This window comes from Phascolarctos cinereus, unplaced genomic scaffold (assembly GCF_003287225.1).
Source record: "Phascolarctos cinereus isolate Bilbo 61053 unplaced genomic scaffold, phaCin_HiC Scaffold_5;HRSCAF=322, whole genome shotgun sequence".
In the NCBI taxonomy this organism is placed as follows: Eukaryota; Metazoa; Chordata; class Mammalia; order Diprotodontia; family Phascolarctidae; genus Phascolarctos; species Phascolarctos cinereus.
In genome coordinates this window covers 244584504-244644693 of record NW_027555958.1, presented here as the reverse complement: position 1 = coordinate 244644693, position 60190 = coordinate 244584504, and the positions used below count along the sequence as shown (strand labels likewise).

The window sequence follows — 60190 nt, the reverse complement described above, 5'->3', positions numbered from 1 at the left end:
ACCAGAATTTGGAAGCCCTGAGTTCAAATCAGACCTGACACTAGCAGCACCACCCTGAGCAAGTTGCTTAACCTCTGCCTGCCTCGGTTTCCTTATCTGTAAAATGGGGATAGTAACAGCACCCAACTCCCATGGTTGTTGTGAGGATCAAATGAGATAATAATAAATGCTTAGCATATGTCTTAATAATATAATAAAAATATAAATAATAAAATGCTTAGCATAGTGCCTGGCTCATGGTAGGTGCTTTGTAAATGTTAGTTATGGTGATGATGGTAATCAGGCTTCATCAAGCTTACTTAGCTCATGAAACGTCTTCATGCCAAGGATGCTAAGAAATTTGTTTCCAGGAGAATCGTGGCAATGTGTAAGCAAAGTGCTTTGAAGGGAGGGTAGAGTAACTGGTTTCAGGTGGCTAACCATGTGGTGTAGGGAAGGATATCTGATGGACTTCTGAAGCATTCAGAAAGTGCTATGGACACCAGATGTTCCTTTCACCCTTGGGAGGACTGAAGTGTGGTGAAGAGAGTAGAGTCAGTGAATTTGAAAGGTCTTGAGGGGGCTTCCAGAGTCCCAGTGTTCTAGCACTCAGTGTTCTAGGCTATGGGTTACAGCCAGCCCAGGATTGCTTCCCTGAGGAGCAGAGAATGACTTTCTGGACCAGGCCGTGGAAGCTGAGATAAGGATTCATGGGGCAGTAGCATCTAGAAATGAACGTGGTGAGACCAATGCTATGTAGGAACTGAGCTAAGCTTCGTAGCAGGTTTGGCTCCCAGAGCATATACACATGCAACACACGCATCTCCAGCCTTAGTCGTTGGGACTTTGTGCCAGAGCCAGGCTCCTTTCCTTCCCCAACTCTTGTGGGGAGTGGGCAGGCCTTGCCTGCTCTTATCTCCTCTGCACTCTCCACGTTCTGCTGTTGCTCTGCCACAATCTCTGGCCTCTGCCCCCATCTCCTTTTGACCAGCAGGTGCTGATTTCCCCCTGTCTCTGTCTCCTTTTCCTTGTGCAATCAATCACCAACCAGGACTTTTCACTTCTCTTGAAAAGGGTCCTAGGACACACACTGCCTTGTCTCCTGGATCCCCAGGTGATGCCAATGAATACTGGAAGGTTTCCCACACACACACACACACCTCCCCAGGCCCAGTTGCCCCACACTAAGTTTTTCCATTTCTCTGGGCACTTCCTTTCTAGGGGGCTGGCTCTGTCTTTGAGGGCCCCAAGGCATGCACACATTGGCTAGGGTGAAGCTGTATACAGGTCACAATGCATCAAGTATATTTGCACAGTAACAATGAGAGCTAGCAAGGGTTGGACAGTCGGACCTAGAGCCTGCCAGCTGAACCTTACTTGCCTGAGATTAGGTGCACCCCACACAAAAGTGTTTACAGGTTTTTAGCAGTCTTCTTGTGCAATCCTGGACTGAATAGAGGAGCTTATTGGTGTTTTCCTTTGGTGTTATTGATCTGACATTTCATCTCCACTTTGCATCTGCTGCCCTGCCTGGTTTCCACTCCCTGGAACAAGATGCCCTTCCCAGGGGAGGCATCACTTCTAAGCTCACCTAGGTGCTGCTAACTCAAGCCTTGATTGACACTACTTCCTTCAGCCTCCTCTCCCCTCAGATTGGAGGGCTGTAGAGCAGAGCACCAAACTCCCCCCAATGCCTTCCTTTATTGTTCAGTCCTGTCCGACTCTTCGTGACCCCATTTGGGGTTTTCTTGGCAAAGATACTGGAGTGGTTTGCCATTTCCTTCTCCAGCTCATTTTACAGGTGAGCAAACTGAGGCAAGTGAAGGACTTGCCCAGGGTCACACAGCTAGTAAGTATCTGAAGCCAGATTTGAACTCAGGAAGATGAGTCTTCCTGACTCCAGGCCCAGCACTCTGCACACTGCACCACCTGGCTTCCCCACAAGAGTCAGTGGTCAGATATAGCAAAAAGAACCTTGGGCTGAGAGCCTGGACAATTGAGGTCCAGCCCTGGCCCTTAACCTATCACCTACCTTGGGGATCAGTTTTCTCTTTTGTAAAATGAGTGGATTGAGCTAAGGTCCCGTCCTACCTGAATTTCCTATGAGATATGAGAGGCTCTCCTGGTTTTTCATTTAGGGGAGGGCCTTCCTACCCCTTCATTCAGATAAAAGGTAGTAGGTCAAGTTGGTCTAAGTCTTCCTGGTCTCACTGAAGTGAGCGATCTGTGTAGTTTAGTGTAAAAAGCCTTAGATTTGTAGTTAGGATTTTTAGAGGAGACTTAAGAGACCATCTGGTTCAAACCCCTTACTTTACAGAGGAGAGAACTGAGGGTCATATTGTGCCTCAGTTTCCCCCTCCATAAAATGGCCTCACAGGTCCTAAGTGCAGAAGTAAGGGCTGAACCCAGGTCTTTCTTCTGACTATAAATCCAAGGCTCTTACAATTACACCATATTGACCATCACAAGACTTGAATTTGAATTTCACATCTGTTCTTCGTGGTCTCCATGCTCCCAGGCTTGTCTTCTTCCGGTCTCATTTCTCTCTCTGTCAAAGGAAGGAGCTAGACTTGGCGATCCCTAACGCCTTTTTGAGCTCAAACACTTAGGTACTTGTGGTCAGAAAAAACAGCCTCATCAGCCTGGGTACATCTCTCCTTGGATCTTTGCCAGGAGGTCTTCATGAACTAGATGGGAGGTGGTGGTGGTGAAGGGCAGCACAGGACCTGCAGGGGTACTCAGTTAGGTGTGTATAAAAACAGCAAGGCAGGGGTTGTGGGATTGCACATTTATTATCAAAAAGTCTTAAGGTACTCCTCAAGGCCACCCATATGGTAGGCAGTTCAGAAGCACTGGGGGGGGCAGGGTTGGGTTTTCAGTGTCCCCTCCCCCCACCCCAGGTATTACACTGTGCCCTGGGCCAGTCTGGCTCGTTTCAGGGTTTAAGAGTACCCCACAGATTGCCCATTAGTGTACAATCCCACCTTCCACAGGTATGTAGAGATAGGATCAGGGCTGAGCTCCCTGCTCATTCTCTTTAGTCTTTGGCCAAATGGCCTAAAGACAGAATCCTCTATATTCAAACCTGAAACTTGGGAAATATAGAGGTGTGTCTGGGATGGGGGTGGGATAGCAAGGGAAGGGCAGGGCAATCCAACCGATTGCAGTGGTAGGGTTTGGGCCAAGGTCAGTATGGGGGGAGGGGAGGGTAGAAAACAGAACAATGAGGAGCAGAGGACTGGAGCAAGCTAGGTGAAGGGTTACCAAGTAAGCAAGTTGGACCCTGGGTGGGGGGGTGTCTCCTTTTCGGGAGGAAAGGGGAGGTAGAGTCCCCACAGGCCCAAGAAACCTGAGAAAATGGCTGGTTGCAGCCTGATCAGAGCTGGGCAGAAGCAGAGTAAGGAGTATCTTCAGGTCTCCTTTCTGAGCCTCAGTTTCCCCATCAGTAAAATGAAAAGATTGGACCAGATGGTCTCTAAGTCCTCAGCTCTGCCCCTTTGAGTCTATGAAACTAGTCATGGCTCTGTCACTACACTTACTATGGGAGTAAGTTATTTCCCTTCTCCCATGCCTCAGTTTTCCCCTCTGTAAAATGAGGTTGGATTAAACTGACTCCAAGGTGCCTTCCAATTTTAACAAGTCTATAAATCTAATCTGAATTCTGCTACTAATTCTCTATAAGACCATAACTAAATCAATTTCCTTCTCTGAACCTCAGTTTCTCCACTTTTTTAAAATGACTGGGCTGGACTAGATGCCACTAAGGTCCCTTCCAGCTCTAATATCCTAATCCCACTTTTCAAGCCCTTGGTGGGAGGGGCATTTCCAATCAGTATCTGGACTTGATAACTATTGGCTACCGTGACACCCTCACCATCAAGAGTCAAGGCCTTGGGGAAGGGGAGGAGGAAAGGAGGAGAAGGTAAGCAACCTAAGCAATTATAAAAAACTAAAATATTTTTTAAAAAAAGCTCTTCTTACAGATAAGTAGTTTAACCTACCTGCCTCCAGATGGATCAAGAAGTTAAATGCCCATTTTGGAGGCTTCCCAGAGATGTGTGTGTGTGTTGTGTATATGTTCTCACACACACACACACACACACACACACACAAAGGCACCTCTGGGATTCATATACGTATATGGTATGTGTACATACATATATACACACACAGAGATCTCTGGGATCCACATGTATGTGTGTGCATGCACACAAAGATCTCTGGGACCCATATATGTATATGCATATGTGTATACACATGCGCACACACACAGAGATCTCTGGGATCCACGTGTGTGTGTATCCACACAAAGGGGTTTCTAGGACCCATATATGTATATGTGTATGTTTATATACATATATACACACACACAAAGATCTCTGGGATCTGTGTGTATGTGTGTATGTGTGAGTGTGTGTGTGTGTGTGTGTATGTTTTGGGGAGAGGGTGGAGCTGCAATCACACAGCTGTGGCCTCCTCTCTGACCTGGTGAGATGGATCCTAAAGAGAAGGGCCTATAAGCAGCATGAAGGGCTTGGGGAGGGTACCCTGTACCCCCGGCTCCCAGGTAGGAAAGATGCCTGGAGGCCTGGAGTGACCACCATCCAGCTGATCTGTCATAGTAGCACAGGGCTACCCTTTTGATCCAGGAGGAGGAAGGGCATGATGGACTCAGGAGGAGAGGAATGACGGGAGAGACTTAGGCCTTGTGTCTTCATGAAAGGCCTCCCCCTCCTGGAGTCAGGGCTGGAAGAATCTTCGGATAACGAATCGAGCCAAGAGCACCACGGCCAAGACCGTCATCACGTACAAAATGGAGTTGTTAGAGAGGTCCAGGGCTGCCACCTAGGGATGAGATGGGCATCACGGAAGGTACAGGAACTAGTGGGGTGAGGGGCGACCTGGAAGGATGGAGGGAGAATTCGGCAGGCCCCCACCCCGTGCCCACCTCCTGAGTTCTACCCTGATTTCTAAAACATTTCACCCTGCCTAGTCCCTTTCCCTCTTTCCCCCATCGCTATCCCATCCCTCTATGCCCTCCCTCCCCCCAGGGCCCCTGCTTACCCAGCCCCCATTCTGGGCAATCCATCGGGCGATGCAGTGTTGGACCATGAAGTCAGCTACGAAGCGAGCCACGCGTCCCAGGAAGCCAGTCAGGCCCCGCTGGTAAACATGAAGTGCCAACCGGTAGCCAAAGCCCAGCAGTGCCACCACCCGGCCCCAGTTGATGCCACTCTCAAACAGGCTGCAGGGGGTAAAAAGCCTCAAGTGAGTGACTTTTCTTTTCACCCGTTTCCCACTAGTCCCACCCCCTAACCCTATGGGACTAAAGAGGAGGCTCAGGTGTATGCCACAGCAGCCTGAAGGAAGGCTTTAACCACCCAGGCTTCTCCCTGGGGATGGGGAGAGACCTTGTTTGTCAATCCCTGGGGAGACTGCAAGCAGCCCACAGTGTGGGAGGTCCCCAAAAGGATGCTGTCTCAGTGCAGCAGCCCTGTCCCATTTGGGAGTACAGCCAGAGGTAGTCTAAATCCCCCATTCATCCAAGCCCACTTAGCCTCAGGAAGACTCCTAGAGCTCAATCAAGCATTTATTAATTGCCTGTTATTCACCAGGCACCCTGGATTCAAATGCAAGGAAAGAAAAAATGCTTCCTCTCAAGGAATTTACATTTTAATAGAGAAAAACTCTGGGCCTGGATCTCCTGGAAGGATACCATCTGGGCTTGGTCCCCAAAGGGGCTAACAGCTGGGCACAGCTGGACCACCTCCCAGACTGGTTGTCATTCAACCTGCATGTCATTTTCAGCGCAGTGATGACTCCCACAACTCCTCCCAGCACAGAGTATCCAACAGAGAGAGCAAGAGAGGAGGGAGGAGAGCCTGAGGCATTGAGGGGGAAGGGGATTTACCTGCAAGCCAAGGAGCCACTGCTAGCCTGACATCCCGCAGGGACAGCAGGGAGAAAGAGGACAGAAGAGGAGGTTAGGTCCCGGAAGCTCAAGAAGGAATGAGGGGGCCACCTCAGGGAAGGGAGAATGGCTCACACTCAGGCCCCTGAACATCATCTCTCCTGCCCACCCCTGGAGTCTAGGCCAACAAACATCTCCTATTCCTAATGTTAACCACCAACTGAACCCTAACAGAAAAATAAGGTAGCCTTTGGGTTGTGGTTGGGTCATTTCAGTTGTGTCTGACTCCTCATGACCCCATTTGGGGTTTTCTTGGCAAACATACTGGAGTGGTTTGCCATTTCCTTCTCTAGCTCACTTTATAGTTGGGGAAACTGAGGCAAACAGGGTGAAGTGACTTGCCCAGAGTCAATAACTAGTGAATGTCTGAGGCCAGACTTGAACTCAGGAAGATGAGCCTAGCCCTAACTCTAACTGTAATGCTAACTCTTACCCAAGTGTCCAGCATAATAGCAGCTTTCATATCTCATTCCTGTTTTCGGGGAATTGAGTGTTTTTTGGGCCAGCTGTCTTTAGGGCTCAAACTCTCTTGCTGCTGTTCTTCTAGTACATGCTGGGTAACAAGGGAGACTGGGCTAAGAGCAATCCCTCTTACCCCATCTCTATCCCACAAGTCCTAGAAGGAACTCTGTTATTCAGAGGATCATGGGATTTATAGCTGAGCAAATCAAATCATCCCATTGGAATCATCCAGTCTAACCCTCCAATCTTACAAAGGAAGAAGGCAAGCATTAGAGGAAATGACTCCCCCAAAATCACACAATTAGTCAGTGGCAGAGTCAGAATGAAAACTGAGGTCTCCTGACATCAAACACTGTACTTTCCTTTGTACTACCCTGCTTTTTAGGGAAAACAGAAAAAAAATAGAGCCAACCACAGGAAGTGACCACCTACCCTTACCCTCCTCACAAACACTGCTCACGTTCCTATAGAGCTTTTAAGGCTTACAAAGGGCTTTCCTCACCACAGTCCTACGAGGTACAGATCTGCCCTTCATGTTCCCAGGTGAAAGGTATACATTGGTACTCACACTCTAGCCATCAAAAGGGTTGGGACTACAGAGAGGGGGTTGCTTCACAGCAACAGGAGAATGCAGAAGCAACACAGGGAGACGCTTGGACAGGGCACAGAAAGGGAAGGAAGGAGAGGTTACTTGAAAGTGACATTGGAGGAACTGGAGGAGGGAGATACCTGGAGGCAATCATGGTGAAGTACTCATAGGCAGTTTCTGAGGTGGGCTGTAAACGCTGTAGCATGTCCTTGAATTCTGAGTCATACCTACGGCTGATGTCATCCCCAATGATGGCTAGCTGTCGGCCAACCTGTTGAGTGGTGCTGGGGCAGTAGCAGAAAAACAGAGGAGGTCAGGATTGCCACAAGAAGAGCCTTTACCTTGTTCCCTCATCTTTGGGGGATAATTCTACACCCAAACTGGAGGACTTGAATCTGCAAATAAATACTTTGGAAGTCTAAATTTTGAAAACAAGGTTCTGGAAATTGGCAGTGGAGGGGAAAAAGGTCAAAGGTAGAGGAGTTGTTACAGCTTTGCATGAATGAGGAGGGCAAAAATGGAAAAGGGACAAGAGATAGAGAACTCAAGGGGTATATGTGTATGTGACTGGATGTGGGCAAAGAAATATGCTAGACATGACATGCACAAGTCTTTCCAATAGAACACTGGTTGCCAGGGCTGAGGCTCTCCTCACTTTCTGACAGCCTAGCCCTTCTAGTCTACCTGAGCTAGTGGCCCTTAGAAACAACCCCCATTCTCCTCTATGGTTGCCACCAAGTCAGACTCTGGGCTGAGCAGGCTGTTCTTGATAAAAAGCCTTCTTCCCTCAGTTCTTAAAATCATAGTATTCAGAGCCTTCAGAAAAAGGGACCTTAGGGACAGCCTGGGACCAGCTGCCATGATCCTTACAGATGGCCATACCTATAACCACTTGTCTACATGTACCCCAAACCAACTTCCTCTCTTTTCTGGCTTCAGAGTTCATCTTCTCTCTTCTAATGTACTCCCACTCTGTACCTACCTGGTGACTCTGGTCTCTGACTACCTGGTAGGGATCAGGCAACATTTATGCCTTTCCCAGTGTGAACCTATTTATGGGTTTTTTTTGATACCTTCCTCCTAACCGTACCCTTCTTTTCTACATGGTCCCTTTCTAGTGGCTTCTTCACAATCACCCTTACAATTTAATAATGTTGTTGAGTCATTTTAATTGTGTTCAACTCTTTGTAATCCCCATTTGGGGTTTTCATGGCAAGATACTTGAGTGGTTTGCCATTTCCTTCTCTAGCTAATTTTACAGATGAGGAAACTGAGGCAAACAGGGTTAAGGGATTTGCTGAGAGTCACACAGTTAGTGTTTGAGGTCAAATTTGAACTCAAGTCTTCTTGACTCCAGGCCTGGTGCCACTGTGCCACCTAGCTGACCCATACAATTTAATAATATGTAACACAAATACTTTTCATACAGTAAAAATAACATACAGGGGCAGGTAGGTGGCGCAGTGGATAGAGCACCAGCCCTGAAGTCAGGAGGACCTGAGTTCAAATGCAGCCCCAGACACATAACACTCACCAGCTGTGTGACTCTGGGCAAGTCACTTAACCCCCAATTGCCTCACCCCCCCCAAATTAATTAATTAATTAATTGAAATAAAACAAATAATTAAATTTAAAAAAATAACATACAACTTCAATTAACAGGTAGGGCAAGGCCATTTCATCACTGAATGGGTGTGTGTATGTGTGTGTACATGTGTGTGTATGAATGTGTATGTATGTGTATGTGCATACGTGTGGAAGTGCTTTTCTGTGTTTCTCCCTCCCTTACCTGCTGAGCTCTTGGGGCAGGGTGTCCATCTCTGGGTCAGCAGGAGCGGCTTCTCCCTCAGCTTCCTGCTCTTGTTGGTGGCGGTAGTAGACATAGCTTCGGAAAACATCTTCAGTCTGTCGGGCCACTTGCTCCTCTGTGAACCAAACCCTCAGTGTTAGGACCAGGTGGGAGGTGGGAGGTGGGAGAAGGGGGTATCCTCTCCTCCATGCCACCCTTCTTCCCTAGCCTGCCTTCCTTCCACAAGGGCCTAAAGCCATCCCTTTATCTTTTAGAGTACAAGTCAGAAAATTCAGAACACAAAATGTCTGAGCACCTGGCCCAACCCTCTCCCTACAAGAAAACTGAGGCTCAGAGAGGGCAAAGAAGAGATTTGTCCAAGGTCACATAGGTAGCAAGTGGATGAGCTGGGATTGAACTCTAAATCTAGAGAGAATTTTCCCTGCACCTTGCTGTCTCTCAGTTCCTTCTTTCTTTCTTTCTTTCTTTTTTTTTTTTTTGTGTGTGAGGCAACTGGGGTCAAGTGACTTGCCCAGAGTCACACAGCTAGTAAGTGTTATGTGTCTGAGGCCAGATTTGAACTCAGTTCCTCCTGACTCCAGGGCCGGTGCTCTATCCACTGTGCCACCTAGCTGCCCCACAGTTCCTTGTTTCTTTGTCAGTTTGCTCTCTCTCTCATCTTGGCCAGTCAATTCCTCTCTAGAGAAGTCAGACTGGAGAGGCAGGGTTACCTCCCTTATCCCCAGGACTCTCACCCAGAACCAGCCCCATTGATTGTTTCCCCTTCCCAGAGACCACAGAGGTACATGAGAAAAGTGAAATCACAGCAGCATGGTGCTTCCCCACACAGAAGGGACAAAAAGATAAACCCTGTCATTCCATCTTCACAACCCCACAACCCCATCGCAGGAGAGTAAGCTGAAGCTAAGGAATTAGCATTCAAAGCAGGTTAAAAAAAAAGCCAAGAGTCAGGCTCCCCCTCAGTCTCCACCCTCACCCCCAACTTCTATCTCAACTCTTCAACCAGAAGATATTCCTTAGAGCTAGAAGATAGGAGGGGAATACTCTTACCTGCAGTAGATGAGGGGGCTCGAACCCGGCTCACCTGCCTAGAAGCCATGCTGAAAATGATAGTGCCAGCTTGAGAAAAGGGGAGAGGAATGTTGGGAGAGAAAAAAAAATAAAGATGAAGATGAACAAGGATGTTTTGTCCCTAGTTCAGAGGTTTATAACTGTCCACTATCTGAACCCTATCTGCACACACACGGCAACACACTGGGTAAAGTATTAGATGAGGCACCTCTGGTCCCCAGCCTAGCCCAGATCTATCTGTGGCTCCTACACCACCATGTCTACTAGGGCTTGGCTCCCCTGTCTGAACCTCCTGATCAAAACCACCAGTAGTGGGGGAGGGGAAGGGATGCTGACTGGAGGAAAAGCAGAGGATCAAAGCATCTGGGAGTGAAAGGGACCAACTTAAAGGGTCATCTAGTCCAAGTCCTGAAGCCCAAAGTAGTTTAACTTCTTGAGACTTGCCCAAGGTCATGTAAGTAACAAGTAGCAGAATTTGGATTTGAAGTCAGGTCCTCTGATTTTAATTCTAGCTCTCTTTCCATGGTTTCGATCACACTCCAGCGCAGGTGAAATCTGATAAGCATCAAGGGTAGTGAGGGAGGAGGGAAAGCATGGAAAGAAGGGGGAAGAGAAGCTGCTGTCCCTTGACTGGGGTGGAGATGGGTGTGGTACTTGCTCACTAATAAGCATATTCTTACTATGTTGTATTGCATTGTCGTGGCCTTCTCCACATGCTGCCTTGGGTCATAGTTCATGGGTCATGTTTCCACCATGTTTCTCTCTGACCCCTTCCCCCAAGTCTGGGACCATTGTAATAATCTGTTCTGTCTCTTTCTCTTTTTTTCTGCCCTTTTTTTTTTTGGTGAGGTGATCAGGGTTAAGTGACTTACCTAAGGTCACACAGCTAGTAAGTGTTAACTGTCAGGCTGTATTTGAACTCAGGTCCTCCTGACTCCAAGGCCAGAGCTCTATTCACTATACCACCTAGTTGTCCCTGTTCTCTCTTCTAGTACCTTATTTCTCTGTCCTTTTTATTGATAATAATGACAGCCAGCAGCTTTAAAGTTTGTAAGAACTTTATAAACATCATCTCATCTTATCCCATGACAACTCGGGGAGGTAAATCTTATTATTACTACTATTACTAATATTATTAGTATTACTAATATAATATTTACTATTATATTTTATTTATAGTTTACAAATTTATGATTTATCTACTATATTATATTAATATTAATATTTCAAATATTATGATACTAATATTATTAAAATTATAATTTATAGGTTATTTTATAGATGAGAAAATTGAGATAGGCAGAGGTTAAGTCACTTGCTAGTTAAGTGTCTGAGGCTGGATTTGAACTCAGATCTGTGTTGCCTAACTGCCTTGATTAGCATATATGTCTTTTATCGAATCATGTTGAACTGATTACAGGTTCCTTGAGAGTAGGGCCTATGTCCCATCTATCTTTGTTACCAGCAGGGTATACAGTAACAAGTGCTCTTGATAAATGTCGAATTACTGGATGAATGAATGATGCTCTTGCATGCTACCCCCTGAAAGCTGGTACCCTCAAGGTTGGAGATCTCACCACTAACAAGTTTATGGGACATTGATTGGTAGATTGGGCAACTTGGAACCCCTATTCCCCCATATATCAATAACAAAGCCCTTTACATACACTTCCGTAGATCCTCACCAAAACTCGGTAAAGTTGACAGGGCAGGTATTATGATCTCCACTTTAAGGTAAAAAGCCTGAGGCAAGGAGAGGAAGGTTAAGTAGCTTGCCCAAGGTCACACAGCCAACAAGTGGACATGAATCTTCCTTCCTATAAAATGACCCACAGATATCTTTGTAGTACTGCCCTGTAGGGGCCTGGATGGAGGATCCTGGGGTCAAGGTGAGGTGGGAAGACATGTGAAAAACTTAGGGCAAAACACACCCTGTCACCTCTATCTGTACTCTTGGGACCAGCAGACCTACTCAGGTTCATGTTTTTATCCCATGTTTGTAATCAAAAAGGTTAATTATGAATAAATAATAAACAATAGCTCATATTTGGATTATAGGATCTACAAGGAACCTTAAAGACCATCTCCCCTCCATTTTGCAGCTAGGTGCTACAGCGAATACAGTGCCAGGCCTGGAGTAAGGAAGACTCATCTACCTGAGTTCAAATCTGGCCTCCGTGTGACCACGGGTAAGTCACTTAACCTCTGTCTGCTTCAGTTTCCTCAACTGTAAAATGAGGATAATAATGGCACCTGTCTCACAGGATTGTTGGGGTAGCTAGGTGGTACAAATCTGGCCTCAGACACTTAACTAGCTGTGTAACCCTGGGTAAGTCCCTTCACCCTGTTTACTTCAGTTTCCTCATCTGTAAAATGAGCTAGAGAAGGAAATGGCAAACACTCCAGTACGTTTGCCAAGAAAAGCCCAAATGGGGTCATGAAGAGTCAGTCATGACTGAAATGACTACACAACAGCAATAACAAACTGAGACCCACAAAAGGGAAATGACTTGTCCAAAGACACCTATAGTAAATAGCAAGGCAGGATTTGAAGCCAGTTCTATTCTTCTGTCTCCAAATTTAGTGATCTTCCCAATCAATCACTCTGTCTTATCTATGTTACTTTATGATTCACAAATGCCTGTTTCACAAACAACTCATGAAATAAGCAGGGCAAATATAATCACCCATTTTTTGGATGAGGAAACTGAGTCTCAGAGAGATGCCCTGGATCACACGAGTACTAAGTATCCTAACTAGATAGAGCTAGAACCCAGGCTCTCTGATTCCAAGTCCAGTAATGTCTTTTAGGCTTAAGGACACAAGAGAAGCAACCTAGGGTAGAAGATCCTTGGGGTTTGTGTGCCTCTTCCTTTATCCCTCAGAGAATCCTCAAGGCCCCTCTGCCAGGCCTAAATATCATCCCCACCACTCTGGGTCACTTTGCCAGCCTGCTAATGAGAGGTTAGGGGTTTCTACAGAGCAGCCCATGGAACCAGACCCAGGAAGCCTTAGATTGGGTTGAGGGAAGAACCCCTCTAAAATGCTTCTCTGTGCTCTCACCATGCTGCCCCACCCTGCCTGGCCTGCTGATGTCACCCAACATGCACCTGTGCTACCACCTTGTCAGCTTCCTGCTTACCATCTCCCCACTCATCCTGTGTTTCCTCTTCCCCCTCCCCCTGACTTTTAGCACCCTACTCTCTGGACCCCAAAGGGGGAAGGGACAGAATTTCCTGAAATTGAGACAGTTTACTTTCAGTTTAGGTTTTTTCCTCGGTACCTTGCTCTATGCCCCAGCTTGCTCTACATGTCCATAGCCTCCATCACACCAAAGCTGCACTTCTCCTTTCCTACTTGCATCCTCGGGGGCAAATTTACAGAGGGAACGCCAGGCCCCACCCCAACAAAGCCCTAATTTCTGAAGGTCCTTATTTCATAGGATTTTAGATTCAGAGCTGGCAGGGAAAACCTCTTCATTTTACAGATTAAGAAACTGAGGCCCCTAGAATCTAAGGGATTTGTCCAAGGTCACCCAGGTAGTCATAGACTTGGGATCTGAATCCTGGTCCTCTCACTCCATAGCCAGGGCTCTGTCCACTGCCTATGCTAGCCTCCTTCAGGCCAAGGGCCATTTTAGGAGTCCCCTCTCATTTCACCCCCTAAGGTACCCTAATTTAAGAGGCCAGGAGCCTTCCCTTCCAATGATCATTTTCCTCACCTACCCAAACCAAACATACACTTTATTTGTGAAGTACGTTGAGATCAGGGGAGTTATATCAGAGCCAGGCCTCATTAAAACAGACCTTTGCCTGGCACACCCACCCCTATTCTGCTCCAGAGAAGTTTGTAACACCTTCTGATAAGGCTTGCTCTCCTCTCTGCTTCTCCCTAATCTACTAGCCTCTAAATCTGACACCCTATGAAGAGCAGAGGGTCTCTGTAGGATTCTGGGACATGCTTTCATTCCCAAGGCCCTAGGACTCAGTACTCCATCCATGGGGCTGATTCGGAAGGAGCATTTTCAGATCTAGAGGCTGTCTAGAAATACCACCCTTTCCCCTACTTGAGGCCTAGCTCTGATTTTTAGGAGTGTGTTTTGGGGGCTAGGGGAGGTCTTGGCCCCAGAATCTCAGAATGTCCCTACTTAACATCAACACTTCTTTTGCCTTGGATTCAGAGCAGCTTAGGAAGAGACATTTGGGGAGGGATGCCCAGCTCTGGGTACTCAGCCCCCACTAACCTGACCTTCTGTGGCTTCTGTGGAAAAGAACCTCGAGTTTCTCCCCTGCTTCTTCTTGGCTCCCCCATCTAACAGACCCAGGAGGCCTCAACTCTGAGCTAGAGGGTACGAGTCAGGCAGATTGCCCAAAGGAACCCCCATTCAGCCCACAGCCCGGGCAGGGGATAGCCGGCGGCCAGGGCAGGGCCCTAAAGGCACTACAGTGGGGTCAGCTGCACTGGCCCACCCTGGAGTTTCTCCCTCGACCAGGGAGGGGTGATCCCTGTATCCTGGGAAGAGGGTCTTCCACTCCAGTTCTCATAACCAGGCAGAGATCCTGAACAGGGTGTGGACTGGACGCGGCTCAGGGCCCAGTGTCCCAGATCACAAAGGATTGGGGGTGGTGGGATGGGACTCACCCTGGTACTGCTGCCCCTGCGTCCCCAGGAACAGAAACCCTAAGGCCCCGGCTTTCAGGAACCGGCAGCGGCAGCAGCAAGCGGCAGTGGGTCAGTCCATCCCCCTGCTCCCAGACGCTTCTCTTTCCTGCTCAGCTCGGATCCAATCACAGAGCTGAGGCGGAGCTGAGCGGGGGCTGGTGAGCTCCCTCTAGAGGCCCCATTTCTGGGAGCAGCTGGGACCTGATGGCTCCTGGCTTGTTCCCCTCCTTGTAGGATAACCTCCAGCCTCCTGTCTCAGTGTAGAGAGAGCTGGAGCACAGGGAGGCTGAAGGCTCAGTCAGAGGGAGTATGTGATTCTCACTGACTTTGCCTTCTTAACCTGCCCCTTCTCCTTGTCCCAGCCCCAGCTTCTTCCCCTCCCCACTCAGTCCGTCTTGAAACCTCTTCTCCCTTCAGGCCGTCAATAGATCCAGAATTATCTACTGGGCTTCCTCTGAGGGCAGGACTGTGCCTGAGCTGTATGGGGACATAAGTCTAAGTCCTTGCCTCCCAGTTTTGGAGGGAAAATAATAATTTTAAAAAATAATAACTAACTTATGTCGCTTTAAGGTTCATAAAGTGCTATACACATATTATTTCATTTGAGACATACACGAAATTAATAAATGAGATATGACCTCATTAGGCATTATATAATAAAGTGTGGTATCGTTTTGCAGGGAGAAATAATAAGAATAGTGCTTTATTTTCTGCAGTGCTTTAAGGCTTATTAAGTGTTTTACTTTAAGAGAGATAGTGGGAGCAGCTAGGTGGCAAGGTGGACAGGATAGGGCACAGGCCCTGGAGTCAGGAGGACCTGAGTTCAAATCCAGCCTCCAGACACTTACTAGCTGTGTGACCCTGGGTAAGTCACTTTACTCCTATTGCCTCTTTAAAAAGACAGAGACAGAGAGAGGTAGAGGTGGCTAGGTTGGTGGATAGAGAGCTGACCTCAAAGCCAGGAGGGACCTGGGTTTAAATTAAGTCCAATTTCCCACAGATAGTGACTACATAACCCTGGGCAAGTCACTTAAATCCATAGTAACGATCACAATAATAGCCTTCCTGAAGCTGAGGGGACCTTAGAGGACTCATCTTGTTCTTTTGTTCTCCTCTTGGTATCACTTTACAAATGAGGAAACTGGGGAGAAGTTAAAATGATTTGCCCAAGATCATATAGATGATAGTACAAGGAGAAAGGGCCCCCATGTGTAGCCGAGCCCACTTGTGGTGAGGACCATGACCTTGTGTGGCTCAGAGGGAGGAAGAATGGACTTACTCTAGACTTTCCTTCCTGCCGGGAGAGAAAGTAGGAGGCTGGGGCTCAAGGCTACCACTCTGCTTTCCTCAGAGAAAGGAGGTAGCAGGCTACACACATACCTATCTGCTTCCTTAAATACTGTTCATGTAGGAGATATAATCAGGTCTGATATGACTTTTAACCACCTTGTCCTTTTGGGGGGAAAGTTCTATATCCAGGTCTTGACTCCCATTTCCACAATGAAGTCATGTAGCAAATAACAAAGAAATCTGTTTATTCAAATCATAGCAAAATAGACATCAGAGAAGGTGTATATAGGAGAATATATACCAGACAATACAGAGTGAAGGTGCTCTCCCACTGAGAGAGGGGTCATTTAGCTCAACCACCCAAGGGGAGGCTCCTTAAAGCCTCTAGGGTAGCAAGCTTCTCTCATGCCTGCTCCTCTCATGTCTTCCCAGAATCTTTTCCTTCAGCAACTTGAAGTAGGATTGACCTTTTCCATCTTCTCCCTCAAAGCTGGAAGCCAGAGGTGATGGAAGCAACTCAACACTCCAAGTCTTAGAGCTTCATGTCCCGAAGAAGGAATCAAAGAGACTGGTGAAAGCTTCAGCTCTCTCATCTTTCATCAACTCTGCCCCATTTGGTCCTCATTCAGGGCACTGGGCCATCAGCTCCACCAATAAGGAGAGAGTCCCATAGCAAAGAGATTACATTCATAAAATGGAAGAGGGTCTGGACCTGTAATTTAATTGGTCCAATAAACTCCCTCTGCCATTGTACATCAGTACCTACTCTGTAACATAGAGTCTTGGACAGCTGCCTTGGGGCACTGAGAGGTTAATGAGTCATCCTTGGTCACACAGCTAGTATGTGTCAGAGACTGGACTTGAACCCGAATTTTCCTCAGTCGGAGTCCAGCTCTCTCTTCACTACTCCACACTTTCTCTTTAGTACAGCACCTTTCCAGTGCCACTGATCACTCTTTCCAATGCCAACTGCACATTCATTCGTGCTCCGCATCCCCCGCAACAACTGGCTATGGCTGGAGAATTGGAAAACTTCTTGTTCCCCACTACCAATTCCAGACTTTTCCTCTATCACTATCACTCAGTAACCTCTCCTCCTTTGAGGTTTATTCAATCCAAATTTATCACCCATTGAAGATTCTGGCAGCTGTGACCTACTGACCCCCAGGACACTGGTTTAAGTGTTCTCACACAGTCTTCCTCTCAAGCCCAACTCCTGCTTTCATGTTGGGGGACTTCATTATAATATTCCCTAAAATACCCTATAACTCCCATTTTCTCATTTTCCCCAATCCCCATTCCACCTCCATGCCACACAGAGATGATCCCATACCCTTGAACTTGTCATCAGCCACAGGTGTTCCATGTTCATGCTCTTCCTTCAGTGCCTTTGACACTGCTGATCATCCTCTTTTCCTAGACAAATTTTCGTGACATGGCTCTCTCCTGATTCCTCTCCTCCATCTAGGTCACACCCACTAACTGTGAGTGTCCCCCAAGGCTCTGTTGTGCGATCTCTTCTTTTTTCCTTCTACAATCTCACTCGGTGATCTCATCAGCTTCCATGGGTTCAATGATCACTTCAGCTCTATGATTCTCAGCTCTCTATATACAGCCCTAGCTTTTCTCTGGAAGCTCCATCTTGCATTGTCTACTACCTCCTGGACATCTAGAACTGGATGTCCCATAGATATTTCAAACAAAACATGTACAAAACAGAACTCATTATATTTTCCCCCAAACCCTCCCCTCTTCCCAACTTTCCCATTTTCCTAGTCATTCAAGCATTGATCTCTGAGTTGCCCTTAACTCTTCACATCATCCCTCATATCCAATTTGTTGCCAAGTCCTGTTTCTACCTCCACAATATCTCTCGTATATGTCCCCTTCTCTCCACCCACATAGCTGCCACCATGTTGCAGGCTTTGTCACTTTGATTCTGGACTATTTGAATAGTCTTCTGGTTGCCTTTCCTGCCTCATGTCTCTCCCTTTAGTCCAGGGATGGGGAACCTGCAGCCTCGAGGCCACATACAGCTCTCTAGGGCCTCAAGTGGGGCCCTTTGACTGAATCTAAACTTCACAGAACAAATCCCCTTAATAAAAGGATTTGTTCTGTAAAACTTGGGCTCAGTCAAAAGGCCTTACCCAAGGACCTAGAAGGCCACATGTGGCCTCGAGACCACAGGTTCCCCACCATCCATTGAAACCATTCCCTACTCTGAGCCAAAGTGATTTTTCCTAAAGCACAGATCTGACGATGTCACCTCTCCTCCTCAATAAACTCCAGTGGCTCCTCATTACCTTCAGGATCAAATATAAAGTTCTCTGTTTGGCTTTTAAAGAAAGCCCTTCACGACTTAGCCAGTTCTTACCTTTCCAGTCTTCTTATACTTTACTCACTTCTACATATTCTCTAGGCAGCTAGGTGGCCCAGTGGACAGAGCACCATGCTTGGAATCAGGAAGACTCATGTTTCTGAGTTCAAATCTGGCTGGCTTCACACATTTATTAGCTGTGTGACCCTGGGCAAGTCACTTAACCCTATTTGCCTCAGTTTCCTCATCTGTAAAATGAGCTGGAGAAGGAATGACTCACAGAGTCACAAAGAGTTGGATGCAACTGAAACGACAGAATGCTTAAAAACACTTAGCCTGGTCCATAGTAAGCACACACATGCTTATTTCTTTCCTACTCAGTATGTGTCTCATATGTACAATTTTATGTATGTGTCTCCCCTGGCTGAATGTAAGGTCCTTGAGGGCAGGGACTGTGCTTTTGCTTCTTTGTATCCCCGTCACTTAGCACAGTGCCTGACACATAGTAGGCACTTTATAAATGCTTATTGACTTACTAGTAAGTAGGATAGAGGGGTTCAACCTTGAGTCCTCCAACTTCAAATCCAGCATTTGGTCCTTGCAGTGTGCTTGCTGCCCTCTATATTGCAAGGGTCATTCTCCCCATTTTATAGATAAGGAAAAAAGTTCTGAGGGGTCCATGGTATAGCTAAAATCCTATGGCTAGAGAGATAGACAGACAGTTTGATCCATTGATTAGCAGATGATAGACAGAGTCGTGTAGTGGAAAGAATCCTGGATCTGGAATCAGGAGACCTGGGTTTGAGTCTAATCCTCAATCCCTAGTGACCTCGGATAAAATCACTTCATTTTCTTTGCACCTCAGTTTTCCTATCTGTTAAGTGGGGAGTATAGTAGAAAGAAGACTATAAATTTTAAAAAATTAAAAATAAAAAGTTAAAAAACAAGTTTTAAAAAGAAAGAAGACTGCATTTGGAATCAAGAGAATCTGAATTAAAGTCCTAGCAATTATTTAGTGCCCGTATGATTTGGAAAAGTCACTCTCCTCTAGGCTTCAGTTTTCTTATCTGTAAAATAAGGAGATTGGACTAGATAATCTCTGAGTCCTTTCTAGGTCTAAATCTATTCCATGACTCCATGAAAACTTTTTCTTCATAACACCTGTGTGATAGTTAGGACTAATGTTATAGTCGTATCTCCCACTTAACAGATAGGAAAACTGTAGTGCAAAGAAATGAAGTGATTTTATCCAAGCCATTAGGGATTGGGGACTGGATTCAAACCCAGGTCTCCTGTTTCCAAATCCAGTGTTCTTTTCACTACATGAGTCTGTCTATCATCTATTGATCAATGGATCAATCCATCTATCCACCTATCAATCTATCATCTATCCATCCATCCATCATCTTTCTGTATCCATCGCTCCATCTCTCCATCCATCATCTATCTCTCTGTTCTTCTATCTAGTTATCAGTTTTCTGTTTCCCTACCTTCATCTTTCCAATCTTCCATCTATCTATTCACCCACCCAGCCCTCAGATGCTTCCCTAAATTCCAGGTACTTCCCTCATGCTTCTCTGATCTATCCTTAACCCTGGATCCCCACCCCCACCCCATGCCCTGGAACTTCTAGAATCTCTGGAAGGTTCCAGTTAGAGATTTAAATTTGAAAACTGTCTCCTGTTCTTAATCAGTTGGATCTGTGTGGCAGCAACCAGCCATCATCTCTCAGCTCCTTCTCTTTGATTCAATTACTGTCTCATCTTCCCACCAGGGATGGAGCTCCCAGCCCCAGCAACTCCCAACTCTAGCCTCTCCTCAGTGCTCCGTCTCTTCCGGAGCCTAGCAGGGGGCAAAAATAGTCACCAGGTCCCAGACCAAGCCCTGGTCTCAGGCAGGGGCCAGGAACAGGATGTTATCCCACTAATGGGAACAGAAGATGCCTCAGGGCCTAGCCGGGAAGAGCTGGTCCTTCAGGCCAAGACATCTCACTCCCTCCACCTGCCAGGACCCAAGGGATCTCATCACCAGATGGACATAGCTGGCTTGGGGATGGGGGACTCTGGCGTCCAAGCCTCATCTGAGCTCCAAGAGGAAGGAATCCAGGGCCCTGAGGGGAAGCTGGCACTAGCAGTTGCAGGGCAAGACCTACCCATTGACCAACTGGAGAACGAGGAAGAGGAAGTAGCCGGAGAAGCCTCAGGAGATATGAGGACTGTAGGAAGGTAAGGAAGGCTGGAATATTTGGGCAGTCTGAGGGAATCTGGTTGGTCTGAGAGGAGCAAAAGAGATCTGAAGATCAGGGGGACTTGGGCAACTGGTTATCAATGGGATACCAATTTCTGACACTTAGCTTAACCCTCTCTATTTTCCTACCAGTTTTTCTTTTACCTGCTGTGTTATTGTAAGTGTTATTCTGCTGAATATTATCCAACTCCAGCCCTCACAGTCCAGTCTCTCTGGCTTGTCATTTAGTTTCTGAGGAGTCAAGGACCCATCTTGGGTCTGGCTTGACTTAAATGACTATCCCTAATTTTCTTCACCTTTTCTGGGAGGGTAGCACTCTTTTCAGCTCCTTGCTTATCCCACCCCCACCCCCACCCCAAAAACAACAACAAAAGACCAAAGAGACTCTTGGAGTAGATGTGGACAAAATGGTCATCTGGGTGTGACTGTGTGGTTATGGCTCTCACCAGGAGAATTTAGGCTTCTTTTGATCCCTGTACCAAAGGGTCCACAGACAAGAGGAGAACAACTGTGGGAGAAGAGAACATTTTTTAGGGGTTTCAGTGAACACAGTCTATGCCTTCTCTGCTCCCTCCTCTCAATCCATTCCACTCTGTCTTTTTATTACAATCCTCTATCCCCATTTCCATCCCAACTTACTAACTGTGCTTTGGGAACAGGGGGCATTCTGCCCAGGCCATGTGTGGGGAAAATGAAAGCCTCCCCATGGCCATGGGGTCCCTGGTGATCAGCCCAGAAGCCTTCACAGCAGAAGAGGAGAAGGAGTGTCTACTCCAGAGTAAGAATAGCTGGGGGTCGGGGGAAAGAAGAGATAAAGGCTAGAACAGCTTTGTGTTTTTTCCATTGTGTGTGGGGGGAGGGTCATGGTGTCTTGCTATTCCTAAGGAAGGGATGAGACTTGACGCTAAAAGGTAAAAGATACAGAAACCTAGCAGTGGGCAAATTATAGAAATAAATCTCCCTTCCCATTTCCTAAGACTGCAAATAACAGGAGTCCTGTTCTCTTGGAGGATTAGGGGAAGGGCATGGTTTGTGTAGAAAAATGAGGGGTAACTATGTGATTTTAAAAAATACGTGTAGAAGCTGAGTTTAAAGGACCTCTTCCTTTCCCACGTAGGACTTAGTATAAGACTTATGGTCCCTATCGTCCTATATCCCATGTCCTTGTACCCTACTCCCTCCTTCAGCTCCTGGCTCGGGGGCTGCCCGGCTGTGATAGGCACTTCTCTCCACAGAAGACCTCAGACTGGGCTCAGCAACAGCTGAGGGAACCCCATGGAACCGACTCCTCAACATATACAAGCAGCTTCGGAAGCCAGCAACAGCTAAGGTCCGAGGGGTCGTGAAAGGGCACAGATCGGAAAGGGTGATGACTGGGCCTGAAGCCCTCTTTATAACATCTCCTCCCCTCTGCTCACTCACACAGTTGGCTTGATTTGAGTCACAGGTCACTTTCCCCAATGCCTTGGGTTTTGATAGTCAAGTCAACAAGCATTTATTAAGCTCCTACTGTAAGCTGGCACTCATTCCTTCCCGCATGTATAGGGAACTGTCAAATTTACTTGATGACTTACCATTCTAGTACCTGACTTCTCCCACCTCCAACTTAGGGCCTCTGGAATCCTATACCCTTCAGTTCCCCCCACAGGAAAGCCTGACCCGTCAGGAAAACCAGGAGGATGTAGAAGTTGTTGAGGAAGAAGAAGGAGAGAAAGAAGAAGACAGTTCTTTCAGTCTCAGCGTTCATGGTTTTGCTACTATTCAGTCTCCTCTGCACAAGACTTTCAAATCTACCGACACAGTGGGTGAGTATCCTCCTCCTTTCCTTTCCTGTCAGAGGTTCCCTCATCTTACCAGTGGCACAGAGGGCATTCCCACACACATTCTCACCCTGAAGACTCCAGGCCCCCCTCTCAGTTTCCCACTTTCCCATCCTTGGCATGTACTTGGCATGTGGTGACAGTAGGACGTAGTAGGACAGGACTGGGAGTCAAAGGACTTGAGTCAAACCCTGGCTCCGATACTGCCTTGCTGTGCAACCTCGGTCAATAGACTGTACAGCCCATCGCAAACCTTAAAACACTACAAATGCTATTAGTGTCATTTTCTCTCTCTAAGCCTCAGTTCCTTCACATGTTAAACCTCAAGACTGGACTAAGATCATAGACTGTCAGACCTGCAATGTGTGACCCCATCCATTTCCTTCATCCAGCTTATTTTACAGATGAGGAAACTGAGGCAAACAGGGCTAAGTGACTTGCCCAGGGTCACATAACTAGCAAGTATCTGAGGCCAGATTTGAACTCAGGAAGATGGTTCTTCCTGACTCCAGGCCTGGTGCTTATCCACTTTACCACCTAGCTAGCCCTATCCCTGTCTGTCTCTCTTCCTCACCACCAGGATACTTATCAACAGCTCCCTTCACTGGCGTCTTTCAGTCTGCTATCCCCTCCCTATCTTAGGCACAGAGGTACTACAGACAAGGAAAATCACAGACTTAGTATGTTCCCTTCTGGTTCTGGGCTTTACTATATAGTGAGCATTTCCCCTTCCTGGATGAATGATCTTCAAGGGAATGCACGCCCAACAACCTGGACATGGTTTCCTTCCATCTTACCCCATGCACCACCCCACATCCTTTCACCTTGAGTGCTGACATGAAGGTCCTCAGCATTCCCCCCAGAGTGATTTAGTCATGCCTTCCAAACATTCCATTTCTAACCTTTGCATCCCATCCAATTAATGCAGGCCTTCTGAGTGTCTCTAGCAAATGCCAGGCAGGGTTCAGATTTCTCTGGGGCAACAGTGGGTAGAAATGGTAGCTTTCTCCAAGGCTTTCAAGAGGCAGCTTTGAGGGCACTGGACCTGAAGTCAGGAGGACCTGAGTTCAAATCCGGCCTCAGACTAAACACTTGACACTTACTAGCTGTGTGACCCTGGGCAAGTCACTTAACCCCAATTGCCTAAAAAATTAAAAAAATAAAAAATAAATAAAAGAGGCAGCTTTGATGCCTGCATCTAGGGCATGTGTGCCCATGTATCTGGGTGGCCCCTCCAGGGGTCAAGAGGGTACTCTTCGACTCTGATGGCTGTGCATATTTGACACACGCAGCTTGCGTTAAGAAAAAGTTTACAGGGGCAGCTAGGTGGCACAGTGGATAGGGCACCAGCCCTGGAGTCAGAAGGACCTGAGTTCAAATCTAGCCTCAGACATTTGACACTTCCTAGCTGTGTGACCCTGGGCAAGTCACTTAACCCTGATTGCCCCACCCACAAAACAGAAAAAAAGAACTAATAGGAAGAAAAAAAGATCAATTAAAAAAAAGTTTACAGACCCCAGACTAAGAAACCCTGCTCCAACCTCAGAAGACTCCCAAGAAGAGCATATTTGTATTCACCTCCCTCCTGAGCAGCTCAGGGTATACATCTACCCAGAGGGTCTTTTTCAGTAGTGCCAACGTGGGCGGGGGCGGGGGGGAGCAGACCTCTGGTTCTGGACTCCAAAGGACCCTGGGATCAAGAAAGTAATACATAATCTTGGAGAACTAAAAAAGGAACCATTCTTTTTCCAAGATCTAAAGTAATTCCCAGGGGCAGCTCGGTGGTTCAGTAGATAGAGCACTAGCCCTGAAGTCAGGAGGACCTGAGTTCAAATCCGGCCTCAGACCAAACACTTGTCATGTACTAGCTGTGTGACCTTGGGCAAGTCACTTAACCCCAATTGCCTAAAAGCCAAAAAAAAAAAGAAATAAAGTAATTCCCTCACTTACAAATGGTCATCACTCACAGAAAGCTCTTTCCTGGGTTACTTCACTCGTCCAAGAAATCAAAGAATAGTTTCCTGAAGTTCCTAGATATTCCCAGCAGGTTTCTGCAAAAGAAAAAGGCAGGGAGTGGGGATCGGGAAGGAAGCATTATGCTCCTACAGTTTCTGTGCTCCTAGAAGGGTCCTCCAAAACACGTCAAGGCTTATCCTGCTGCAGCTCCTGTCTTCCACCAGCAGAGGCACCATCAGGCTACTTGCTTACATTTCTAGTAGCCCTTATTCACCTGTTTCTTGGCCAGGTAAAGCCTAGCCCTGCAAAACAAGGAGTCGATATTTCTCAGCCTTTAACATGCAGAGGGGTAAAAATTTCAAAGTTTCTCGTGTCTGGGGAGACACAGTTCTCCCCAATGTCATCAGAGCTTCTATTTCTTGACAACCTCTGGCAGCACAGAAGTTTTCCCAAGGAATAGAAAAATCTCCAACTTCCCGGGAGACCTTATCAGAAGCACAGATATAGTGCCTTCAAATCTTGATGGCTTTTGTCCCATCATACTTCTCCTCCTGAGGGAACTTGTTGGAGAACTGAAAAGACCCCTCCAATTTCTACTCAATTATAGAGGCAATTATAGAGTTATAGAGGCAGTGATGCACAGCAAATAGAGATCTAACCCAGAAGACCTGAGTTTGAGGCTTGTCCCTAACACAGGGTAACTATGTGATCCTGGGCAAGTCTCTTAACTTCTTTGTGCTCTCTTGAGGCTGTAAGTGCAGTAAAGGTGCCAACCTCCATTAATGGAGGGGCTTTCCTCATGGGGGGAATTCCCTATATCAATAGTAAATCTCTACCTTATCTTTCTTAAGCACATGAGCAGGATTATTCAAATCACCTAACGCTTTCACCAATTCCCACCCAAAGTAATTGGTAAACAAGAAACTGTACTTTATTTTTAAAAATTCTATTTTATTTTAATTGCTTTATTTTATGTCTGCATTATCTCCCTTTCTCCTTTTCCCCCCTTCACATTCAGAAAGCAAGGGAAAAAAAAAACCCAGAACCAAATCCTGTTATGAACACGTATAATCGAAAAAAACCAAAATCTTGAATTGGCCATCCAAAAAAAAATTTCAACCTGAACTCCTGAGTCCTTCACTTCTCTATCAAGAGGAGAGTACCTGTTTGATCACTGGTTATTATGTTGATCAGAATAACCCTTTGAAGGGTGGGGAAGTTCTTCAGAACCAGGTAAGTTAAGATGCTATCTGTCAGTCCATTTAATTCTGTTCTGCTGGTTGAGAGCTGAACAGGGACGGACAATACTCATCATTACCACAAGGTGTCACCAGATGCCAAGATGAGGTGTGACGTTTATAAATCTGTGTTTTGGGGGTGGACTGGGGATGGAATCTGAGGAGAATCTTTTATAAGTAGCTGTGTTGGCTAGGGTTAGGTTAGAAATGTGATCTGGGGCTATTCCTCATCTAAGCTTAACCAGCCTTCTCCAGCTGAAGGGACAGAAGGTGGTTAGATGGGTGTGAATTGTTGAGGTAAGAAAGTCTCATATGCCTTCTCCTGCAATAATGTCCCATCCCTTTGTCTGCCATATGATCTGCCAGGGAAAGGATAACGCAGAGGTCTATCTCATCCACTTTATACTGGGTCCCATCCTCTGGTTTTCCTACATGCTTTGTAGGGATCTAGGCAAACCTTGGGAATGATTGAGTTTGCTGGTCTATCTCTGGAGGCGTCAAAGGTCACCGGTCAGGCAAGAACAACGGCTTTGTGTTCATTCAAAGGCAATGCAATCATAAGCCAGACCTAGAGAGCACAGTATGGCCCAAATCTCTGGGCCAAGATCTTCCTGAGGAAGAAACTTAGGAAGGGGGGGGTGCCAATCTGATAGTCTCTATCTTTTCCTCTCCATTGTTTTCCATCTACCTCTCTTGAGTCCTAGGTCCCTCACACCCCATCCCCCTCCTACCAGCATGGTACAGTGGAAAAAAGGGCTCAATCTGCAGTCTGGAAACTTGGGTTTGAATTCCAGTTCAAGCACCATTATCACCGAGGGTATATCACATCTTCTAAGTCTCAGGTTCTCTATTCTATATAATGGAGATACCATTTACACAATTCATCTTACATAGTTGTGAAGAAAGCACTTTGTAAACCTTAATGTGCTATAGAAATATAAGTTGAAATGATGACTACTATTATTCTCACCTTTCTCGATGGGATTCGGATCAAAATTATCTTGGCCACTATGTCACTCTCATTATTAAATGTGTGTGTGTGTGTGTGTGTGTGTGTGGACTACTGGATAGGTAGAAAAATTAACTCCTCTTTGTAGTTTTTGTAATACAAAAGTATTAAGATGTAAGCTGACTGTCAGGGTCTCACTGAAAGCATCCTTGATACAGTTCTATCAGCAGGTAAGATAATAGGGAAGATACGTTGTACTCTACCCGATTTATACATGATTTGGATTTCTTCTACAGCTTCCATATTTTGAAAAGTTTTCATCCTGTATAGCTTGGAAATTATGAGTATTGGGGATGGTAACGTCTATTTAAAATCTTCTTAAGCTTTTATGGAGCAAGGCTAGGTTCAAGTGATTGCAGGAAGAAAGTCAGTTTGTGATAATGGTCAAGTTCTGTTCTATTTTATTGGCCGAGTACTACAGGTTATTTTGAGATTTGTATTTCTAACATGAGAATATGTCATGTTCCATGAAATACAGTGAGCTTTTGAAGTATAACTCTAGCTACCAGGTCATTTCTTGCTAGGCATTCGGCAGGTGTTAACCTTTTACAGCCTGCAATGATACATTGTGCAATCTCCAGTTTCCTTCCTGTGTTATCTTCATTGATTGTAAAGTCTGGGCTTCTTAAAATAATCCCTTTGCAGTTTCTGGTGGCAGTGACCTAGTCCTGAGTTGCCGCTGTAAACTTCTCCATTTCCATAATCAAATCCACCAAATGACTCAGTCATTTTTTCAATGCTTCTTTGTTAAAATGTTGAGTTCATGCTAATGTCGGGGGGGAGGGGGCTTTTGGATTCCACTCTTAGGTCTGCCATTTTGTTGGCTTCATTACTGCAAAGGTAAATCACTTTTGATTGCATCCGGAATGGCATTCTAATGGCATGGTTTTTGACATGTAATCGATATCAATCCTCTTGCTTCTTTTTTAAATTATTATCTCACTTTTCTCATCTTTGTCATTGGAGTTCTGACATAAGCAGCTATCCTCCTCATTATTCTTTTAAATGCTTTGTCTTACCGAAAGGACAATCTGTTGTACTTTCCAATGGAAAAAAAAAAGGGCTAATCAGCCCTTTTCCCAATATACCATTTTGGTAGAGGTGGGATGGAGGATGAGTGGGCTTAAGAATCCACAGACACATGCAGAATAATTGTGAAACCTCAAATTAAAAAAAAAGTAGCTATTTTGTACAAGTGGGTAAAATTGCTACTTTTTCTAGTTGCATACAAGTATTAGACTATAACTTCATTCTCTGTAGGCTCATTGAAAGAATTCTTGGTCTAGCTCCAGCAGCAGACAGGACAACAGGATTTTGCTCTCCTTGGCCAGCTCTCTGCGTAGTGAGAGCTACTCCTTCCATGCAGCTTGGAACTTCTGAGTACTGAGTATGGTGATATCTATTACAAATGTTTTGTGAATTGATTTTATGTCCAGGTAATTGTGGGCAGGTCTATAATAATAATCTGGTTTCTGGTATAGTACCTTGGTGAAGTTGGCCAAGATAATTTTATTTTGTTTGTTTTTGCTTTTTGGTGAGGCAATCAGAATTAAGAGGCTCGCCCAGGGTCATACAGCTAGTAAGTGGCAAGTGTCTGAGGCCAGATTTGAACTCAGGTCCTCCTGACTCCAAGGCCAGAATTCTATCCACTGTGCCATCCAGCTGCACCTCCAAGATAATTTGAGAACTGTATGTTAGGGTTCATCCTTCATTTTTTTTTTTTAGGCAATTGGGGTTAAGTTAAGTTAAGCCCAGGGTCACACAGCTAGTAAGTATCAAGTGTTTGGTCTGAGGCCGGATTTGAACTCAGGTCCTCCTGACTTCAGGGCCAGTGCTCCATCCACTGTGCCACCTTGCTGCCCCTTCGTCCTTCATTTTTGAAGAGGACCAATGACAACACAGGGTTGGATTTCAGTGGGGCAGCATTGCATAGAGCTAGCCTCACTCTCTCTTTCAAGACTCATTGAAGTTCAGTGAATTGCACACCAAGCTTCTGATGTATAATTCTAGCCACCAAATCATGTTTTGCTATGCATCTAGGAAGAGCTAGATACTTATAACCCAAAGGGATGTGTTTCTTAGTCCCCACTGTTTCTTTGCATAGCGTACATTGATTACTAAGTCTAGACTCCTTAAAGATGACCCTTTGTAGGTTCAGATGGCAGTGACCTGGTCCTGAATTGCCATCATGAATTCCTTGGTTTCCGCATCATTAAGTTATGTCCTTTATACTTCTTTGTTGACATATTGCTGATTAAGTTCATGGGTATATCACCCATGTAGAGCCTTTTGATTCCATTCTTAGATCTTAGCTGTTTCATGAACTCCCAATGGCATATTCATATTATCAGCTTTTACCATTATGTAGTAAAGTGATATCTGTAATTCTGTAGGTTTTTGACCCATTCATTGTGTACTTTAAGAATATCTATCACGCTTCTTTTTTGGAGTGAAAGTGCTAACTTTTACATAGTTGTCTTAGGGTGATGGGGTCAATGTTTCATCAATATTATATGGCTTTTTTAAAGATATTACTTTTTTAATTTTTAAAACAATTTATTCTGAATTTAAACAACAAAAAAAGAAATACACACCAGAACACAGAAGATCCTATATAAAACTATGAATCTCTTTCATATCGTATTTTTTAAAAGTATATAAAAGAAATTCTACACATTACTTTTTGAGCTCCATACTTCCTGAACTTCCTCCTATTTTTTCCCTTGAGTTAATCAAAAAAAGTTACAATGGCTTTTTTGCTTTTTTTTTTTTTGCATAGCTACTGCTTATCTCCCTTCTCCCTCTGACCCTCCATCTTCAATTAACTGAGAGTAAGAAAATGGGGAATAAACCTTTGCAACAAATAAGTATAGTCAAGCAAAACAAATCTGTACAGTCGCCATATCCAAAAACGTTGGGACACGTTATGCACATTGGTCAATCTTCTCTTGGTCAGGAGGTAGGTATCATGCTGCTTCCTAGGTCCTTTGGAGAGGTGTAGTCTCTAAAAATTGTTTTTCTTCACAATGTTGTTGATCTGGTGTAAATCGTCCTCCTGATTCTGCTCACTTTGGTCTGGATCAATTCACATCACCCAGGATTCTCTGGAATAATAGTTTTCATCATTTCTTACGGCATAATAATATTTCATTATATTCACATACAATTTGTTCCACCATTTTGTGATCTAAGCTAATTGCTTAGATTTCTAGTTCTTTTCCTTGTTTCCTCTATTTGAACTCTTCAGGATTAGGAAGTTTGTTTTCCTTGCAGCTATTGCCCTCCTTTGTATTATCCTCCACCTCAATCATTCTTCTATCTCTGCTTGTTTCTCTGTTGGGTTAGATATATTTTTACATTCCTATACCATATTATTAGTATGTATATTCACTTCTTCTTTGTTTCAAATAAGAATGAGGTTCTTACTTCCCCTGCTCTTTCCTCCAGGATTGCATACTCTTCTCATATACCCCAATAAACCAGTCATCAATAGTTTTTAATGAGTCAGGAGGACCTGGGTTCAAATCTAGCCTGAGATGGTTGACACTTACTAGCTGTGTGACCCTGGGCAAGTCACTTAACCCTGACTGCCTCACCCAAAAGAAATTAAAAAAAAAAAAAGAAAATATAGGTGATATAAAAAAAATTTTTTTTAACACACACTAAAAAAACCCAATAGTTTCTAATTCTTCCTTCTCTTAAGCCCTCAGAATAGAATCAATCAATGCTCCCTCCCCAACCAGGACCTCAGTTTTTTCTTTCTTTCTTTTCTTTCTTTCTTTCCTTCTTCCTTCCTTCCTTTCTTTCTTTTTTTTTTGAGGCAGTTAGGGTTAAATTACTTGCCCAAGGTCACACAGCTAGTAAGTGTCTGAGGCAGAATTTGAACTCAGGTCCTCCTGACTCCAGGGCAGGTATGCTAGCCACTGTGCCACCTAGCTGCCCATAGGGACCTCTGTTTTTCTTATTTATCTCCTTCACTATCTTCTGAACATATTAAAGTTCTGGAGGGGCATTTATTTCTTCTACTCTTATTAGAATGTTAGTACTGTATCATCTTACAGCTTCTTCCAGTTGACCAAATACATTTATCATTCTAGATTTTTCTGGATTCTTGTGTTTATATTTCAAAGTTCCTATTCAACTCTGATCTTTTCATCAGAAATGCATGAAAGTTCTCAATTTCATTAAAGATTCATTTTCGTTTTTACCCTCTGTAGGATTATACTCAGCTTTGTAGGGCAAGTTATTTTTGTTGTAAGCCTATCTCTTTTGCCTTTTGGAATATCATATATCAAGATTTCCTTTGGTGTTTGGTAGGAGCTTTCAGTTTTGTGTGATCTAGACCATGGTTCTTTGGTTTCTGAACTGTTTATTTCTGAATGCTTGCAGCATTATGGCTATTATGTTCCTGGAAGTTTTCCTTTGGGTTTCCCTTTAGAAAGTGATCAGTGGACTCTATCTTTATTTCACCCTCTGTCTCTAATAGATCTGAGCAGTTTTTATTTCTGATTTCTTGAAATATAGTGCCCAGGCTTTTTTTTTTTAAAAACCGTAGTTTTCACAGTACTCAATAATTCTTAAATAAGCTATCCTTGACCTATCTATTATAAAGCAGGGGATAGAGCATTGGGCCTGGATACAGAAAGACTCATTTTCCTGAGTTCAAATCCAGCCTCCGACGCTTACTAATTGCATGACCCTGGGCAAGTCACTTAACCTCTGTATTTGCCTTAATTTCCTCAACTGTGAAATGGGGGTTATAACAGCATTTACCATGCAGGATTGTTGTGAGACTCAAATGAGATAATATTTGTAAAGTGCTTATTGGCACAGTGCCTGGCACTTAGTAGATGTTATGTAAATGTTTATTTCCTCTCATTTTCTAGGTCAGGTTTTTGGTTGCTCAGTGGATAGAACACTGGGTCAAGATCGGGAAAAACTGAATTCAAATTTGACCTCAGATACTTACTAGCTGTGTGGGCAAGTAAGTCACTTGACCTATCTGCCTCAGTTTCTTCAACTATAAATTGGGGGAAATGATAGCACCTACCTCCCAGGATTGTTGTGAAGATCAAATGAGATCTTTGTAAACCACTTAGCACACAGTTCCTGTGCTTAGTACATAGTAGATACTTTGTTGTTGTTGTTGAATTGTTTCTGTCCAGTCAGACTCTTCATCAGAAGAGTTTGTAACTCCACTTGGGGTTTTCTTGGCAGAGATACTGGAGTCATTTGCCATTTCCTTCTCCAGCTCATTTTACAGGTGAGGAACTGAGGCAAACAGGGTTAGGTGACTTGCCCGGGGTCATACAGCTTAGTCAGTGTCTAAGGCCATATTTGAATTTGTGAAGATGAGTCTTTCTGACTCCAAGCCCAGTGCTCTATCTACTTCACCACTAAGGCAAGCTTCCTTAGGAGATAACTTAACAACAGCTTATTCCATCTATCCACCGTAAACACTGCAAGCTACCATCTCTTTGGGAGGATTACCCCCTCCCTTCATTGGGTTAGCTCTGTGGGTTAACTCTTGCATTGGGGTGGGGGCTGACTTTTTGGGCTCTTCTAAGGTAAACAGTAGTTTCTCAATGGATTTCTCAATCATTATTCAGTTTGGTATGAACTTTAAGGTTTTGCTGGAGTGGGTATGAAGAACATGAATGAACTGCCTTCTGCTGGAGTGTGGTCATCTTGGCTAGAAATCCAAGATGACATTGGTGGTAATAATGGTGGTGATAATGGTATTGATGATGGTGGTGGTAATGATCATGATGGTGATTGTTTCCCTCTAGGCTTTGTGGAGAATGAGCTGAAGAAGGTGCTGGCAGTTCAGAGGGAGTCTCGGCTCTGGAAGACAGGTGGTCAGGAAGGTCGAGAACTTCTGATCTATCCTGAGATCACCTTGGAAGAGGCGGGCATTGTGGATGGCCAGGTATGGTTTTGTCCAATGACCCAGTTGCTTTCTAGACATCAAGGAAACTAGGGTGTCAGGAATTCCAGAATCCTAGAATATTAAAGCTGAAAGTAGCCTTGTTGGTGATCCTCTGGTTCAACCTGATGATGCTGTAGCCAAGGCAGGAAAAATCTTTACTAAGAACTCATCCCAGCTTTCCTCCAGCCTACCCTTCCTTCCTGAGGCCCATTCTCTCTTTGTTAGTTACTCAGTCATTCTGGGAGGAGAATTCTCTTTTGGGGGCAGCTATTGTATCTCCAAAGGCCTTGCTCTGGCATGCTCTTGCATCCTCTTATATCCTTCCCAATTCATAAACATTTTTACATATAACTTGATAGCCCCTTTCCTTCCACCAAATTTATGCAGACCAAGTTGTGTGTGGCCAAAGATCTGTAGAGGAATGGAGTTCTGGCTCTTTGAGCTAAGGGTGACCAAATTTACTTCACCTTATCTCTCTTCTCTTCTCTTCTCTTCTCTTCTCTTCTCTTCTCTTCTCTTCTCTTCTCTTCTCTTCTCTTCTCTTCTCTTCTCTTCTCTTCTCTTCTCTTCTCTTCTCTTCTCTCTTCTCTTTTTTTTTTCTTCTTTTGGCAAGGCAGTTGGGGTTAAGTGACTTGCCTGGGGTCACACAGCTAGTGTCATGTCTCTGGTCTGAGATGGGATTTGAATTCAGGTCCTCCTGACTCCAGGGCCAGTGCTCTATCCATTGTGCCACCTAGCTGCTCCACTTCTCCTTATTACTGTTGAAGTCAGTAAGTCAATAAGCATTTATTAAGTGCCTGCTATGTGCCAGGCACTATGCTAAGCCCTGTGCCTTAGCATACTCCACACTTTCATATATTCCCACATATAACAGAAATTGCCACAAGTCAGATTTGTCCCAAGGTAGTGACTGTGGGAAAGTTTGATTGTCCCCCTTGAAATCAACCTTAAGGAATAGGTGGAATCCAGTTTCTCTCAAAAGGTTATTTATAGTTTAAACTCATATATACATGCATGTGCGCATGCACATGCGTGTGTGTATGTGTGTGTATAAAATCATAAGATCCTAATTTTAGACATGAAAGATACTTTAAAGGCCATGATGTCCAACCCCTTCATTTTACAGGTGAGGAAACTGAGGCACAGAGCCATTAAGTGACTTGCCCAGGGTTATACAGCTAGTAAGCATCTGAGGTAGGATTTTAACTCAGGTCTTGCTGACGCTGACCAATCCATTATACCATACTATTCAAACCTTTTTCAAGCTCATTAATACTGCATTCAACATCCATCCGTCCATCTATTCATTCAACAAATATCTATTTCTATCTATAAACCCTTGACATAATGGGGGCTACCTACATTTAATAACAAGTGTGTGAAGTGAAGGAAGATCTTCTTTCATTTGTCTTAAAATTACTTCCTTAAAATGTCAAAAGGGCCCTCCCATTCCAGTTTTGGGGATTAAGTCCCCATTCATCTTGTTCACATCATTGATGAGTTTTTAGATTTTAATCAGGCTGTGTCTGGAAGGCAGCTGCATTGTAATGGAAAGAACCCTGGACTGAGAGATGGGGGACTAGGGTTTTCATCATGCTTTTACTAGCTCTATGACATTAGTAACACTCCTTTCTCCCCAAGGGCCTCAGTTTACTCCTTTGTAAAATGTGTGAGTTGGACAAAATGACGCCTTTTCCACTGATAGTTTTATTGATTCTATTGTTTTCTAATAATGCATATTGAGTGGCAATAGGACTCTCTTTCACACACATTTACCTTGCACAAAAAGTTTCAAAATCACACACACACACACACACACACACACACACACACACACGAGGCTCTCATATGTACTCACAAACCATAAATCTCTCTACCTCAAAATGCCACTGTCATTCAGGGTGCTGGACTATGACTCAGAACTGAAACTAGGGGTAGGTAACAAAGGCTTTGTCTCCAGATAGCAAAGTCTAAAGGGTGCAAAGTAGGGTTATTATAATGCTAATCATCTTCAACTTAATTGTCTTAATTTTATTATTTTTGCATTATAAATTAATTGCACAGTTGATTGACACTTTTACCCAGGGTCAAAAATTTCTACTTATGGCTCTGTTGTGACCCCTCCTCCTCATGCCAATTCTCTTCCCAACTTTGGCCATTATGCCTTCAAAAATCATTCTTACTCATTCATCTGAAGAAGAATCTGACTAGAGTCCTAAGGAGTTAGTACCTTCCTCTAACATTTTCGTACTGGTCAAGTGTACGTGTTTGGGCAAAGTTCGGTCATTATGAGTGCCTCTCCCCCAACCCCCACTAGTTTTTTAAAATTAATTTATTTTGATTTATCAACAATAATTTCCATAAGCTTTTGAGTTTTAAATTTTTCTCCCCCTCCCTCCCTCCCTCCCTCCCCAAGACAGCATGCAATCTAATATAGGCAACACATATATATTCCTATTAAACATTTTCACATTAGTGATGTTGTAGGTACCCCACAGTTTAAGTATCAGCACTGTGGTCCAAGGAATTATACTAAGCCCGTGGAAGGCCAGGCTTCATATGGTATTAATTAGGTATGAAAGGTACTAAATGAATATGGAGGAAAAACCCAATTTCACATAGATATAGTGGTGGCTTTGGGTGATCGGGCCACGTCAGGGGCATCTTGGGAGGCCTTTAAAAGTGTGTTGCCCTCACCTCCTCCACCCTTAGAGATACCAGGCAGTAGAGTGGGTAGGATGGTCCTCAGCTTTAGGAGCATACTGGGGACCTTAGAGAAGACATGGCTTCCCCTTGCTTCCCTTTTAAAGGCAGGAGAAGTATCCTGGGTCTCAAGGGGAGAATAAACCTGCCCTCCCTGTGCTTACTTTGGCTCCACACCTAGTAATGAGGTAAGGATGAGAGTCAGGGCAATTAAGGTGGAGTTAAAGGGCATGGGGCAGGTAAGGAATCAGCAACATGGTGCCTCACATCCCAGCAGAAGTCTTCCCAGTTGGCTATCTACTGTGTGCTAGAGAATTCTGGGCTTGGAGTTGGGAATCCAATCTAGGATTTGAATCCTGTTTCTGATAGTTACAAGTTATATTACCTTGGGCAAGTCACTTAATCTGGCTGATTAAGTTTTTTTCATCTGCAAAAGGGATAATAATAACTAAAGTATGTAGTTGATTCTGTTCCCTTAATTCTATTTCTGACCCTAAGCCTAACTCACAGGGTGATTGTGAAGCTAAAATGAGAGCATATATAAAGTGCTTTGCCAACTTTAAATTGATATATAAATGTCAGTTTTTACTATTACTATTCCGATTCTTATACAACTGGGAGAGGAGCCATTTCTCTCCATAAAATCGGGTGGTTTGGAATCAAAAGGCAGCAGGAAAATAGGGAGGTTGGGCTTGTGGTCAGGGTTGGGAGGGAGGAGAACTGGGGAGACATAGCTTGCAGGGGAGGGGGGGACTAGGTTGGAAAAAGCAGGTAAGGGGAAGTGAGGAATTGGTAGGAGGGGCATGTGGGAATTGGGTAATGGGGAAGGTGAGAGTTTTGAGTGTTCCTGCCTCTTTTTCTCTGCCCCACCAGCACCTGCTCCTGGAAGAAATGGATGAAATGGGAAATTGGCCCCCAGACTGAGACCCAGTCATGGTTCCACTGAGTCTGCTCTCTCCCTCTGCAGATACCTTGGATGGGGGAGAAATGGAGAGGCGGAGAGGGTGTATCTCCCCATCTAACATTTCCATGAAGATGGTGTCATGGGTTGGGCTGTTTCCCCATGTCTATGTTACGGGCTTGGGTGGCACGGTCCATTTGTCCTCCCATCTGGGGCACATGACTGATATTGCTACTCGTTGTGCCCAGAAGGTACCCCTTACCAAGCAGACTCAGTCACTATTATTAAAAATCTAGATTGACTTTGCATAGCCTCTCCTCTCAATTTCTGATCTCCTTCCCTTATTCTTGGCTCCTGAAACAGGGTTAGGGTTAGAGTTACCATGGGGAAATACTTGCTTAGTTTATTGATCTTGTCCCTTGATCAGGTCTTCTGAATGCCTACAGAGCTCAGATTGGGAATGTGAAAACTCAGGGGAGAAGCAGGAGATTTGGGGACTATGAGTAGGGATATGGGGAAAGGGGGGGGGTAAGAAGGCCAGGTATACTGGAGAGACCTAGACTGGAGGGACAGAAGACCTGCATCCATGTCCCAGCTCTGCAATTTACTAACTCAGTCTTCTCATCTGCAAAATGAGGTGGTTGCAATAGATAACCTCCAAGGTCCCTTCCAGCTCCAGAATTTCATGATTCTGAGAATAAACAATGCCAAGTCAGGTGGCCCCCACCCACCATCAAGAACTACCCCCTGGGAAGCCTGTCCCTAAGGTATTGTGTCCCAGACCCTTCACAGGGGACCCTGCCTTATAGTCCCAGCTTCTTCTGGTCACAGTAGACAGGTGGGGCCAGGAGGATCCGGGAATTCTCCAGCAGGAAGTTCCTGCCCAGGCAGAACTGAGACAAAGCCAGGAAAACCGCCCACAGTCCCCGGAGACTAGACTTGGGTCTATTTTTCAGGACCCCTGCCCACTGTGAGGGGTTCCAACTGGGGAGATTGAGAGGCCCCTGGATTATTGGAGTACAGGGGGAGGATGTACCCCTACAGGGTGGAAGTGGAGGCCTTCTGCCTGATGTAGTGCTGCTCTCTTGAAGGTCCTGGCTATTGCACCATGGACTGTCTCCCTCGGGCCCATGGACCTGGAATGTGATGGGACATCTAAGCCAGTGGCAAGGAGGAGGACCAGAGGGTCTCAGCTCCTTGGCCTCTCCTGGGATCTTTGTAATAAGGAACCTGGTTGGCTGCGATGTGATTTCCCTGAATCTCAGTTTCTTCAAAAGAGAGGGATCTTCACCATAAGCCAGATAGAGGAAAGGTGGGAAGTCACTCCAGGGACCAGTAGATTCATAGACATTAGTGATAACCTCCTTGCTATAGAGACAAGTAAATGAAGGCACAGAAGGATTAAGTAATTTACCCAGGGTCACCCTAAGTGCCTGAGATGGGGAAGGCAATGAACATTAAGAGCCTATTATGTGTCAAGCACTATGCTAAGTACTACGCACTTTGCAAATATGTCATAAAGCTTTGAACCCAGGTCTTCCTAATTTCAAGTCCAGCTCCTTGTCCAGGGAAGTCACATCCAGCTTCCTTCTGCCAAGGATCCCAGGATGGGCAGCACCTCTTCTCCACAGCATTCCTACTCTGGATGCCAGGAGGTGTTACAGTTTGTTCTGTTGGTGCCAATGATGCTCCAAGGCTAGTTCATTCCAGTCTGGACCACCTGTGAATACCAGCTGTCCCACCATTTCCCTGGCCTAGAATCCCGAGGCCACAGAGCCCTGACAGATGCATCAGTCCCCTGCTTTGGGGAGCGTAGAAGAGTCACACCTCTCTTCCCCACCCTCTTCCAACCTCACTTTCAAGAGCCTGGATGGTTTTTTCCATTGGATGAGAAGAAACTTGATGAGGTATGCCAACATCCTGCGTCTATAATGGTTCCCAATTGTTCATACCTGCCAACTGAGAGGACTGTGTGATTGCATTCGGATGGATCTCTATTAGTCAATGGGGCCACTCCCCTCCCTGCCCTACCCTACCGAGCCTGGGATCTCCCAGCCCGTGACCAGATGACTCAGAGCTGCACCCTCATTACCTGGTTGGCTAATTATTATTCTGTCTTCCCTTGTTGGAAAGAGACAGCTGGAGGTGGGGGTGGTGAGAGCCTGGTAGAGGGGGATTTAAGGATATCCTAATCCTAAGGTTAGACTTTCCAACCCCCTTTTCTCACCCACTCTGCCGTGTTTTCTACTGATGCCCCCAGAGGAGAGGAATTTCCTATCATCCTGGCTCAGTCCTTACTTTGGGCTCCTCATGCCCAGGCTGGTGCAGGGCTTAGGTAGGGAATACCCATGTCCAGAACCCCTGTCAGTATAGCTGGAAGACATGTGGAATTGGGGTAAGGCCAGCTCTGCTGTTCTCACTCAGGCTCCTGGGCTTTCCTTAGGCACAAGACAGGCTCATGGCAGTGCCATTAAGGAAGGGCTGGGCCCTGGGCTGAGATTGGAGAGTCCTGGGGTGCCAGTGGTGCAGTGGATAGAGCACTGGGCCTAGAGTCAAGAAAACCTGAGTTCAAATTTGGCCTCAGACATTCGACACTTCCTAGTTGCATGACTCTAGGCAAGTCACTTAGACTCCTCATCAGTAAAACGGAGATAATATGAATGATCAAATACAATAATTGTAAAGTACTATGTGCCTGGCACATAGTAAGCATTATATAAATATTAGCTATCATTCTCACCGGGACACCAGGTCTTACCTTTAGGCAAACAGTAAATTAGGTAGTTTCTCTGGGCTTTGATTTTCCCCACCCATAATAAAGAGAGAGCAAGAAGTTAGAAGGAGATTTCAGGGACCGCCCAGGTGGAACTGGAGCCGGTCAGTAAGGGGCAGCAGGACCAGTACCCCACCTGGAAATCTGGAGATTTGGGATCTTGTCTTGATCCTGCCAGTGGCTAGCTGTGGAAAACTACTTTCCCTTACTTTCCTCACCAATCAAATGGCAATGTTAATAATACCTGTCCTGCCTGCCTGACAAGATCACGCCTAGGTAATGGATGTGAAAGTACTTTGGAAACCAGAGAGTGTTTTACGAATGGGGGTAGCAATACAATGGAATAGAATAGCTATAGTTTGCAGGGGCAGCTCTGGGGAGTCCTATGGCTCTGTCCTCTCTCTGTGGCTGCAGAGGCCCGGCTTGTACAGCTCTGGTAAGATCAGTTCTCTTTTTCCTCCCTTTATTTTTTTATTTTTATTTTTATTTTTTTTGGTAATTGGGGTTAAGTGACTTGCCCAGGGTCACACGGCTGGTAAGTGTCAAGTGTTTGGTCTGAGGCCGGATTTGAACTCAGGTACTCCTGACTTCAGGGCTGGTGCTCTATCCTCTGTGCCACCTAGCTGCCCCTCTCCCTTTATTTTTTAAAGTCAGTTTTTAGTGATATCTTTTGTTTACATTGCCTAGATTTCCCTTATCTCTCTATACCCTTCACTTTCTTCAAGACAGCCATCCCATATAATAAAGAATATTTTTTAAGGAAAAAAAGAAAAAGGGGAAGAAGAGGAAAAAATTCAGTCAAACCAACATATATATATATATACATGCACATATATGTATGTATTATGTATGTACTTATGCATATGTGTGTATGTATATGTGTATGTGTATAGGTGTATAGGTGTGTATACATATATGTGTATATATATATACCTATATGTAACTGTTGTTGTTGTGTTCTACTCTTCATGACCCCATGGACTCTAATACTATCCATGGGGTTTTCTTGGCAAAGATACTGAAGTGGCTTGTCATTTCTTTTTCCATCTGATTTTACAGATGAGGAAACTGAGGCAAACAGGGTGAAGTGACTTGCCCAGGGTCACACAGCTAATAAGGTCTGAGGTCACATTTGAACTCAGGTGTCCCTGACTCCAGGCTGAACACTCTATACATACACGGAGCCTTATCTATCTATCTATCTATCTATCTATCTATCTATCTATCTATCTATCTATCTATCTATCTATCTATATCTAACAATATATACAATGCTCCACACCCACAGGCCTCTGACATCCAACAGGGTCATTTTTACATAGAAATGGAATAGACATTGAAAGCTACTACAACCTCCCCCCACTCCACCCACAATTAAAAATATCTGTCTGTCTGTCTGTCTGTCTATCTATCCATCTATCTATGTAAACAGGTATTACCTAGGAGAGTTTAGGCAGTAAACCATTAACAAGGATTAGTGTATCAGATTAGCTGCTGGCTGTATTCTCTCTGAGCCAAGAACCAGCTCCCTGAGGGGAAGGGAGACCCAGGACTTTCTGATGGGATGGAACTGATGAGAGATCTGGGATATAACATGATTCTAGAGTAGACCATGGAATACTACAGTAGGGGGTCCTAGGGAGTGGGAAAAGGTAAGTGAGAGTATGTAGGTGAAAACTGCCCTCACCACACCTCAAAAGGACTTTGATTTCCAAGGGCTTTCTTTCCTCTGATTATGGAAAGGCCCAGTGACCTTCCTGATAGGCCATCCCAAAGTGCTTCAACAGGGCAGTGAATTCTCTATCCTTGGGTTTGGGGGGGAAGGGAGAAGGATGTCTTTGTCTTTCATGAGAAGCTGGATAGCTCTTTGTTGGGTGTGGGCATGTTTCCTGTTCAGGTACCATTTAGATTAGTTGACTTCTGAGATCCCTTCCAGTTCTGAGGTTCCATGATTCTATAACCCATGAAGGAAGCTTCCCATGAAAGGCAGCCTTTCCAAGGGCCAAACCCCACCCCAACCCCCAAAACCAGGCAGTGGTCTTAAAGGAACTGAGTGGAATGCAGAGTGTCAACATGAAGGCCTTGGGGCCCAAATGAAGGAGACTGAACTCCTTTCTTCTCAGTTTTATGTAGGTTTTGAGACCTGCCCTACTGTAGTGCAGCTAATACACACCCAGGTCTTATCGCTAAGTGGTGGTGTTTGTTTAATTACAGCTTGGTTAATATTGATGCTATGTGGGAAGAAAGGAGCAATGCTGTCCCCTCTAGCCCTTAGGGAGGACCAGAGAACCTGACCCTGATGGGCTGAGGTATAGGACATAAACATTCTAGAAGGGCCGGTAGAGCATGGTAGTGCCAGGCTCTGGGATTTAAGGAAGGCATTGGACTAAGGGCAACAGCTGGAGTTGGTACCATACAGGACCAGCCTGCCTGTAACATGTAAAGGGTGATGAAGACAAATTTCTCTGGCTTCACAATTTTGTCTAAAGCTGGCTTGCCCCTCCACCTTCCTGTTTCCCTTTACTCCATCCTCTCTCTCTCTCTCTCTCTCTCTCTCTCTCTCTCTCTCTCTCTCTCTCTCTCTCTCTCTCTCTTTCTCCCTTTCTCTTTGGTTGGAGGCAATTGAGGTTAAGTGACTTGTCCAGGGTCACAGAACTAATAAATGTCTGAGGTCACATCTGAACTCAGGTTCTCTTGACTCCAGGGACCACTGTTCAATCCACTGCACCACCTAGCTGCCCCTCCATTACCTCTTACAAGGCAGCTCCTGACCTCCTAGACTTTTCCCTCTTTCTCCTTGGGCACATTGGAGGAGGCTCCATGCTTCTCCCAAGACAAACAGAACATTGAGTAGGTAGGAAAAGCATCAGGACTTGTGGTTAGGAGAGACAGGGGTCCTTGAGGAGGGGCATATCCCAGTTATCCAATGTCTTACCCAGACTCCAGCCATTTCTACATTCTCTAGGTTTCATACAAGGACCCATATGGCTCTCCTCCTACTTAGTTCTCCTACCCCTCATCCCCAGCGGCCCAAGGCCAGGATGATGGTGCTGTCTACACTGAGACCTCTTGCTTGCCAACCACAGGCAGCATGCCCAGCTTACGTCCTGTTCATTTCCTCTGATAAAATGCTTGCTGCCTCCTCTTACAGGCATGTGGGGCAGGATGTGCTTGGTTAGGCTTAGAAACCATCAGTAGAGCTGGATAGGGCACTGCAAGGCAGGCAGAGGGTAGGGGCATTTGTATTCTTGGCAACAACTAGTAGAAAGGAGAAACTGAGACTTAATAAAGAAGGGACAGAGACAAGCCCCAACCCTTGCCCACTCCTGCCAAACACACACACACACACACACACACACACACACACACACACACACAATATACACATATAATAATATATGATGTCCCCCACCCTACCCCTTTGAGGAAGGTGAGAAGTCCACAGGTGTTACACATGGCACAAGTTTTTGGACTTTTTCCAATCTATTGATCAGTTGTGCTAATTTTCTGTCTTCTCTTAAAAATGCTATTTATTATATGGGATGACTTTCTGGGAGGGCAGCTAGGTAGCCCAGTGGATAGAGTCCTGGGCCTGCAATCAGGAAGATGAATCTTCCTGAGCTCAAATCTGGTCTCAGACACTTACTAGCTGTGTGACCCTGGGCAAGTCTCTTGTTTACCTCAGTGTCCTCAACTGTAAAAGGAGCTGGAGAAAGAAATGGCAAATCATTCCAGTATCTTTACAAAGAAAATCCCAAATGGGATCATGAAGAGCCACACAACAACAAATTCTGGGAGGTGAGGGTGAAGGATACTTGAGATAAATAACTATGAGGATATGAGAAACAGAAAATATCAACAAAAATAATTTAAAGCAAATATACATGAAAATATATACATAAATATATAGTGTCACCAAAGTCTTAAGGCAGCTTAAAATTGCCCTAAGACTTTTGGGTCACTATGTATCCTCATCTCCCTGATGCCAGAAGATCTGGTGAGTGGGACACTGTGTTATCAATCAGGCTGGTCTTTGCCAATCTCTGAGTCACCACTAGGTCATTCCCTTTGGTTCCTGGGGAAGAGCCAGACCTGCTTTTCCTCTCTATATGGTGGCTGCTGCCAAAAGGGGAAGGCATTGACTTCTGGGTCTTGGGGCCACCCAGCCTTCCAGGCTCTTCCCCTTTTCTCCTGTATCTCACAAGGACAACACCATCTTGTGGAACTATATTAGAAATCCCTGAATCTAGAGTAGGAAGCATCCTGCCTCAGATCCTGGCTGTGCTAGCTGTGGGACTTGAAGTTACTTTGCTTTTCTGATGTTGAATTTTCTTCTTTGTAAATGGATAGGGCTGAACTAGATGTCCTCTAAGGCAGAGGTATCAAATGTTCAACATTTGATGAGGGGAGGCTTGTGGGAAATATTCTTAAAAACAAATATAAATACAATTGAACATAGATAATGTTCATATGTGGTTTTCTAAGTCAGAATTGCAGTGGCTGGAAGGAATCCTTATGTACCCAGCCCTATTTCTATTTGAGTTTGACATCATTGCTCTAAGACCTCTTCCAATTGTAGACCCTATTATCTGTTTATACACCCATGAAATCATAGGAAAACCAGAGTATGGGATGGTAAAAGCACCAAGAACTACTCTTCCAGGTATGAATTTAGAGCTAAAGTTGACATTGTATTAACCCCAGGGCTGGGCCCATAGGAAAGCAGAGGAGGGAAGCCTCTGTGAATAAAGCCCCCAGAATTTACAGAGGAAGGGAAGGTACTTGTACAGCATCCTTCAAATCTTCTCCCCTTCTAACCATTCTGTAGAGCAATTTGGAACTATGCCAAAAGCACTATAAAACTGTATACTCTTTGACCCAGCAATATCACTACTAGGTTCTGTATCCCACAGAGATCAAAGAAAAAGTAAAATAACCCATTTCTACAAAAATATCTATAGCATCTCTTTTTGTGGTGGCAAAGAATTGGAAATAGAGGGGATGCCCATCCATCGGGGAATGGCTGAACAAGTTGTGGTATATGATTGTGATGGAATACTATTGTACTATAAGAAATGATGAGCAGGATAGTTTGGGGAAAAAAAAACCCAAACAAATCTGGAAAGACTTATATGAACTGATGCAAAGTGAAGTGAGAAGAACCAGGAGAACATTGTACAGGGTAACAGTGATATTATATGATTATACGATAATCAACTGTGTATGACTTAACTATTCTGATAAATTCAATGATCCAAGACAATTCCAAAGGAGTTAAGATGAAAAATGCTATCCCTCTCTAGAGAAAGAAGTGATGGAGTCTGAATGCAGATTAAAGCATACTTTTAAAACTTTCTTTCTTTTTCTTTTTTTTTTTTGAGGAAGAGCTCTTTTCTTTTGCAATATGGCTAATGTGGAAATACATTTTGTATGATTTTACAAGCCAAATTGCTTGCCTCCTCAAGGAGGGGAAGGGGAGAAATGAAAGAACAAAATTTGGAACTCAAAATTTTTTAAAAAAATGAATGTTTAAAAACGTTTTACATGTAATTGAGGAAAAGAATAAAATTAAGTAAAAAAAAATCTGCCCCCTTCTGTTCACACTTGCACCTCTTATCTGGACTACTGAAATAGCCTTCTAATTGATCCAGCACTCAGCACAGGGTCCAGTACATAGTAGGTATTTAACAAATGTTTATTGATTGATTCATTGATTGGTCTCCCAGCCTCAAATCTCTCCCTTGTCCAAACCACCCTCCACACGTATTCCAAAGTAATATTCCTAAAGTACAGACCAACCAGGTCATTACTCTGCTCAGTGAACCTCTGTTTCTCTCTGTTACCTCTAGGGTTGAATGCAAATTTCTCTCTTTAGCATTTAAACCCTTCACAACTTGACCCCAACTCACCTCTCCAGCCTTATTCACTCTGCTCCTTTTCAAGCATTCTATGGTCCACTCATAACAGGTTTTCTTACAGTGACTTATATGTGGTACTCCATTCCCAGTTTTTGGGCCTTTGCACAGCTCTCCCCAATGTCTGAAATGCATTCTCTTCTCACCTCCCCCTCTAGAATCCCTGGTCTTCTGCAAGACTTAGCTCAAGACCTTTCCTGATCTGCCCAGCTATGACTGCCCTTTTCTCACTTCAGTTCCATATACACCTGTCCCGGGGTAGGCTCTCCAAAGGGGGAAAAGTACATCAGGACACACTTTTAAGTTTAATCTGCATTATTAATATTTTCTTCATCACTTTTTAAAGTCTAGACAATGAGCAAAATGAGCTGATTTCTGAGGTGTACATGCTTATACTGAAAATTTAACAATGGGCTCTGGCTCCAGCACACTCCAGTGATGAGGGCTGAGAGGTTTGGGGACCCATCAAAACCCAAAGTACAAAATGGGTCGTCTGGAATGAATTCACAAACTCAAGCAATCTTTAATGCCAAGATGCAAAAAGTTTATTATTACGCTTTTCAGCGGGCAAAGATTCTTAAGGAACCTGCAAGAGACTGAGAATGCAGCTAGGGTTTATATGGAAAAGAGGATGGAAAAGAAACGCCAGGAACACTGATGAGGTAATCCAGAGGTGCAGGTGTCTTTGGGGACTATGGATGGGAAAATACAGGGAGTAATACCGGAACAAGAAGGGGAATGGATCTTTGAAGTCTGGCAAGAGGAAGAGTTCTTGGGCAGGTCAAGGACACCCCTCTCCCTCTGTCTTTATGAGAAAATGCTCTGCAACAGAGGAAAGCTTTCTCACAACTGAAAAATTGGGAGGCTTCCAGATACATGATCTGCAGGCTGGGGCCTGAGCAGCCCAGATAAGGGTCGTGCTGAGGCCCATGTATGAATAACAGTGTCCTTGGGCTGGGAAGTGGTTGTCAGAGGCAGTGTTTCTGGGACTTGGAAGGAATTGGGTTGAAATACAAGCACAAGCACCCAAGCACCCCAACACCAGCACCTTTCTATATATACATTGTTTCTTGCAGTAGAATGTAAGCTCCCTGAGGGTAGGGACTATTTTACATTTGTCACTGTATTCATAGGGCAGCTAGGTGGCGCCATAGTGCACAGAGTGCTGGGCCTGGAATGAGGAAGTTCAAATTTGGTCTCAGACACTTACTAGTTGTGTGACCCTGGGCAAGTCACTTAATTTTGTTTGCCTCAGTTTCCTCATCTATAAAATGAGCTGGAGAAGGAAATGCAAACCACTCCAGTATCTTTGCCAAGAAAAAGACATGACTGAACAACATTGTATTCACAGTGCCAGGCACATAGTAGCCACTCAAATAAATGTTTATTGATTGATTAGAATTCCCAGTTTCCTTAAACCTCTGACTAAGTATTACATCATTCACGAGGCTTTTACTGATTGCCCCAATTGCTAGTGCCTTCCCCGCCCTCAAATTACCTGTTTTTAAATTTTTTCTTTTCAAATTAAAATTTTTTTCAATCAGCAAAAATCGACCTTCATTCCATCCTACCACTACCCTCAATTGAGAAAAAGAAAAAAAGGAAAAAAGAAAACCAAGACCCCCTGCTACAAACATCTATAGTGTTGGGGGATTACTTAATGCAGAGATCCTGAGAGCCTCCAGGAGAGTAATTAGTAGGTCCCCTAGACTGGAGGTCAATAAATCAAGAAGCAATAATAGCATCAGTTAATGGGCAGGTGGTTATAGCCACTTCTTAGAGCAGAGGAAGGCCTTTACATAGCTTTAGGGTAGGCAGCAAAAGGACTCTATCAGGTGAGGTTGCTCAGCCTCAGGTGATTTAGGGGGGGATGGGGAGAATGTCTTAACTTTGGAGCAACCTTGGTGTCATCTCATCAGATCACCTTCGTGGGGTTGGAGGTCTCTTATTAATTTCATTAGAATGTCTCTGTGGGACTTAAGTGGTAGGACCAGTACCACCCAGCAGGCTTCATTTCTTTGACTTCTAAGGCTACTCTTTCTGGGAAGATGTCCCCCAACCTCAAAGCACACAGATTTTATACATTTCCTTCACAATATTCAAGCAAAAGGGATTTCTGCCTTGGCCATGTCTCTCCAAAAAAAAAAAAAGTTTCAGTATTCACTCACTTCTCTGGTGAGATAGGCAGCATGTATTAGTCCTCTGAAATCATGCTGATCAGAATTCCCAGGGCTTTCATCGTCTGTCTTGGTTATATTGTTGTCACTGTATAGATTGTTCCCCTGGTTTCTCTCACTTCACTCTGCATCCATTCATACAAGTCTTCCCAGGTTTTGTTTTTTTTTTGGAACTGTCTCCATCATTTCTTATAAGACCAATAGTATTCCATCACATTTATAAAGCATAACTTGTTTAGCCATCCCCCAGTTGATGAGTACCTTCTCAGTTTCCAATTCTTTGCCATCACAAAACGTTGTAAATATTTTTGCACATTTTTCGAGTAAGCTTTGCTTGGTACTAATCCTTCTCTCAGTCTTCCCTCCTTGCAATTCCCCCTTTTCCCTGCTCCCCTTTCTTTCCTATTTACCTGTTCAGGGAAATATATTTCTTTACCTAACTCTATCTCTCAGTCTCTCGGTCTCTCTTTTTCTCTGTCTCTCTCTGCCTCTGTCTCTGTCTCTCTCTGTCTCTGTCTCTCTCTGTTTCTCTCTCTCTATGTCTCTCTGTCTCTCTGTCTCTCTCTCCTAGTCTTCTCCTCTGACTAGTTCAAACGACATTGAGGTTCAACTGTCAACTGTCCTCCCCAAAGTGCATCTTCCTTGTTTATATAACTTCTACTTGTATACGTTATGTGAGTGAGATCATTTTCCCTAACCTTCCTCTCTCTTTCCTCCCCTAGTCTATTCTTCTTCCCCTTCCTTTCCATTCTTCTTTTAAGATCATCAAGACATAACAGAACCACTCTTAGACCTTCTGTCTAATTAGACTCCCTCTGTGATTCTTAACGGTGACAGGGTTCAGAAGGGACGCATGTAAGCAGTCTATCCTTGTTTAGACTCTTCACGTTGATCTCAAATAACCTTTTAATGATTTTATGTATTTATTATATTTTGTACATTTAGGACAGCTTGGTTTAGTGGAAAGAGATTGAGTCAGGAAGACCTGGGTTCAAATCCTACTTCTGACACCAACTGGCCCTGTGACTGGGCAAATCCCTTAACCTCTCAGTGCCCAAGGCAATTCTTTTAAGATTATAAATTGTAGAAGGAGTGCTGATCTAAATTGGTGAAGGGAATTTCCTCATTGGGAGCTTCCTATACTGATAAAATCACAGGTCTGGTAGTCACACACACACACACACACACACACACACACACACACACACACACCCACCCCCCATCATACTCAGAGGTAGAAGGGACCTTAGAAGTCATTCAGCCCAACTGCCTCCTTTAATAGATGAGGAAACCGAGGCTTACACACACAGCAGGTATGTAACTGAGACAGGATTGATCAATCCAGCAATCAGGAAACATTTATTAAGAGCCTGCTGTATGCCAGGCACCATACTAAGTACTGGGGATATAAAAAAGGGCAAAAGACAATCTCTGCCTGCAAGGTTGAATCTAATGGATTCAAACCCAGATCTATCTAACTTCACATCCAGTACTTCATCCAGGACAACACTGGTGCCACTCTATAGAGCAGGGTGGGTCCATAAGCTTGTTTTTAAAAAACACTCTGATAGCTGTATTTTAATAGAATTTGTTTCATTTTAAAACATTCTGAGGAGTCCATAGGCTTTACCAGACTGCCAAAGGGATCCGGCTGTAGACAGGAAGGCATGTTGTCTCCCTCTATAGAATGTAAGTTGTTTTTTTTTTTTTGGCTAGGCAATGGGGTTAAGGGACTTGCTTAGGGTCACACATCTAGTAAGTGTTATGTGTCTGAGGCTGGATTTGAACTCAGGTCCTCCTGAATTCAGGGCCAGTGCTCTATCCACTGTGCCATCTAGCTGCCCCAGAATGTAAGCTTTTTGAGGTCAGACCTGTTTCATTTTTGTCTTGTATGTCCAGCGCCTAGCTCAACGCCTGGCACCCAGAGGGTACTTGTGAGTAGAGTGATTGTGATCCTCTAAGCTTGGGCTTCCTTCCAGCCTTTAACTCCCCTGAAGAGTTAAAGGGACCAATACCAAGGCATTAGCAGTGGCTTCCACTGGCTCTCAGCTTCCCTCTGAAGCCCTTCAGGCCCCACTCCCTCCCTCTTCCCTCAGTATTGACCCTGTGACCTGGGCCCTCCACCCCAGCTGCTCCACACAGCTCCTAATTGTTCCCTTCTTCCTCAGCACACACTTGATCTCAGCTCCCTGCTCCTGTATTCTTTCCTCTTAACTCAATAGTTTGGCTTCCCCTGGGGGTGGGAGCTGGTGGCAGGCACGTGATTCAGAACTGGATGGGCTCTAATTCACCATTATAACCCTTTCAAGGCTAGCAGGGCATACTCACATTCCAGATCAGATATCCAGGCACGCTGACAAACACATTCAAGTGAGACAAGATATGTCAAGTGCTTTACAGCCCTCAAAGCCTTATACAATGTTAGTTCTCATTCTCCTTCTTTTCCTCCTCCTCCCTTCTTTTTTTTTTTTTTGGTGAGGCAATGGGGTTAAGTGACTTGCCCAGGGCCATACAGCTAGTGTCTCCTCCTCCTCCTCCCCCTCCCCTTCCTCCTTTCCCTCCTCCTCCTCCCCCCTCCCCTTCCACACACATATTCTTGTCAACAAATTTAGTAAGCACCTCTTATATGCAAAACCCTGGAAGTAAGTCCTCCTAGCTAGGTGTATTGGCAGGACTGCAGTCAAAAGGCCTCAGTTCAAATCCCAGCTCTACCACTCACTACCTTTGGGACCATGACCAAGTTACTCAACTTTTCTGGGCCTCTATTCTCCCTTCCCATAGAGAAGGTTGGTCTAGATGGGGGAAGGAAAAGGAAGAGAATAAACATCGATATAGCACCTACTACTGTGCTAAGTGCCTTACAAATATTATCTCATTTGATCCTCACAACAACTCTTTGAGGTAGGTGCTGATATTATCTTCATTTTATAGTTGAGGAAACTAAGGCAACCAGACGTTGTGACTTGCCCAGGGTCAAATAGCTAGTAAGTGTCTGAGGCTGGATTTGAACTCAGGACTTCCTGACTCTTGGCCTTTGCCCACACCTACTATTTCTTCAGTGCATTAAGGATTGCAGAGAACGGTATCACAGCAACTCTGTAAGTGTTCTCCTTTCTTCTTTTAAAAAACCCACGAAATGACTTGCCTTGGTCACATGGCTGGAAAATGTGGTTGCTGCAACTAAAATCCCACCTTCTATAGGAAGCCTTCCTCAATTCCTCTTAATGCTAGAGCCTTCCTTCTGCTGATCATCGCCCATTTATCCTTCCTATAGCTTGTCTGTACCTGATTGTTTGAATGCTGTCTCCCCGTCAGATTGTGATCTCTTTGAGGGCAGGGATTGTCTTTTGCCTTTCTCTGTAGCCCCAGTATGTAGCACAATGCCTGGCACATAGTAGGTGCTTAATAAATATAGACTGACTGACAGCTGGGGCTTGAACCCAGTAAAGTCTCTTGACTCCAAGTTCTCTGTGCTCTTCCCACCATCCCACACCCACCACAAAGATAGAGAGGATAGAGTCTCTCTTGTCAAAGACACCTGAAAGGGAAGCAAAAGATACACACACAAATAAGTGTGATTCCAGGGAGAGTAAGATAAGGACAAAGGAGAGAGAAAGTGTTAGGAGAAAGCTGAGGAGGAAGAAATCACTTTCAAATGGAGGATCTAGGGAAGGTTCCATGGATAGGTATACCAAAGTTGGGCCTGAAAGGAAGAGAAGGGCTTTAACAGAGAGAGATGGGTTTGTGGAGAGATTGCATTCACTAGGCTCATGGACAGGGGCAGCTGGCCTTGGAATCAGGAGGACCTGAGTTCAAATCTGGCCTCAGACACATTACACTCACTAGCTGTGCGACCTTGGGCAAGTCACTTAACCCCGACTGCCTCACACAAAAAAACCAAAAAAACAAAGCTCATGGGTGGAAGGGGCTGGGAAAGAAAGATGGGAAATCTAGACAAGTTTGGTCAAGATGAAGAGGATTGTGGGGAGAGGGGAAGGAGTGGAAAATGTCCTGGTCTTGGCAGTAGGACACCCAAGCTCAAACCTATGCTCTAACTTACTAACTTTGCGTTTACAGAGGACAGTCACTGCACCTTTCTGAGATTCAGTTTCTTTGTCTCAGGCAGTCAGCAAACATTTTGAGTCATTGTTGAATCATTTCTTCAGGCACGTCCAACTCTTTGTGACCCCATTTGGGTTTTTCTTAGCAAAGATACTGGAGTGGTTTGCCATTTCCTTCTCCAGATCATTTTATAGATGAGGAAACTGAGGCAAATAGGGTGAAATAACTTGCCCCGGGGTCACACAGCTAGTAAGTGTCTGAGGCCAGATTTGAATTCACAAAGAAGTCTTCCTGCCTCCAGACTAGGCGCTCTATCCACTGTGCCACCTAGCTTTCCCAGAAAGCATTTATTCAGTTCTCATTATGTGCCAGGCACTGTGCTAAGTGACAGGGAAGCAAAGAAAGGCAAATGCCCGGGTCCCTGTCCTCAGGAAGCTCCCATTCAAAGCAGGGAGGCAACAGGCCAGCAACCCTATTCACATAAGATATGTGTGGAATAGATGGAAGGTGATCTCAGGAGTCACTTGGCAGTGAAGGGTGTAAGAAAGGACTCTTGCAGAAGGGGAAATCTGAGCTGAGTCTTGAAGGAAGCTAAAAAGGCCAGTAGATGGAGATGGGGAAAGAACCATTCCAGACACGAGATGCAGCATTAAGATGGGAGCGTGGGGAAACTATTCTACATCTCTCAAAAATGCTCTTGCTCTCCAACTTCCTGAGATGCCCTCTCTTCCCCTCTTTGCACGTTTTAAAACCCAGCTCAAATGGCACCATCTCCATGAAGCCTTCCCCGATCCCCATTATTAGTAACAATCTCTGGCCCACACCCCATATACCTCTCAGCATTTTGCTTTGTCCTTCTGTAACTCACTTATAATGGAATATTGTTTATTCCACCTCCCCCACTCCCCTCAACTCCAGGAAGGGAGGAACCTTGATTTATTTAAACTTTTTATCAGTTCCCAGACTTTGGCATCGTGTTTTGAATACAGTAGGAAATTAATAAATGTTTGCTAAACTGAACTGAACTGCACACTTGGCTCTGACCCAGTCGTGGCTCCAGATTCTCTCACCAATCCTCCAAATGGAACAGCTGGCTAGACCCGGCCCTATGCCCTAGAGTGAACCTTACAGGCCAGCCCATCAGGCAGAAAGAAACTCCTTCAAGTCTGTTTTCAGGCCTCTCTCTCCTTCCTTTGTTTCTGAGGCAGATGTTTGCACTGAGGCCCAGGCCCAGCCTCTCCTCCCTTTGAGGCCTCCCTTGGAAATGAAGAATTTCAGAACTAAGACGGGTCTCAGAAGCCCTCTGCTCCGACCTGGGCTTGATCAAAAATTCCTTCTACAACATAATTGATTGACAAGCAATCAGCCAGCATCTGCTTGAACAACTCATCCTTCCCTCCTCCCTGTTTGAGGTTCAGGAATTGTCTAATCCAGCAGGTTCTAAACCATCTGCACAGGAGACAAGTGAGGATTACAGACCAGACTGGAAGAGAGGAGGGGGCTCTGAGTAGTGAGTGATACCTTGTTTCTTGCATCTGCTGATATCCGCGGAAGGACCCTCCTACCTTCCCTTCCCTTTCCTTCTTCTTCCCCTCTCACCAGCCTGTTCAAAGTTATAGAACACTGCAGGGTCAAAGACAGGCTTCAACTCAAATCAAGAAATATTTGTTGATAACAGCCACATTGTGCGATGACTAATATTGATAAACTTAATTCTTCCCAGCAACACAAGGATCTCAGACATCTCCAAAGGCCTCGTGATGGAAAATGCTATTCACATCCAAAGAAAGAACTATGCAGTTTGAATGCAGATTGAAGCATACTATTTGCTTTTTTTTTTCTTCTGTTGAGTTTTGTTTCCTTTTTCTGGCGGTTCCTCCTATTGGTTCTAATTTTTACTTACAACATCACTAATGTGAAAATATGTTTAATAGGAATGTGTATATATATATATATATATATATATATAGCCTATATCAGATTATGCGCCATCTTGGGGAGGGTAGTGGGGAGGAAGGGGGAGAAAAATTTTAAACTCAAAAGCATATGGAAGTGAGTGTTGATAAATCAGAATAAATTAATAAAAAATATAAAAAAGAAAAGAAAAGAAAAGAAAAATATTGTTGAGTACCTATTAGAGCAGCTAGGTAGCACAATGGATAGATTGCCTGGAATGGGGAGAACTGGGGTTCCATTCTGGCCTCAGACATTAGCTGTGTGACTTACTCCTTAATAAGTCGTTGAACCCTGTTTGACTCAGTTTCCTCGTCTGTAAAATGAGCTAGAAGAGGAAATGGCAAACCACTCCAGGATCTTTACCAGGGAAACCCCAGATGGGGTCATGATGAGTTGGATACAACTGAATAACAATGATGACAGGAATACAAGCAAAAACCAGCCCAATCCCTGCTCTCAAGAAGCTTACATTCTAAGGGGGAGGGAAGACAATGCCTGAAAGGGAGAGGAAAGAGAAGGTACCAGCTAGGGGCATGGCACAGAAGTCCAGAGAGTCAGAAGCAAAGCTGGGAGGGGAACGGAGCATGCCCAACCTGGGCATTTCCCAAAGTGGAGGCCCCTCTGGAAGGAACTCACTGGAAGGTGAAGGAAAGTTCCAGGGTGAGCAGGGGGAGACAGAAGCACAGGCTAGAGAGGTACATGGCTGATTATTAAGCCCCTGTTATATGCCAGCCACTGTGGTGTAGGCTAAGAACAACAAAGACAGAAATGAAAGTGTCCCTGCCCTCAAGGAGCACACATTCTAGCAGGTGTGAAAACAGGTACACATCTAAGAAGATGCAAAATACACACAAAAAGATGCAAAGACTCCATCTCTAAGGAGAGAGCTCACTCTCTAAGCTGGGAGACTAGACACAGGCAAAAGAAAGAATGAGGGAAGAAAGCACTAAATTTCACTTATTAGCTGTGTGACCCTGGGCAAGTCACTTAATCCCATTGCTTAGCAACAACAGAAAAACAAAACAAAACAAAACAAAAAACAACAACAAAGTACTAAATTAAAATACCATAAAAGTAAACATTAAAATGTCTAATCAGTGAGTTCTGGGTGGTCAGGGGAGGCATCATGGAGGAGGTGGCACCTGACATGAGGTAGGAAGAACAGGTGAAAGGAGGTGAGGTCAAGAGCATGAGCTACTGGGAAGGGAGAGAGTTTTCCAGTGTTTGGGAATCCATCATTACAACCCCTTTCTTTTCTTCCCCAAGCTCTTATGCCATGGACACTGAGTAACAGAAATGAGGTCAGAACTAGGCCTCCTGGGAACTTGGTTGACTGTTCAGCAATAATAATAGCATTGCTCACATTTATACAAAGCTCCGGGTTTTGGCAGAGCACTTTAAAGCCCAGGTTTCATTTGTTCATCCAAAAAATCTTGTAAGAGAGAGAAGGCAAATACCCTTATTTTAAAGAGAGGAAAACTGAGACTCAGAAGTGGAGCAACCTGCTAATAGTCACACTAATAACTAATAAGTGGTAGTCACTTAAACTAGAACCTGGGTCTCCCAACTCTAAGAACAGTGCCCTTTCCAATGCATTATAGCTGTCTCTAGACCTCCTTAAAAATAACTCCACAACCCTCTGATGTTACCCCTCCCTATATATCAGGTCCTTGGCAACCTGAACTTTCTTCCCTTCCACCCTTCCTGCTGCATGCACCATACAGAGCCCAGGATTCTGTTCAGCAGGCCCTTACTCAGCCTATGTGAAATACAATGAAAAATGAATGAATTAGGGTTACTGCAATTAGAGGCAACTCTGGTATTCAGGGTAAGCGCCCGCAGAAGATACATGAACAGATTCTTGGATCCACCAATCAGATCCCTTCCCCGGGGTAGGAGGGGAGGCAAGACCGGGCCCTACAATAGCTGCTTAGCAGTCAGACCCACCCTGTTGGGGTGGGAGGAAGACTGAGAGGATGTCACCCCTACTGCTCTCCCTGGCTGACGGGGAGAGAGGGAGAGGCTGGCGGCAGGGTGTGGGTTGAAGGGAAAGCCAGGCAGAATTCGGGGGAACTCGAGGATGGAAGGGAGGAGAGAAAGGTGGGGCTTGGGGGAAGAACAGAGACAAGGGAGGGCCCAGGGTGTGCTGGAATGAGGAGCTGGAGGAAAGATCATCACTGCAGTTGTGAGGATGGGTGGACAGTGGAGCTGGAGCCTGGCAAAGGCCTCTAGAGAGACTGGCCAGTCAGCAGGGCCACCCAGCTCTTTTAGCCTCTGATGGGCTCTCTGCTCATCCAAATTCAGGCACATCCAGGTCACAGAGGCACCCCTGGCTGGCTAGCTGTCTGTATTCATTTTGGTCTCTGACTTCAAATGCATGCTGATCAAATCAAGCAGGCACGACCTCAGGCAGGGTCACATACCTCTCCCAGCCCATAACAATTGCTCTCTCTCTCTCTCTCTCTCTCTCTTTTTTTTTTTGGAGAGGCAGTTGGGGTTAAGTGACTTGCCCAGAGTCACACAGCTAGTAAGTGTTATGTGTCTGAGGCTGGATTTGAACTCAGGTCCTCCTGATCCAGGGCTGGTGCTCTAGGTGCCCTCCCCTCTCTTTTTCAACAGGAATGCATTAAATATCTCACATCACTTACTAGAGGTACTTAGTATGTATTTAGTTATCTTTTCCTGTGTCTGTGTTTCCTGTCTCTGATTAGGTCGTGACCTCCTTGACAAAAGGGACCAGGTTCCCAATATCTTGTGCTTCCTTCCACAGCACTTGGCCCATAAGCCAGGGCACATAGTAGGTGTTTAATGAGAAGCAGTGAGGTCCAGTATAAGTGGACTTGGGGACAGGAGAGCCGAATTACTCTGTGACCTTGGGTTAACAAGTTAATTTAATCTCTGTTTCCTCATCTGTAAAATGAGAATCAGTAAAACTGCACTGCCTATCTTCTGCCAGCATTTTAGTGAGGAAAGTACTTTTCAAACCTTAAAGTGCTGTAGAAATAAAAATTATTTTTGGTAAATACTGACTGATGAGTTCTGCTACCCATTTCTGTCACTCAATATCACTCTTCAAGACTCAAGAAAATACCCAAATTAACTACAAAAGCTCTGTGAAGGAAGACATTATTCGCATCCAGAGAAAGAACTGGTAAATAAAAGTGTATATAGCATGATTTTACATATATATATATATATATATATATATATATATGCATGTACATATATATATACATATACATATACATATTTGTGTCTAATGGTAGCCATCTCTAGGGAGGGAGGGGAAGAGGGAAGAAAAAGAGGGAAGAAAGATATTTATATGATAACTTTATTATATGTTTCAAAGGAATAGCAAGTTGTACATACTAGATCTGCAGTTTCATGTGCAATCATCTTTTTTATTCTATTATGTTATTGAAATGCTTGTTTTATTTTATAGATTAAAAATAAAATAAATTTTTTAAAAAAAGACTCAAGGTAAGGAAAAAAGGGTCTCCTAAATCTTTTGGGGTCATAGATAAAGTGCTGAAAGGGACCTCAGAGGCAATCTAATTCAACCTTCTCATTTCACATATGAGGAAACTGAAGCCTAGTGAGATAAAGGGCCTTGGTCTTCAAGGTCAAACAGGTAATAAGTTTCAGAAGCAGGATTTGAACCCAGGTCTTCTAACTCCACAGTCTGTGCTTTTTCCATGGTACCATGATGTTTCAATTATCTCTGGCTCCTTTTGGCAAAATTGGGAAGTAGGTGAAATCTTTGGTGTTTTGGTTTCCCATTTCTTGTCTCTCAGCCTACTTCCTTTTCTTCCCTTCTCTCTACCCTCATCTTCTCTCCCAGAAAGCCATCTGCAGTGTCTCTGAACCAATGTCTGGGGAGGGGCGGGGCGGGGGAGAGTCCTTAGATGTTATTTAGTCACGTCCTTTCTTTGAACAAAGAAAGAAACTGAGGCCCAGAGAAAGAAAGGGATTTGTTCAATACCTCAAAGTGAAACTGGTGACTTTGTCTTCTTCTTCTTCTTCTTCTTCTTTTTTTGGTAAGGCAGTTGGGGTTAAGTGACTTGCCCAGAGTCACACAGCTAGTGAATGTTATGTGTCTAAGGCTGGATTTGAACTCAGGTCCCCCTGACTCCAAGGCTGGAGTTCTGCTCTATCCTAGGTTCTATCTGCACCACCTAGCTTCCCCAGGACTTTGCATAGTCCTCCCTCACTGAAATCCAATTCACTTACATGTCATGGCATCACCTCCTTGATGTCATGGTCCTCTTTGAGAACAAAGGACAACAGCAACAGCATAGCTAGTAAGCAGCAGAGCTTAGATTTGAATTTGTTCTCTAATTCCAACCCTTTCCTTTTACAGAAAAGGAAAATGAGGCCCACAGGAGAGATTTACCCAAGGTCACCTACCCACATCAGGATGAGTTATTCCCTTTGACCACAGTCCCACTGGGGACGGGGAGTGGTGTAAGGAACTGGAGATTTAGGGTGGCAAGGTAGATAGAGCATCAGGCCTGGAGTCAGGAAGGCTCATCTTCCAGAGTTCAAATTTAGCCTCAGACATTCACTAGCTGTGTGACCCTGGACAAGCCACTTGACCCTATTTGCCTCAGTTTCCTCATCTGTAAAATGAGCTGGGCAAGGAAATGACAAACCACTCCTGTATTTTGCCAAGAAAACCCCAATGGAGATCACAATGAGTCAGATGATTAAAAAAAGACTGAACAACAACAACAGGCAGGCTTCACAAAAGAGCCTGAAAGGCCACACTGGCCACCAACAGAGGCTGGGAATTGTCTAAAGTAACCTCCTGAGGTCTGCTTCAGGAGTCTCCTGGCCTTTCCTCTGAGGCCCCTTGGGGCCCTCAGCCTGGATACAAGACCCTTGTCTAAGATAGCAAGAAATTGCTGGCTGTTGGGAATGGAGCTCTGAGACTCTGGAATTGTTGATCCTGTTAGAACCCACTGGGATGTTAACGACTTAATGTGTTGCTCCTTCTTGGAGTTACTACAGACATGGTGTGAAAAGTCTTGATATCAAAAGACTTGAATTAAAGTGAGGGCTCCAATGATCACTAGCAGCTTGCCTCTAGGCAAATCTCTTAAGCCTCCTGATTCTGAGTCTGTCTCCTCATTTGTAAAATGGAGTTAATAAGACTTGTGTTACACTACAGGATTATTGTCTGAAAAGTGGTATGTATGGGTGAGATTTTATTAATTTAAAAGTAGGGTCAGCTGGAGAGGGTAATGTCTAACCCAAGAAACAAGTTGCTAATGGTGGCATTTCAAGTAGCCTCGGGGAAAATATTTGGGAGAGAGCCTCCCAATGCTCCTGAAATCATTCAGACTATGGACCACTCCTCCATGGGGACCTGACCAAGGCTCTCTCTAGTTTCTCCTTTATTTCTTCTTCCTCTTCCCTTCTTCTCAAAAGCCCCTTCATCTTTCCATGGGCCCATGAGTCTATGACGTCTACATGAAAAGTGTAATTTACAACTCTTCCTCTTGGCTACCATGTCTTGGTCTCTCATCTCCCTCCTTCTGCACCAGGTCAGGTCAGGAGAGAACCAAAGTTGAGGTGGGGAAAGCCATTAGGCCATGTATAAACCACACAGTTTTTCTTAAAGAGGAAATGATTAATCTGCCTATTCTACTATCCTCTTCTCCTACGTAGAAAATCAGTGGAGGATATTGTGGTTCTCCCTTGGATTTCAGGGAAATCCTGGGGAAGTTCCACTTTTATCCTGGTCCAGTGTAGCCCAGAAGAACAAATTAGTATTAAGTTTCTTAGGGTTCAGGTCAGATTCAGGAAGCCCTGGGGCAGGGGAACTTGGAATGGCGAGGAAGAAATAGGGGAATGCCTGAACCAAACTCTGGGCCCCATTAAACAATATCCCAAAGCCACTTCTCCCCCCTCCACTTGAATGAATGCTTCCCATTCCTCCTTTTCCAGAGCCAGCTCAAATGGAATGTCTTCTATCAGGCTTTTCTATAATGATGATACCAGGCCCCATCAAACATTTCTCTTCCTTGAACCACTTCAACATTTTATAACAATTCATATTTCTAGAGTGATTCAAGTTTTACAAGAAGTTTTTTTTGCAATGACCCAGTGGGATCAAGCATCTTCCTCCTTCCCTTTTTACAAATAAGGAAACTGAGGATCAGGTAAGTAACTTGCCCAAGGTCATGAAAGTATGGCACCACTAGGACTTGAATCCAAGACATCTGTAAGGTAGGAAGAGAGATGGATAAATGTCCCAGAAATATCACTGGATTTCTACCAGAGGACTAGACTTCAAATCTTACCTCTTCTTACTACTTGTCATTTTCGCCCATGACTCATCTCCTTTCTCACCCTGAAACTTCCCTCGGTGCCTGGGGCCTTCTCAACTTGGAACCTGTCTCCACCATGCCGTTCCCTTCTCCCATTGGTGGGTTCCCTCTATGGCCTCCATTTTGGGGACAGCCCCAGGCTGGCCATGCTTCAGTCTCCTCCTGGCTCTGCTTCTGATTTTGCAGACTTCAATACCATTTACCCTCAAGGGTACTTTCATTCCCTGCCCCCACTTTTCAGCTATCCTTTGTGAGTTGTTTTTCCCATTAGACTGTAAGCTCTTTGAGGACAGGGGCCCACAGTAAACATTGAAGTTCTAAAGAGGCAGCTAGATGGCTCAGTGGATAGAACACTGTGTTTGGAGTTAAGAGGACTCATCTTTCTGAGCTCAAATCTGGCCTCAGACACTTACTAGCTGTGTGACCCTGGGCAAGTCACTTAACACTGTCTTGCTTCAGTTTTCCCATTTGCAAAATAGGGATAATAATAGTACTACCTCCTAGGCATTTTGTGAGGATCAAATGAGATCAGATTTGTAAAGAGCCCTTGCCACAGTGCCTAGCACATAGTAAACACTCTATCAATGTTAGCTATTATTATTTTTATTATTATATTATATTATTAATATATTATTATATATTATATTATGAAATCATCTGTGATTTCATTAGTTCAGGAAGCTCCTAATGAGGAAGGGCCTCTGCAAGGCAGATCACATCTGGTCTGTAACTGGTTTTTGAGAATTGCTTAAGGGACCAAAAGGTTGTGCCCAGCATATAGACAGTGGATGTCAGAGAAGGACTGGAACTCAAGTCTTCCTCACTTCAAGACCAGCTTTTTATGCACTGTGCCACAGCTGCCTCTCTGGGGAGCCATTGGCCAGCCTCCCATTACAACTGGTAATTATCTTTTTCCTGTGTACCTTGTGGTCCACAGTCTGTAGACAACGAAAAGAGGGTGGAGCTAAGGTGGACATGGCTAAGACAATGATAGAATTAAATGGATTAAGAACTGGCTGAA

General features: G+C 44.7%; 2 protein-coding genes across 6 annotated transcripts; one reads left to right on the top strand and one right to left on the bottom strand.

Moving 5' to 3' along the window:
• Positions 1–2752: 2752 nt before the first annotated feature.
• On the bottom strand, positions 2753–14646 carry BAK1 (BCL2 antagonist/killer 1). 2 transcript variants are annotated; one of them, XM_020999638.2, is made up of 6 exons: positions 14524–14646; positions 9862–9930; positions 8791–8926; positions 7142–7285; positions 5044–5224; positions 2753–4824 (listed from the first exon to the last, which is right to left on the bottom strand). In XM_020999638.2, the coding sequence occupies exons 2-6, from the start codon at positions 9908–9910 to the stop codon at positions 4720–4722; spliced, it is 615 nt and encodes a 204-aa protein (XP_020855297.1). In that variant the 5' UTR covers positions 9911–9930; positions 14524–14646; the 3' UTR covers positions 2753–4719. The 2 variants fall into 2 exon arrangements, with proteins under 2 accessions (XP_020855297.1, XP_020855298.1); XM_020999639.2 differs by having other exon boundaries at positions 9862–9911.
• A 5156-nt stretch (positions 14647–19802) lies between these two features.
• On the top strand, positions 19803–36256 carry LOC110217168 (gametogenetin-binding protein 1-like). Of its 4 annotated transcripts, none has more exons than XM_020999366.2 (6): positions 19803–20376; positions 21058–21176; positions 21634–21728; positions 22047–22203; positions 32211–32350; positions 35927–36256. In XM_020999366.2, the coding sequence occupies exons 1-6, from the start codon at positions 19928–19930 to the stop codon at positions 35975–35977; spliced, it is 1011 nt and encodes a 336-aa protein (XP_020855025.1). In that variant the 5' UTR covers positions 19803–19927; the 3' UTR covers positions 35978–36256. The 4 variants fall into 4 exon arrangements, with proteins under 4 accessions (XP_020855025.1, XP_020855024.1, XP_020855021.1 ...); XM_020999365.2 differs by having other exon boundaries at positions 22035–22203; XM_020999362.2 differs by having other exon boundaries at positions 21634–21764.
• The last annotated feature ends 23934 nt before the right edge of the window (positions 36257–60190 follow it).

Coding starts and splice junctions, on each gene's coding strand:
- BAK1 (XM_020999638.2), bottom strand. CDS start 9,910: ATGGCTTCTAGGCAGGTGAGCCGGGTTCGAGCCCCCTCATCTACTGCA. Junction 7,286..8,790: donor CTGCCCCAAGAGCTCAGCAG/GTAAGGGAGGGA, acceptor CTACTGCCCCAG/CACCACTCAACAGGTTGGCC. Junction 5,225..7,141: donor TTCACCATGATTGCCTCCAG/GTATCTCCCTCC, acceptor TACCCCCTGCAG/CCTGTTTGAGAGTGGCATCA.
- LOC110217168 (XM_020999361.2), top strand. CDS start 19,928: ATGGAGCTCCCAGCCCCAGCAACTCCCAACTCTAGCCTCTCCTCAGTG. Junction 20,377..21,057: donor GATATGAGGACTGTAGGAAG/GTAAGGAAGGCT, acceptor CTTTGGGAACAG/GGGGCATTCTGCCCAGGCCA. Junction 32,351..35,926: donor CGGGCATTGTGGATGGCCAG/GTATGGTTTTGT, acceptor CTGCCCCACCAG/CACCTGCTCCTGGAAGAAAT.